We start from the raw sequence: 72,089 nt of genomic DNA, 5'->3' as shown, positions 1-72,089 counted from the left end.
TGCTAGTGGAAAATAGCTGAGACATGCCACCCAACCCTTACCTGTGGATTCCAGGCAGGTGTGCTGCCACTAAACCACACCCCCAGTGCCTCACTTGAGCAATTCTACATCTGTGTTCTACTGTTGAGCTACAACCCCTCAGGCTGGATTTGTAGATTCAAGGCAAGTCTTTTAGTCTCTAGACCTTTACATACACTAAATAATAACACAGATATTTATTTATTAGTTTTGGATAATTTTTATTAAAATTCTTTTAGCATTTGAAAGAAAATTACATCACTTTCTTTTTCTCTCCTCCATCCAAACCCTCTCATGTGCTCTACCTCACTCTCTTTCAAATTCATGACCTCCTTTGCTTTCATTGTTCATATGAATATATTATTCCTAAAAATGTAAGTATTACCTACTTAGTCTGTATAATATTACTTGTATTTACATTTTTTCAAGACTTACTAGGTTCTATTAGATAACCAACTGTTGTTCTCTTAACCTTGGGAAAATTGTTACTTTCATTCTCAGAATTCCTTAGTTTTCTATACTTCTTTGTCTAGGGTTGAGGTCTCTTGAGATTTTTCCTCTATGCACTATCATGCCCACTTGTGTTGTTGTTGTTCAGGTCATGCTTAGACAGCCATGTTAGTAAGACTTGACATCATAGGTGAAGCAACTCTGACATTTCTAGGAGATACAATCTGATGGCAAACTTCCTAGTCCTCTAGTTTTTCTTTCCCCTCACTCTTGGACAATAATACCTGACCTTAGATGCAAGAGTTATTTTGTGGGTATATCAGTTGGGACTGTGATCCACAACTCTGCATTTTGTTTGGTTATGGTGTACAATGACTGTTTCATTTTGTGTAACAGTCTAAGTGTGTTGTAAAGAGAAGTTTCATTGATGAGGGTGAGTGTTAAATTTACCTGTATGCATAAGGACAAATAGTTATAGTGTAGTTGGGGGTTATGCAGGTTTAGTAAACTGGTGGTTGTAGGTTCTCCTCCATGATCCATGACATCATAGGTCTGGGTAATTGTCTAGGATTCTATTACCTAGCATGATTTACCACTGGTGTTGGTCAGAATTCAAATTAGAGAGCTATTGATTAACATCAGTGTATGTATACATCTGCTCTCTTAAAGTCAGGTCATGCCATTGTTGTGGTATGTAGGTTTTAAGGTGGGTGGGATTATTGGTTACTTTCCTTCATTTGAAGCTTGCATGGCTCCTTCTGGTACAATAAAAGCTAGTACTAAAGAAGATGCTTTCATATCAGCTTGTGTCCTCTGTGCCATGTGTCTGGAGTGTATGACGTCTTCAGCAATCAGGACTTACTTTCCACCTGGGTGGGGAGGTTTGCACATGAGATCAACAGGAATACTTTATAAGTTTTGAAAATTTCTCAGAGAACCTTGTCCACAAATCAAAAGAGGGCTTTCATGCCTGGTGTTTGTGTTTTAATAAGAAAATACAAAATGTGGTAATATACACAATGGAATACTACTCAGCAGAGAAAAACAATAACATCATGAGGTTTGAAGACAAATGGATGGATCTAGAAAAAATCATCCTGAGTGAGGTAACCCAGACTCAGAAAGACAAACATGGTATGTACTCACTCATATGAGGATGCTAGATGTGGAACAAGGATGACTGGACTGCTACTCACATCACCAGGGAGGCTACCTGGAAAACAGGACCCTAAGAAAGACACGGGGATTGCCCAGTGACAGAGAAATGGAATGAGATCTACATGAACAGCCTGGACATGAGTGGGGTTAATGAAGGGCGAGGGTCGAGGGAAAGAGAGCTTAGGGAAGCTGGAGATCCCAGCTGGATAAAAAACAGAGAGGGAGAACAAGGAATAGGAGACCATGGTAAATGAAGACCACATGAGAATAGGAAGAAGCAAAGTGCTGGAGAGGCCCACAGAAATCCACAAAGATACTCTCACAACAGACTGCTGGCAATGGTTGAGATACAGCCAGAACTGACCTACTCTGGTGATGGGATGGCCAAACACCCTAATTGTCCTGCTAGAAACCTCATCCAACTACTGAGGGATCTGGATGCAGAGATCCATGGCTAGGCCCCGGGTGGATCTCTGGGAGTCCAATTAGCGAGAATGAGGAGGGTTTATATGAGTGAGAATTGTTGAGACCAAGGATGGATAAAGCACAGGGACAAAAAGCCAAACGAATGGAAACACATGAACTATGAACCAATGGCTGAGGGGTCACCAACTGGATCAGGCCCTATGAATGGGTGAGACAGTTGATTGCTTGATCTGTTTGGGAGGCATCCAGGCAGTGGGACCGGGTCCTATGCTCATTGCATGAGTTGGCTGTTTGAAACCTGGGGCCTATGCAGGATCGATGGCTCGGCCTGGGAGGAGGGAATTGGACCTACCTGGACTGAGTCTACCAGGTTGATCTCAGTCTGCGGGGAAGGCTTTGCCCTGGAGGAGATGAGAATGGGGGGTGGGTGGGGGGAGGGGAAGGTGAGGGGGGTGGGAGGGGGGAGAACAAGGGAATCCGTGGCTGATATGTAGAACTGAATTCTATTGCAAAATAAAAAAATAAAAAATAAAAAAAAGAAAATAGTTTTGAGGAACATTTTCAACTTAGATAAAAAATTTTAATAGAGAGAGTCTACCAGCACCAATTGGAATAAGAGATGAGTCTTTAAGATACCATGGATGCCAGCCTAGACTAATATACCCAGCAAGACTTTCAATCATCATAGATGGAGCAAACAAGACATTCCAAGAAAAAGCCAGATTTAAACAATACTTATCCACAAACCCAGCCCTACAGAAAGCATAGAAGGAAAATTCCAAACTAAGGAAGTCAGATACACCCTCGAAAACACAGGCAATAGATAAAGCCACAGCAGTGAACCCCAACAAAGAGAAGTACACACACATCACCACCAAAAAATAACAGGAATGAACAACTACTGGTCATTAATATTCCTCAATATCAATGGACTTAATTCACCTATAAAAAGACATAGGCTTACAGAATGGATATAAAAGCAGGACCCATCTTTCTGCTTCATACAGGAAACACATCTCAAATTCAAAGCTAGACACTACCTAAAAATAAAAGGCTGGGAAAAGACTTTCCAATCAAATAGTCTTAAGAAACAAGCAGGTGTAGCCATCCTGATATCCAGCAAAATAGACTTCAAACTAAAATCAATCAAAAGAGATCAAGAAGAGCATTACATACTCATGACAGGAAAGATCCACCAAGATGAAGTTTCAATTCTGAACATTTATGCCCCAAACACAAGGGCACCCACATATGTAAAAGCAACATTACTAAAGCTCAAATCACATATAAAACCCCACACATTAATAGTGGGAGACCTCAACACCCTATTTTCACCACTGGACAGATCTCTCAAACTGAAACTTAAAAGAGAAATAAAGGACTTAATTGATGTCATGACTCAAATGGACTTAATCGATATTTACAGAACATTCCATCCTAACAAAAAAAATATAACTTCTTCTCAGCACCCCATGGAACCTTCTCTAATATTGACCACATACTTGGCCACAAAACAAATCTCAACAGATACAAAACAATTGGAATAACCTCCTGTGTTCTATCAGACAACCATGGTCTAAAGTTAGATTTCAACAACATCAAAAACTACAGAAAACCTACAATCTCATGGAAACTGAATAATACTCAACTGAATCACTAATGAGTTAAGGAAGAAATAAAGAAATTAAAGACTTCCTAGAGATCAATGAAAATGAAGACACCACATATCCAAACCTATGGGACACTATGAAAGCAGTGTTAAGAGGAAAATTCATAGCATTAAATGCCTGCATAAAGAAGTTGGAGAAATCTCACACTAGTGACTTAACAGCACACCTGAAAGCTCTAGAACAAGAAGAAGCAAAGTCTCCCAGGAAAAATAGACACCAGGAAATTATCAAAGTGAGAGCTGAAATCAATAAAATAGAAACAAAGAGAACAATACAAAAAATTAATGAAACAAAGAGTTGGTTCTTTGAGAAAATCAACAAGATAGACAAGCCCTTATCCAAACTAACCAAAAGACAGAGAGAGAGCATCCAAATAATAAAATCAGAAATGAAGAGGGGGACATAACAACAGACATTGAGAAAATCCAGAGAATCATCAGATCATACTTCAAAAAACTCTACTCCACAAAACTGGAAAACCTAAAAGAAATGGATAACTTTCTGGAAAGGTACCACATACCTAAGTTAAATCAAGACCAGATAAACTATTTAAATAGTCCAATAACCCCTAACGAAATAGAAACAGTCATTAAAAGTCTCCCAACCAAAAAAAGCCCAGGACCAGATGGTTTCAGCTCAGAATTCTAACAGATCTTCAAAGAAGAGTTAATACCAATACTCTCTAAATTGTTCCACACAATAGAAACAGAAGGAACATTACCAAACTCCATCTATGAGGCTACAATTACCCTGATTCCTAAACCAAACAAGGATACAACAAAGAAAGAGAACTACAGACCGATCTCCCTCATGAACATTGATGCAAAAATACTCAATAAATTACTGGCAAACAGACTCCAAGAACACATCAGAACAATTATCCACCATGATCAAGTAGGCTTAATTCCAGGGATACAAGGGTGGTTCAACATATGAAAGTCCATCAATGTAATACACCATATAAACAAACTCAAAGAAAAAAACTACATGATCTTCTCACTAGATGCTGAAAAGGCATTTGACAAAATCCAACACCCCTTCATGATAAAGGTCTTGGAGTGATCAAGAATACAGAGAACATACCTAAACATAATAAGGGCAATTTACAGCAAGCCAACAGCCGACATCAAATTAAATGGAGAAAAACTCAAAGCAATTTCACTAAAATCAGGAATGAGGAAAGGCTGTCCACTCTCCCCATACTTATTCAATATAGTACTTGAAGTTCTAGCCAGAGTAATAAGACAACATAAGGAGATTAAGGGGATACAAATTGGAAAGGAAGAAGTCAAGCTTTCCCTATTTGCAGATGACATGATAGTATACTTGAACAACCCCAAAGATTCCACCAAGGAACTGATACAGCTTATAAACACCTTCAGCAACATAGCAGGATACAAGATCAACTCAAAAAATCAGTAGCCCTCCTATATACAATGGACAAAGAAGTGGAGAAGGAAATCAGAGATACATCACCCTTTACTATAGCCACAAATGACATAAAATATCTTGGGGTAACACTAACCAAGTAAGTGAAGGACCTATATGACAAGAACTTTAAGTCCCTGAAAAAAGAAATTGAAGATCTCAGAAAATGGAAAGATCTCCCATGCTCATGGATAGGCAGGACTAACATAGTAAAAATGGCAATCTTACCAAAAGCAATCTACAGATTCCATGCAATCCCCATCAAAATACCAACACAATTCTTCATAGACCTGGAAAGAATAATACTCAACTTCATATGGAAAAACAAAAAACCCAGGATAGCCAAAAGAATCCTGTACAATAAAACAACCTCTGGAGGCATCACGATCCCTGACTTCAAGCTCTACTATAGAGCTACAGTAATAAAAACAGCTTGGTACTGGCATAAAAAACCAACATGTGGACCAATGGAATCGAATTGAAGACCCTGACATTAATCCGCACACCTATGAACAAATAATTTTTGACAAAGAAGCCAAAACTGTACAATGGAAAAAGAAAAGCACCTTCAACAAATGGTGCTGGCATAACTGGATATCAACATGTAGAAGGCAGCAAATAGATCCATATCTATCACCGTGCACAAAACTTAAGTCCAAGTGGATCAAGGACCTCAACATAGGAAGTAGTCTTGAACGCATTGGCATAGGAGATCACTTCCTAAATATAATAACAGTAGCACAAACACTGAGAGAAACAATCAATCAAAGGAACCTCTTGAAACTGAGAAGATTTGTAGAGCAAAGGTTACAGTCAACAAGGCAAAGCAACAGCCTACAGAATGGGAAAAGGTCTTCAACAAACCCACATCTGACAGAGGACTAATATCCAGAATATATAAGGAACTCAAGAAATTAGACATCAAAATACCCAACAGTCCAATTAAGAAATGGGCTATAGAACTAAACACAGAATTCTCAACAGAGGAAACTCAAATGGCTGAAAGACATTTAAGGAATTGCTCAATATTCCTAATCATCAGGGAAATGCAAATCAAAAGGACTCTGAGATACCACCTTACACCTGTCAGAATGGCTAAGATAAAAAACACTGAGACACCTTATGCTGGAGAGGATGTGGAGCTAAGGGAACTCTTCTCCACTGCTGGTGGAAATGCAAGCTTGTACAACCACTTTGGAAATCAATATGGTGCTTTCCTAGAAAATTGGGAATCCATTTCCCCAAGATCCAGCTATACCACTCTTGGGCATATACCCAAGGAATACTCAACCACACCACAAGAGCACTTGTTCAGCTATGTTCATATCAGCATTGTTTGTAATAGCCAGAACCTGGAAACATCCTAGATGCCCTTCAACTGAAGAATGGATAAACAAAATGTGATACATATACACAATGGAATACTACTCAGCAGAGAAAAACAATGACATCATGAGGTTTGCAGGCAAATGGATGGATCTAGAAAAAATCATCCTGAGTGAGGTATCCCAGACTCAGAAAGACAAACATGGTATGTACTCACTCATAGGAGGATACTAGGTGTGGAACAAGGATGACTGGACTGCTACTCACATCACCAGGGAGGCTACCTGGAAAACAGGACCTCAAGAAAGACATGGGGATTTCCCAATGATGGAGAAATGGAATGAGATCTACATGAACAGCCTGGACATGAGTGGGGTTAATGAAGGGGGAGTGTCAAGGGAAAGAGAGCTTGGGAGAGTGGGAGATCCCAGCTGGATCAACAACAGAGAGGGAGAACAAGGAATAGGAGACCATGGTAAATGAAGACCACATGAGAATAGGAAGAAACAAAGTGCTGGAGAGGCCCACAGAAATCCACAAAGATACCCCCACAACAGACTGCTGGCAATGGTCGAGATACAGCCAGAACTGACCTACTCTGGTGATGGGATGGCCAATCACCCTAATTGTCATACTAGAAACCCCGTCCAACTACTGAGGATCTGGATGCAGAGATCCATGGCTAGGCCCCGGGTGGATCTCTGGGAGTCCAATTAGCGAGAATGAGGAGTGTTTATATGAGCGAGAATTGTTGAGACCAAGGGATAAAGAACGTGGACAAGTAGCCAAATGAATGGAAACACATGAACTATAAACCAATGGCTGAGGGGTCACCAACTGGATCAGGCCATCTGAATGGGTGAGACAGTTGATTGGCTTGATCTGTTTGGGAGGCATCCAGGCAGTGGGACTGGGTCCTGTGCTCATTGCATGAGTTGGCTGTTTGAAACCTGGGGCCTATGCAGGATCGCTTGGATCAGCCTGGGAGGAGGGGACTGGACCTACCTGGACTGAGTCTGCCAGGTTGATCTCAGTCCTCGGGGAGGCTTTGCCCTGGAGGAGGTGGGAATGCGGGATGTGCTGGGGGGAATGTGAGAGGGGAGAACAAGGGAATCCGTGGCTGATATGTAGAACTGAATTGTATTGCAAAATAAAAATTAAAATTAAAAGAAAAGAGAGATGAGTCTTTGTTCTTATAGCAGATCACCACAACCTCTAGGCTTTGGGCCCTGAGGCACAACCCTGTACTATACACCACCACACATTGCAGTCCCAGTAAAGCCAGCAGGCAGGTCTCCTCCAGCCAGGCCAGATTACCACTATCCCCCAACAGACCCTGAAACCTACAAAACCCACCCCATCTGCTAAAACCCAGTCACCCCCTGAGACTGCAGCTGCCCCATGAGACAGATTCCATCAGCACTGATAGGACCAAGAGCTCTGATTAGACCAAGAGCTCCCATTGGACCAAGAGTATTGATCAGACCAAGTGAAGCTCCCTCAAACACAGACACTGTTTGCACTGAGTGGAGGAAGAGACAGGTAGACACCAGTACAAAAATACAGTCAACAACATAAAGACCAATATGTTACCATGAGAACTTAGTTGTTCTACATCAGCAAGTCCTGAACATCCCAATGCAGAAAAAGTAGAAGAAAACAAACTTAAAAATGACTTTAAGGATACAATAGAGTTCTTTAAACGGGAAATGAAAAAATTCCTTTAAGGAACTGAGGAAAAGACAAACAAAAAATTGGAATAAATTATAAATCCCTTAAAGAAAGCCAAGAAAACAGTACAAAACAAAACAAAAGCAACTAAACAGGTCAAGGAAAAAGCACAAGATTTGAAAACCAAAATAATGTAGACAATAAAGAAGGCACAAATTGAGAGAATGATGGAAAAGGAAAATCTGAGTAAACAAAAAGAAACTAAAGATGCAAGGATAAACAATAAAATACAAGAGATGGAAGAGAGATTCTCTGGCATTGAAGATATGATAGAGGAAATAGATTCATCAGTCAAGGAAACATTAAAGCTTACAAAGTCATAACACAAATCTTGCCGGGAATCTGGGACACCATGAAAAAGCCAAACCTAAGAATAATAAGAATAGAAGAAGGAGACGAATGCCAGCTCAAAGGCACAGAAAATATATTCAATAAAATCATAGAAGAAAACTTCCCCGACCTAAAGAAGGAAATGCCTATGAAGCTACAAGAAGCTTACAGAATACCAAATAGACTGGATTCAAAACAAAGTCCCCTCACCACAGAATAATCAAACCACTAAACATACAGAATAAAGAAAAAATATTAGAGCTGCAAAGGAAAATGGCCAAGAATCATATAGAGGCAGACCCATCAGAAAAACAGGTGACTTCTCAATGGAAACTCTGAAAGCCAGAAGGTTCTGGACAGATATTGTGCATACCCTAAGAAACCATGTATGCCAACCCAGACTATTATACCCAGCAAAACTCTCAATAGCCATAGACAGTGTAAACAAATTATGTCTTGAAAAACTTCATTTAAATAATACCTATCCACAAACTCCGCCCAACAGAAAGACCTAGAAGGAAAAAAATACAATTTAAGGCAGTTGGATACACCCATGAAAATGCAGGCAAAAGATAATCACACACCAACAAATACCAAAGAAGGGAAACACATAATACTACCATCAAAAAATGACTGGAATTTACAATCACTGGTCATTAATACCCCTTAATATCAATGGACTCAACTGATCTATAAAAAAACACAGGTAACAGAATGGGTATGAAAATACATATCCTTCCACTGCATACAGGAAATGTACCTAAACTTCAAAGAAAGACACTACCTCAGAGGAAAAGGCTGGGAAAAGTATTTCCATTAAATGGACTGATGAAGCAAGCTGGTGTAGCTATACTAATATCTAATAAAATAGACTTCAAAGTCAAAACATTTGAAAGAGATCAGGAAGAATATTTCATATTCATCACAGAAAAAATCCAATATGAATTATCAATTCTGAACACTTATTCTCCAAATAAAAGGGCACCCACATTTTTAAAAAAAACATTACTAAAGCATAAATCACACATCAAACTAGTAGTGGGAGATTTCATCACCCCGCTCTCACCAAATTACAGATCTGCCAGACAGAAACTTAACAGAGAAATAAGGGAACTAACAAATATTATAACTCAAATGGACTTAATAAATATCTACATCTCATGGAAATGGAATAATGCCCAACTGAATCACCAATGGGTCAAGGAAAAAATAAAGAAATAAATTAAAGATTTCCTAAAATTCAATGAAAATGAAAGTACAACATACCCAAACTTATGGGACACTGTGAAAACAGTTCTACGAGGAAGATTCATACCTCTAAGTGTCAACATAAACAAGATGGAGAAATCCCACATAGTGACTGAAAAGCACACCTGAACAAGAAGAAGCAAACTCATCCAAGAGGAATAGATGCCAATAATCAAATTGAAGGTGGAAATCAATAACAGAGAATCAAAAATAACAAAAGAAAGAATCAATGAAACAAAGATTTGTGTTTTTTGGAAAAAAAAAAAAAAACAACAGATAGACAAGCCCTTATCCAAATTAACCAAAAGACAGAGAGAGAGCACCCAAATTAACAAAATCAGAAATGAAAAGTGAGACATAACAGACAATGAGGAAATTCCGAGAATAATTAGGTCATACTTCAAAAACCTATACTCCACAAAATTGGAAAATCTGAAAGAAATGGACAGTTTTCTGGACAGGTACCACATACCAAAGTTAAATCAAGACCAGATAAACTACTGAAATGGACTAATGACCCCTAAGGAAATAGAAAGAGTCATCAAAAGTCTCCAAACAAAAAAAAAATGCCCAGGTCCAGATGGTTTCAGCACAGAATTGAACATTAACAAACTATTATGTGGCTCCATTTACTCTGATACCTAAACCACACAAAGATGGAACAAAGAAGGAGAATTACAAACCAGTCTCCCTCATGAACATTGATGCAAAAATACTCAATAAAATATTGGCTAACATATTCCAAGAACGTATCAAAAAATTATCAACCATGACCCAGTGAACTTCATCTCTGGGATGAAAGGATGGTTCAACATACAAAAATCTGTCAATGTAATACACCATATAAACAAACTGAAAGAAAAATTAACATGACCATCTCATTAGATGCTGAAAAATCCTTTGACAATGTCTAGCACCCCTTGGTGATAAACATCTTGGAGAGATCAGGAATACAAGAAACATACCTAAATATAATAAAGGTAATTTACAGAGGGTCATAGAAAACATCAAATTAAATGGAGAGAAACTCAAAGTGATTCCGCTAAAATAAGGAATAGGACAAAGCTGTCCATTCTTCCCATATTTACTCAACATAGTACTTGAAGTTCTAGCTAGAGCAAAAAGACAATAAAAGGAGATCAAGGGAAAACATATTGGGAAGAAAGAATTCAAATTTCATTATTTGCCTATGCTATGATAGTATAAATAAGTGACACCAAAAATTCTACCAGGGAACTCCTACAGACGATAAACACCTTCTGTAATGTGGCGGGATACAAGATTAACTAAAAAAAAAAATCAGTAGCGTTCCTATGAACAAATGATAAATGGGCTTAGAAAGAAATCAGAGAAACATCACCATTTACAATAGCCACAAATAATATCAAATACCTTGGAGTAATCCTAACAAAGCAACTGAAAGATCTGTCTGACAAGAACTTTAAGTCTCTGAAGAAGAAAATCAAAGAAAATATCAGAAAATCGAAATATCTTCCATGCTCATGGATAGGTAGGATTGACATAGTCAATGGCAATCTTACCAAAAGTAATATAGATTCAATGCTATCCTCATCAAAATCCAAACCAATTCTTCACAGACCTTAAAAGAATAACACTCAATTTCTTATGGAAAAAGAAAAAACTCACAGGCTAGCTAAAAGAATCCAGTATAATAAAGCAACCACTGGAGGCATCACGGTTGCTGACCTCAAATTCTACTATAGAGCTATAGTAATAAAAACAGCTGGGTATAGGTAATAAAAACAACATGTAGACCAATGTAATCTAATTGAAGACCCTGACATTAATCTGCACACTTATGACAAGAAAGCCAAAATTGTACAATGGAAAATTGAAAGCATCTTCAACAATTGGTGCTGGCATAACTGGATGTTAACATGTAGAACATTCCAACTAGATCTATATATGTCGCCATGCACAAAACTCAAGTCCAAGCAGATCAAAGACCTCAACATACATTCAGTTATACTGAACTTGATAGAAGAGAAAGTAGGAAGTAGTCTTGAATGTATTAGCACAGGAGATCCTTCCTAAATATAACACTAGTAGCACAGAAACTGAGAGCAACAATTAATAAATGGGACTTCCTAAACCTGAGAAGCTTTTGTAGGGCAAAAGACATTGTCAATAACACATACATGACAGCTTACAGAATGGAAAAAAGATATTCAACAACCCCATGTCTGAGAGGGGCTGATCTCCAGAACATACAAAGAATTCAAGAAAATAGACTTCAAAATACCAAGCAATCCAATAAAAAAATGGGCTCCAGAGTTAAACCGAGAATTTTCAACAGAAGAATCACAAATGGCCTAAAGACATTTAAAGAATTGTTCAACATCCTTAGTCATCAGGGAAATGGAAATCAAAATGATTCTGAGACAACATCTTACACCCATCAGTATAGCTAAGATAAAATCACTGAAGACAGCTTATGTTGGAGAGGATGTAGAGCAAGGAGAACACACCTTCACTGTTGGTGGTGGTGCAAATTTGTACAGCCACTTTGGAAATCAGTATGCCAGTTTCTCAGAAAATTCAGAATCAACCTTCCTCAAGACCCAGCTATACCACTCTTTTGCATACACCTGAGAAATACACAATCACACCACAAGGACATATGCTCAATTATGTTCATAGCGGCATTATTTGTAATGTCCAGAACCTGGAAACAACCAAAGAATAGATGGATAAAGAACATGTGGCATATATACACAATGGAGTACTACTCAGTAATAAAAAAATGACATCGTGAAATTGGCAGGCAAATGGATGCAACTAGAAAATATCATCCTGAGTGAGGTTACCCATACTCAGAAGGACAAACATGGTATGTACTCATTCGTAAGTGGATACTAGATTAAAGCCAATGATAACCAGAGTACAACCCACAGCTCCAGAGAAGCTACCTAACAAGGAGGACCCTTGAGGGATGCATGGATTGCCCTGCAAAGGAGAAATAGATGAGATCTCCCTGAGTAAATGGGCTGAAGTCGGAAAATTTTGGATAGGGGATGGGGGATTAGAACACGAGGGAATTCCAGTTTCAAGCTGGAACAGGGGCAGAATGTGAGAGCAAGGAAAGAGATACCATGACATATGGAGACATCATGGGAATAGGGAGAAATAGGGTGCTAGGGAAAGTTCCAAGGAATCCACAAGTAAGACCTCACCTTAAACTACTAGCCATAGTGGAGAGGATGCCTTAACTAGCCTACAACAGTAAACAGATTGTTGAATACCCTAACTGTCATCATATAGCTTTCTTTCATCCAGCAATGGATGGAAGCAGATGCAAAGATCAACAGCCAAGCATCAGGCCTAGCTCCAAGAGTCCAGATGTTGAGAGAGAAGAGGAATTCTATGAGCAAGGGACATCAAGATCATAATGGAGAAATGTATAGAGACAACCAAACCAAAGTAGTGGGAACTCATGAACTGTGGACCAATAGCTTTGGAGCCCCCATGGGACTGGACTATGCCTTCTGCATTGGTGAGACAGTTGTTTTGCTTGAAGTGATTAAGAGAGTTTAAGGGGCCCCATGGCAGTGGGATCAGGATCCATCTCTGGTACATGAGTGGGCTATTTGGAGCCTAGCACCTATGGTTGGACACCTTACACAGCCTTGGTGCAGGGGAGGGGGGGCTTGGACCTGCCTCAACTGATTGTACCAGGCTCTGCTGACTCCCGATGGGAAGCCTTGCCTTGGAGGAGATGGGAGTTGGGGGAATGCTGGATGGAGGTGGTGAGAAACGGGGATCTGTGGTTGGTATATAAAATTAATAGAAAATTTCTTAATAATAAAAAAGAAAGAAAATAAAAAAGAAACTAGGAAACCAACTGCATTATTCTCATACACATCTTAACATATTTTTATATCTTTGATGGTGAGTGGAAGACAAGGTGCTTGTCATACATTTTGATGGCTTTAAAATTACTAATTCTTTAGAATTACCTTTATGTTCCACAACTCAACTTTAGATACAGCCTTTTTTCACTCACAAAATGCATATTGGCTGTGGTTATTCTATTGATATTTGATTTCCAATCCTACCCCTAGCATATGTGAAGTAATTCTGTTTTGTAAATATATTAGATTTATTAAATCTGAACCTGGAAATTCTACATTTCATACCAGGCAATCTTCATATGAAGATGATAAATCCCCATGACTTTGTAATCCCCTGAATTAAGTCTGCATTAAGCTAAGTGATCTATGGATATTTAATGAGTTATTTTAAATTCTGTATGATCTTTGATGAAATTTTGCAAAACTAAAATATAGATTTGTTTTACACATTTAGAAAAAGAAATTGTCAAATAAACTACACATGTTTGTGTGTTGTATGTTGGTTTCTTTCTAGTATGATCCCTTATGATATTTTTTTTCCACTTTTTTATTTATTTTTCTGTTGTCAGCTTTATACAGTATAAATTCGTATCCTAATTGTGAAATGTTTCATTGAGGCTTGCCTAGAAATTGAGTAAAACCAAAAATTATTATAAGCCACAGTCATCCTAGGGTCCTCCCTGTTGTATAGTCTTCCTGGTTCTGTGGGTTCCAGTTTGATTGTTCTTTGCTTTATATCTAGAATCCACTTATGAGAGAGTACATACCATGTTTGTCCTTCTTGCTTTGGGTTACCTCACTCAGAATGATTTTTTTCTAGTTCCATCCATTTTCTGCAAATGTCATGCTGTCATTGGTTTTCTCTGCTGAGTAGTACTCCATTGTGTATATGTACCACATTTTCTTAATCCATTCTTCAGTTGACAGGTATCTAGGTTGTTTCCAGATTCTGGCTATTACAAATAGTGCTGCTATGAACATAGTTGAGCATGTATGTCTGTGGTATGATTGAGCATTCCTTGGGTACATGCCCAAGAGTGGTGTTGCTGGGTCTTGAGGTAGACGATTCCCAATTTTCTGAAAAACCGCCATACTGATTTCCACAGTGGTTGTACAAGTTTGCATTCCCACAAACAGTGGAGGAGTGTTCCCTTTGCTCCGCATCCTCTCCAACATTGACTGTTATTAGTGTTTTTGATCACCAGGCTATGGTATTGGCACACGACTTTAATCCCAGCACTTGGGAGGCAGAGCCAGGCAGATCTTTGTGAGCTCGAGGCTTGATCATAGCAATTCTGACAGGTGTAAGGTGGTATCTCAGAGTCGTTTTGATTTGCATTTCTGTGATAATTAAGGATGTTGAGCATTTCTTTAAATGTCTTTCAGCCATTTGTGATTCTTCTTTTGAGAATTCTCTGTTTAGCTCTTTAGCCCATTTTTAATTGGAGTGTTCAGTATTTTGATGTCTAGTTTCTTGAATTCTTTATATACTTTGGAGATCAGTCCTCTGTCAGGTGTGGGGTTGGTGAAGGTCTTTATCCATTTTGTAGGCTGTCTTTTTGTCTTATTGACCATGTCTTTTGCCCTACAAAAGCTTCTCAGTTTCAAGAGGTCCCATTTATTAATTGTTGTGCTCAGTGTTTGTGCTGCTGGTGTTATATTTAGGAAGTGATCTCTTGTGCCAATGCAATAAAGACTACTTCCTACTTTCTGTTCTATTAAGTTTGGTGTAACTGGATTTATGTTGAGATCTTTGATCCAATTGGATTTGAGTTTTGTGAATAGTAACAGATATGGATCTATTTGTAATCTTTTACATAATGATATCCAGTTTGCCAGCACCATTTGTTGAAGAAACTTGCTTTTTTCCTTTGTATAGTTTTGGCTTCTTTGACAAAATCAGGTGTTCATATGTGAGTGGATTAATGTCAGGGCCTTCAATTTGATTCCATTGGTCTGTATGTCGGTTTTTATACCAGTACCAAGCTGTTTTTATTACTATAGCTCTATAGTAGAGCTTGATGTCAGGGATAGTGATGCCTCCAGAAGTTGCTTTATTATACAGGATTCTTTTAGCAATCCTGGGTCTTTTGTTTTTCCATATGAAGTTGAATATTATTCTTGCCAAGTCTGTGAAGAATTGTGTTGATATTTTGATGGGGATTGCATTGAATCTGTTGATTGCTTTTGGTAAGATTGCCATTTTTACTATGTTACTCCTACCTATCCATGAGCATGGGAGATCCTTCCATTTTCTGATATCTTCTTCAATTTCTTTCTTTTGAGACTTAAAGTTCTTATCAAAAAGGTCTTTCACTTGTTTAGTTAGTGTTATCCCAAGGTATTTTATATTATTTGTGGCTATTGTAAAGGGTGATGTTTCTCTGATTTCTTTCTCAGCACTTTTATCATTTGTGTATAGGAGGGCTACTGATTTTTTTGAGTTGATCTTGTATTCTGCCACTTTACTGGCTGAGTTTATTAGCTGTAGGAGTTCCCTGGTAGAATTTTTGGTGTCAGTTATATATACTATCATATCATCTGCAAATAGTGAAAGTTTGACTTCTTCCATTCCAATTTGTATCAATTTGATCTCCTTTTATTGTCTTATTGCTCTAGCTAGAACTTCAAGTACTATATTGAATAACTATGGGGAGAGTGGACAGCCTTGTCTTGTTCCTGATTTTAGTGGAATCGCTTTGAGAATCTCTCCATTTAATATGATGGTGGCTGTTGGCTTGCTGTAAAATGCTTTTATTATGTTTATGAATGTTCCTTGAATTCCTGATCTCTGTAAGACCTTTATCATGTAGGGGTGTTGGATTTTGTCAAAGGCTTTTTCAGCATCTAATGAGATGATCATGTGTTTTTTTTTTCAATTTGTTTATATGGTGTATTACATTGACAGATTTTTGTATGTTGAACCATCCTTGCATCCCTGGGATGAAGCCTACTTGGTCATGATGGATAATTTTTTGATATGTTCTTAGATTCAGTTTGCCAATATTTTGTTGAGTATTTTTGCATCAATGTTCATGAGGGAGATTGGTCTGTAATTCTCTTTCTTTGTTGCATATTTGTGTGTTTTGGGTACCAGGGTAATTGTAGCCTCATAAAAAGAGTTTGGTAATGTTCCTTCTTTTTCTATTGTGTGAAACAATTTGAAGAGTATTGGAATTAGTTCTTCTTTGAAAATCAGGTAGAATTCTGCACTGAAACCATCTGGTCCTGGGCTTTTTTTGGTTAGGAGACTTTGATGACTCTTTCTATTTCCTTAGTGGTTATTTGTCTATTTAAATAGTTTATCTGGTCTTGATTTAACTTCGGTATGTGGTATCTATCCAGAAAATTGTCTATTTCTTCCAGATTTTCCAATTTTGTGGAGTACAGGTTTTCAAAGTATGACCTGATGATTCTCCGTTTTTCCTCGTTGTCTGTTGTTATTTCTCCCTTTTCATTTCTGGTTTTGTTAATTTGGGTGTTCTCTCTTTGCCTTTTGGTTAATTTGGCAAGCGTTTGTGTATTTTGTTGTTTTTTTCAAAGAACCAACTCTTTGTTTCATTGATTTTTTGTATTGTTCTCTTGGTTTCTATTTCATTGATTTCAGCTCTTAATTTGATTATTTCCTGGCGTCTATTTCTCCAGGGTGCGTTTGTTTCTTTTTGTTCTAGACCTTTCAGTTGTGCTGTTAATTCATTGGTATGAGATTTCTCCATCTTCCTTATGTGTGCATTTAAAGCTATAAATTTTCTCTTAGCATTGTTTTCATAGTGTCCCATAAGTTTTGGTATGTTGTACTTTCATTTTCATTGAATTCTAGGAAATCTTTAATTTCTTTTCTTTATTTCTTCCTTGACCCATTGGTGTTTCAGGTGGGCATTATTCAGTTTCCATGAGATTATAGGCTTTCTATAATTTTTGTTGTTGTTGAATTCTAACTTTAAGGCATGGTGGTCTAATAAGATACAAAAGATTATTCCATTGATTTTGTATCTGTTGAGATTTGCTTTGTGACCAAGCATGTGGCCAATTTTAGAGAAGGTTCCATGAGGTGCTGAGAAGAAGATATATTCTTTTGTGTTAGGATGGAATGTTCTGTAGATATCTATTAAGTCCATTTGAGTCATAACATCTGTTAGGTCTTTTATTTCTTTGTTGCGTTTCAGTCTGGTAGATCTGTCTTTCGGTGAGAGTGGTGTGTTGAAATCTCCCATTGCTAATGTGTGGGGTTTGATGTGCAATTTAAACTTTAGTAATGTTTCTTTTATGAATATGGGTGCATTTGTATTTGGGGCATAAATGTTCAGAATCGAGACCATCTTGGTTGATTTTTCCTGTGATAAATATGTAATGTCCATCCTGATCTCTTTTGATTGATTTTAGTTTGAAGTCTATTTTATTAAATATTAGGATAGCTATACCAGTTTGCTTCTTAGGTCCATTTGATTGGAAAGACTTTTCCCAGCCCTTTTCTCTGAGGTAGTGTCTGTCTTTGAAGTTAAGGTGTGTTTCTTGTATGCAGCAGAAGGTTGGATCCTATTTTTTTATCCATTCTGTTAGTCTGTGTCTTTTTATAGGTGAGTTGAGGCCATTGATATTGATGGATATTAATGACCAGTGATTGTTAATTCCTGGATTTTTTTGTGGTATTGTTCCATTTTCTTTCTTTGGTATTTGCTGGTGTAGGATTATCTGTTGCCTGGGTTTTTATGGGTGCATTTAGCTTCTTTAGGTTGGATTTTTCCTTCTAGTGCTTTCTGTAGGGCTGGATTTGTGGATAGGTATTGTTGAAATCTGGTTTTATCATGGAATATTTTGTTTACTCTGTCTATGGTGATTGAGAGTTTTGCTGGGTGTAATAGTATGGGTTGGCATCCATGGTCTCTTAGTGTCTGCATAACATTTGTCCAGGACCTTCTAGCTTCATAGTCTCTATTGAGAAGTCTGGTGTTATTCTGATGGGTCTGCCTTTATATGTTACTTGGTCTTTTTCCTTTGTGGCTCTTAATATTTTTTCTTTGTTCTGTATGTTTAGTGTTTTGAATATTATGTGGCAAGGGGACTTTTTTTGGATCCAGTTTATTCAATGTTCTGTAAGCTTCTTGTATCTTCATAGGTATTTCTTTCTTTAGGTTAGGAAAGTTTTCTTCTATGATTTTTTGAATATATTTTCTGTGCCTTTGAGTTGATATTCTTTGCCTTCTTCTATCCCTATTATTCTTAGGTTTGCTCTTTTTATGGTGTCCCAAATTTCTTGGACGTTTTGTGTTATGACATTTTTGTCTTTAGTGTTTTCTTTGAGGAAGTATCTATTTTTTCTATTGTGTCTTCAGTGTCAGAGATTCTCTGTTCCATCTCTTGCATTTGGTTGGTTATACTTACTTTTGTGTTCCTATTCCTTTAGTCAGAATATCTATTTCCAGCATTCCCTCAGTTTGTGTTTTATTTATTGTCTCAGTTTCAATTTTCAAATCTTGAACTGTTTCCTTCATCTATTTAATTACTTTTTTTGACATTCTTTGATTTCTTCCATTTTTTTTGTTTGTATTTTCTTCCATTTCTTTAAGGGAATTTTTAATTTGCTCTTTAATGGAGTTTTTATTTGCTCTTTAATGGAGTTTTTCATTTCCTCTTTAAGGGTCTCTATCATCTTCTTAAACTCATTTTTAGGACTGAACTCTTCTGCTTCTTCTGCCTTGGTATGTTCAGGTCTTGCAGGTATAGAATTGGAAGGTTCTGATGTTGTCATGTTGCCTGTATTTTTGCACTGGCATCTACTCATCTCCTCCTCTGCTCAGTCTAGGTGGTGTCTGTGTCTGAAGGTGCCTCTCTTGTAATTGTTAGTCTTGGTCCACTAGGAGTTCTTGCTTAAATTGGTGCAGTCAGGCTCTATTTCTTCAGGAGCAGCTTAGTCCAATCAGTGTTAGTGGGTTCTGTCTCAGGGAGCAGTTGTTCTCAGTTGGTGAAGGGTGTGCTTATGGTTTCAGTGGTTGTTAGGTTCGTAGGTTTTTTTTTTTTTTTGGCGGGGGAGCAGGAAAAGGTAGCTGTCTGGTCCCTGGGACTCAGATGGGTAGGGCTAGGGGCTAGAGATCTGATCTGCAGATCCGGAGATGGGGTCTTACCTGTTCCAGGTCCTGTTCCAGGTTGGTGTAGTATAGGCTTATGATTCTGGTGAGCTGGTTTGGTGGCTGTGCAGCACCTTCTTTTGTGTTCTTAGGTCATGTTTTGCTCATTCATCAACTCCTCAGCTGATCTTGTTTCCTCAGACTGCAGACTGTAGGATTTTGAATCCTCTCCTGAATGGATATCAGCTGAGCAGATTGTTTAGTAAGGTAATCTCACCAACACCTCCAAGTTGTTGGGTTTTGTAGGATTGGAAGCACTGCACTACCCTTGTAGAGGACCTGAGTTCATTTCCAAGACACAAAGCAGGGGGCTTACAGCACACGTAGCTGCAACTCCATTGGAACCAATGCACTCTTTTGACCTCTGAAGGCACTGTACACAGAAATATGGACAAACACACACACACACACACACACACACACACACACACACACACTAAAAATACCTCCTCTACCATTACCACTACTAACAATTTATCAATTAATATCTAAAAAAAAACCTCTACAATTCAATAACAAGATTTATTCTGTGACAACATCCAGTCATTCACATGTACAAGAACAGGAAAATAAACCCCACTCACCATATTTTTTTTACAGTTTTAAGAATTTATTCCCATGGAAACAACCCTGGAGGGAAACTGGCCATTTTCTCCTGGAACACTTTATCAAAAGCTTCAGCTTGGGCTACTGTAAAGTGATTCTTCCAGTCCCCAGACATGCCTAGAAAATGTGAAGCAGACACATACATTTGTTAATGATGATCTCAACACTGCTCTCAGTCCTTCCTTCATATGCTCTTACCATGTACTTGACAAGGGCCACACAGTTAATAAAGGGGAAGTACCAGTGACTTTGAGAACACATCTTACCCCTGGAAAAATTATACATCAGACATCTACTTCTGTGGCAATAATGTCCTCCCTCCTCCTATCTCATATCAACTACTCTAAGGGCTTCCACACTAGCTCTAACTTTTAGATGCTGAGATTATTCCTGCTTCCCACTACACCTGCATCCATCACACTGTCCAATCCAACAGAGTTTCTTATCTCAATTATCTAAACAGATTTCAGTTGTTCTTTCTATATTTTAGTGTTTACTTTTAAAACTTCTCCAAAACATGCAAGCAACTTTTAAAAGATCTTTAAAATTATGTTTAATTATGTGTGTGTAGGTACACATGAATGCAGGTTCCTGCAGAGCTTTGAGGCATCTGATCCCCTTGAGCTGGAGATGCACAATGTTGTGAGCTACATGACAATCATCTTGATGCTTTCATCAGATGCAAGAGACCCAGATATTACCTGCTGAGAACATCCCAAGATTTCTATTTTCAGTCAGTATAGTGTCTGGTGATGCATGAAGAACTACATGATCTTTTTACCATATTTTTTTACCAGACTTTGGTTCTCATCACTCCATTCTAGTATGTCTTTGGTTTTGACATTAGAGATGACAAATTGTCTATCTGCTCTCATTGAACTGTGTGTTCCTTCTTTCTAGAGTGCTGATGTCTTCCCTATACTCACTTCCTGTTCTTTGGTTTCTCAATTTATGCCGCTTTGACCACCTCTTCCTGTCTTCCCTACATGTAGGACTCTGCAGGCCCATCCTTGCTGTACTTTATTTCATAACTGTGACACTTTGATGAATTTCCTTTTTTGTAAAGATGCTTGAAATATATATTGAAATATATATGTTTATATATTTAAAAAGTAAAATGTTTCTTTTATCACTAAAGGCTTCATTCCTCAAATCATATCAGACACAAAGATTATACTCATTATGGAATTGTTGAAAGCATTCATGAGTGAGTGAGGAAGGTACTGGCCCTGTTTCCACTATTCTGATGAGGAAAAATTAGTACTTGAGATGTTACTCAGCATGAGAGTGGTGGATGTTGACTTGAAGCCAAGAAGACTGATAGTAGAAGTCGTGGTTTTCCTTATCACATTGTATTCCTTATGTATCATATAAGTTAACTTTAAGTCCCCAGTGGTATTATTAAAGAAAATGTAAAGTATTCAGAATTAAATGGTAATGATTGATATACCATATTCAAATAATATGCCATTAATCAATATGTCTACAAGCGTGTCATCAGTTAAGAAGGTAACCTGGCAGTATTCATTGCTACTCTCAGCTTTCTTATTATTTTCATTATTGGAACAAATTTATTTATTGTTTCCCACAGCACACCTGGCTCTTGATAAGCCAGATTGGATGCTGAGCTACCAGAATCTCAGTAAATTCAATATGGCTGCCCGCTTGGATTGAATCAGTCCAGATGAGAGAAGCATGTCTTTGCAGGTACACACGTGAAGTTGTAAGTCGAATTATGTCAAAATCCTGTGCACCTTACAAGCATATATTTCTCTTCATTCACTCTTTCTAAAAATCCCCTCAAACTCTGGTGTGTCAGGAGACAGGATAATCCTAATGCTTGGTGGCTTAAGTCTTGTTGAAAAGGAAGTTACTCATAGTGCTGGAGGTTTCAGTTCTCCTAATAGGTTGTTGTCCAGATCTTTGCTGTCTTTTTATTGGCCTGCAGTTAGTATGCTTATCTCTAGGTCTTCTTCCCTCTGTGTCTCAGATTAATGCCTTCTAAGGACACCAGTGAAAATGATTAGTGGCTCAAGCATTGTATTTAGGAAACATCCACTCTGAAATATTGAGGTCCAAAACCTTTGAAGTTTTTCAGAAGATTTTGTTTCATCATGTCTTCATTGTGACAATGTCTTTATAAAAGTTCTGTCTACTAAACAGCAGATGAATGGGAATGACCATCTCTCTGGTCTGTATTTCCTACAGTATCAAAATATGAAATTGTAATGATCAACATTGCTAGTAGAAAATTATTGCTTGAAGCTTCAAACCAGATTCATCCCACCTAGCCAAATGATTGAGTCTCCCAGGTAAAGAGTAGCTCTCCAGAGGCAAGAACAGGTATTTTTCTTGGATCCTGAGAAGAGCAACTAAAGGAGAGTGAATTCCTCCCACTTAAAGCCAATCTAACAGTTATCAAAGCTTTTCATGGATTGTGATTTAGGGAATTAGGTATCTAATGGTAAGTAATTAAATTAATTTTAGAATTAATCTTTGATCTGCTCATACTTTCAAAATTAAAAAAGGAACCAATCTGATGTATGAATTGAAAAGACCAACATTATCCTCATGAATCTTAATCTTTCAAAAGTAATTCCCAGATATCCATCTCAGCATCCTCTGTAATGAAGTCATGAGTCAGAGTGGGGCAAGTAATGAAGTTGGTCTCCCCTTTCAATGACCTGGGTTTCAATGAGACTTATGGCTTATAATGAGTGTGAGTACAAGAAAAATAATTCCCCAGAGTAAAAGTTATGTTCAAGTGTAAAAGAAATGAATATTACATATAATCACTATGATGATTAAATTACAAATGACTTATGGAGTCAGATCAAGTTTTTTGACAGAACAAACATACATGGTACATGAAAAACACTATGTGTTGGAGAGACTTAACTAAAATTCCATTGTGGTCATCCTGGAAGAATCTACACGGAAAAGAGGAAATGGTAGCTGTCTTCATGGAATTGTGTGCTTGATTCTATTACATCTGCTCCAGTGTGTTTCTGACAGAACTTTTACTTGTTAGTTTCCGTAGCCTTTCCCTATTAAACAAGCCACTTCATTCCCTTTGGCATTTCAATAAAGCCTTTTATGTATACATACTTTTTTACCTCTGCCAAATTCTGATTCATTACAGGAAATCCAAGAATTGGCAACTTCTCTTCTTATGTGGGACCTTCAGTTCTAGTGCAGACAACTCTGTCTCCACAGAGTCTGGAGAACAGAAGTCTGAGGTTATCTGTCAATAGCAGTGGATTCTCCAGAGGGCTCAGTACATAGTGTATAAATGACCATATTCTTGAATTGAAATGTATGTGTGCTCAAATCTGAGCCCAAACTTCCTCTTGTGAGGACACCAGGAGTATTGGAATAATGCAGTCTGCTAACCACTTTAACTTACTTAGCTATATGTATAGTCCTGATGTCTTTATATTCTAGGACATGAACTTTACAATCTAGGGTGGAGGAGGTTTGGAGGTTAAGGCTAAAGCATGTAAATTATTGGTAGAAGAAAATTAAATACATTACCCATAACACTCCATTTGCTGTGTTTTAACCCATGTTCTTTACTTGTCCCCAAAGACCTGACATCTGATTCATTCCTTCTTCAATGCCAAGTCCCATCTCACTAATTATTTGCTAACTAGGTAAAGGTGACACTCCAGGTGTGATTCCTTCTGGCAAAGTTGCTCCTCAACTTTATAGCTTTGAACCCACACCCACAATCTGTTTCCAGCATAGAGAGGTAGCACAGACATAGAGAAGATGGACATTCCCATTTCTGTAGAGGCAATTCAGAACAAACTGAGTAGCACTGAGCATGAAGCAATCCAAATTGAGGTTGGTAAACATCATCAGATTGTAACACTGGTGAATAACTAACTTAGTCTCTGTGGGGTCTATTCTCAGCTTGGTGTGAGAAAGCAATTGTGACAACGTCAAAATATTTTCAGCCATGAATGGCTGTTTTTTCTGTGTTTGTCATCACAGGTATATCTCTAGTCCCATGCACTAAATGTTTTCTCTGGAGTTTCTATGACTGGGAGACTTAAGAAAGCCTCATTGCAACATGTCTACCCTTCTGTTTTCCATTTAGGGTATTGAACACAACCATCTGTAATCTCAAGATGCTCTCCCAGAACAAATCACTTTTTTCAGAGCTACTGAAGCCCACATCATCACCATGGAATGAATCTTCTGTTAGGTCTGTGAGAAACTATGATGTGATGTGCAACGACTTCAGAAACATTCCCAACTCTTTCTTAGAGTCTCACTGGAACAACAAGCCCTCCACATGTTGACATATTTTTAAGCTCAAAAATGTCTTCACCTTTTCTCAAGAGAGCCCAATTTTGAGTAACCATATCTTCAGGGACCAGACTATAATTTGACATGTTATTTTCTTTCATGGCTTGAAAGGAGCTGTACTTGAGGACCATATCCAGCTCATCTGGCTCTAATTTTTTTCCTAGGAAGTCACAAATCTTCTTTATGATGCTCTTTGTGTCCTAAAAGAAGAAACAAAAATGAAGGTAATCAACAGAAAGCTCTGAGAGAACAAATGCAGAGATGGGAACTATGGATGGAGGGTGAAAAAGGGACACGAAGAAAGAAGTGGCATCATGAAATGACAAAGGATTTCGGAAAGAAACAGAACATGTAGACAGTGTAGGAGTCACACACAGCATTTGAAAATTAAGTAAGCTTGAATTGTGGCTGATCTGTCGCCCTAAAAGACAGAGGCTGGAATTTCTACTAGGGAGGAGAGGATATTTGAGACAGGGTCTCATATAACCAATGCTGTTCTCAAACTTACTTTATAGTGGATGAAGTCCTTGAACATCTGATCCTACTGCTTCCATCTCTATAGTGCTGTCTTCACAGGTGTATGCCAACCCACCTAGTAAACGCACTGCAATGTTTTTTCTTGAGAGAGGATCTCATTATGGAGCCCTGTAGTTAGAATGCAAGTTGCTCTGGAGAGCATACTGACTTCAAGCTCTAAAAGGACATAGATCTACCCACATGCCTTTACCACCTAAGTGTTGACATTAAAGATGTGCACCACCATACCCAACCTGCCCTGAGATGTTCAAAAAGACTTATAGAAATAATTCTAGACAGTGACCCATGGGAATGAAGGCAATATGTGCAAAGAATTTGAGAGAGGTTAATGTTTACACAATGTAATACTGTATTCTATGGGTAAATGAGAATAATATAGGTTTACACTTTCATGAGACTGATCTGAATAATTATTACTTGGGGGTACTTCTGGGAGATATTAGTTTGTGTTGAGTTTTACCTCATGCTGTAACTCAGATGGGCATCACATTCACAAACTTCCTGCTTCCCATACATTTTCTGGAAATGCAACTGTGCACTGCCACAACAGGGTTAATATTAAGAAACAGTCAGAAGGAGGCACAGGTTTGGACTTTGCTTTGAATTCCAGCTCTTTTCCTGGGGGCCTAAAGGTATTATTGTTTCAAAACTTTTATTACATATTTTATCACAGATTCAGTTAATATTTCATGGGAAGGTAAACAACCATGGAAATAACAGGTAAAAAAAAGTGTTGAATGGTTGGAAAGAAAACATATGGGAAATTGCACTTACAACAGAGACAGCTGAGTAAGGAAGCTTCGTGGGGAATACTGAATTTTATGAAGAGAAAGTAAAAGATTTTACAAAAGACAAAGCAGTCCTTGGTATTGTTACTTATGTGGAAACTTTCTGTTCCTGGATGATAACATTAAGAGATCAATTTCCTTTTGAATAATCCATTTTTTGTTGCTCCTGAATACTTTTCATTAAAAATTATTTTTGACTCCTGCCATGGAAGCAGGTATGCTGACTGCAGATGTACCTTTCCCTGTGCTCCTCCAGATGCAATTCCCCCATCTCATTCCCAGTTATGCCACAGAAAATCTGTAGCAACTCCCCCCTCCCATCTGGAGTAGATTCTACAGATCTTAGGACCTGTCCTCCAACTCATTGCACTATCCCAACATCCAACTCCAACAGGCCCTCATTTGGAAACCAAAGACTACTCTGGCCACGGAAGAGGTAAGCTAAGTACAGATCTTCACCTCTCCCTCATTCCTTTGAGTTCATTCACCCAGGTTACCCCCAATTCTGAAACAGAGCACCTGCCTTACACACCCACATCTCTAGTGCATTTCCCAGACACTTCCTAATGTCCCAATACCAGTGCATTGATTTGTTTTACACCTCAATTCATGCAATTCCTGGGAACCCACAGACCAAGCTGGGCACAGTTAGGCTAAATGCCAAGCTTCACCTTTCCATTAGCTCCTTCAAGTCCAGTCTCCTAGTCTCCTTCACAGCTCTGTGTAGAGCACCTGCTACAGTCTTCCACCCCAAATGCCCTTGTTTCATATGGATAACACAAATACACAAATCTTATCCTCCCAAGTTCCTTCTCCCTACTCTTTGTTTTGTCCTAGCCAATCCTGAAATCCAGATGACACTCCCTAAGCACCTACAGTCCACTCTAACCAGGAAAGCAAGCAGGCTAACTGTAGATCTTCATCTTTCCCTCCATTCTTCCAAGTCCATGCCTCAATCTCATTTACAGCTTGGTATTGAACTTTTGCTGTGGCCTGACCTCACTCAGTGGCCACATTTTCTTCTCTCTTATGGACCTTCTAATGACCTCCTCCTAGAATATCCCCATTCCTAAGGGTCAGCTTTATATATCTGGAAACATTTTATCTGGAACTCCCTCTGTCCACACCTATCAGAATCCCAGAAGTATTTCCTACAATGCAACACACACCCACCACACTCTCCTAAGTTCCAGATAGAGCGAAAAAAGTTTAGGAAGAAAGCACCAACCCAACAAAGACAAGGACAGATATCCTCATGCAGAATTACAATTTATGCATCCCAGATGCCTAGATGCCAACCCAAAAGCACAGTCAATGATATCCAAAACAGTATGTTTTCACTAGAGCCCAGCAACCATACTACAACAGGCACTGAGTATTTCAACATAGCTGCAGAACAAGAAAATGTCTCTAAAATAGCCTGTATAGAGATGAAAGAGGTCCTTAAAATAGAAAAGAATAAATCCCATAAATATATCTATGAAAACACAGACAGTGGAAGGAAATGTATGAAACCACTCAAGATCCAAAAATGGAATTATAATCAACCAAGAAAATCCAAATTGAAGGATATCTACATAAGAAAAACTTAAAAACTCAAACAGGAACCTCAGATGTTAGCTTTATTAGTAGAATAGAAGAAATGAATGAGAGAATCCCAGAAGAAATGGATACACTTGTTAAAGAAAAGTTTAAATTTAAAAAATTCATTTCACAAAACATTCAAGATATCTGGGACACTATGAAAAGTACAAGTCTAAAATTAAAAAAAGAGGAAGAAGAAACACAGGTCAAAGGTACAGAAAATATTTTCAACAAAATCATAGAAAAAAATTCTGTAACCTAAAGACATGACTATCAAAGTAAAAGAAGCAAACTGGACACCAGATAAACTGAATCAGGAAAGAAAGTTCCCTTAGCATATAATAATTATAAAAAAATTATAAACGTAAAGGGCAAATTGTGGATGAATTGGTAAGTGCTGGAATGGTAGAATCATGAGGAGGGTAAAAGGAGAGAGACTTGAAGGAGAGAATATGGGGGAGTCACCACTAACATTAAGGGGCATTTGAGGGAACATATGCAACCTAATACAGTATACATACATATGAGGACCATCTAAATAACATGACCTAATAATGGGGGAGATGGTGTTCCAAATGGTCATCTCTTGTCACCAAAGGAATTTTTTATTACTGAGATTGGTTTATATCTATTGAGCTGTTGGCCAAAGAGACCTCATGGGAACCCTTAACAACACAGGCTATAGGTTGCTCTTCACAAACTGACAGCAAGGTGCTATTGCTGAAGTCAACACCTTTATAAGTCATTTAACATGGAGATGCTTGGCTGGCGACTACATAGAGCTTTCATCTCTACTTTCTAGCATGTTTGTTACTGGAATGTAATTTTCACACTATGAAAAGAGAAATGGTAACATGAAGCCAGTCACAAATCCTTTGATCTACAAAGGTGTTTGCTGTGGAGCAATCCTTTTCTACATTATGAATATGTATTACTCACCTTGGTTAATAAAAAGGTGACATACAGTTAGCCAGGCAGGAAGTTAGATGGGAAAGCAAAACTGAGAACGACAGGATGAACAAGAGTGGATTCAGGAGGGATGCCAGCCAGCTGATCAGGAAGCAAGTCATGCTAGAGGACATGTAAAGCCACGAGCCACTAGGCATTACAAAGATTAATAGAAATGGCTTATATTAAATATAAACTTGAGCTGGTAACAAGCCTACGTTATCAGCAAAGGATTTCCAATACATATTCAGCCTCTGATTCTGCATTTTGGGACTAGGCAGTTGGGATAGGAAATGTCCCTTTACATGTGGCATTCCAATGTGTGGCCAAAATTTTCACATAAAACCTGAAAAAGCTTAAAAAAAGGATACTAGACACACAAGAATGTAGTCAAGCACGGCTTTTTGGTAGTGACCTTTTCTCCGGTGGGCTCTGTTTGCTGGCAGTGAGCAGAGGCATGGCTCCTTCAAGAGACGGCTTTGTGGCTTGGCGCTAGTGGCAAATTGGGCAATGGCTCCTTTAAGAGGCCCTACTTCCAAACACTTACATGGTGTTTTTGAGCAGCTGGCAACATGCTACTCTGGGGTAGCATGGACCTACAAATTTCCTAGAGATCAGGAAGTAAACATGGTTTCCAAAGCTGGTGGTAAACATGCCTCTGCCATGAGACTAGACTCTGGGGGAACAGAGGTAGAGTATCTAGCACCAGCATGCTGTGACCTATGTGGTGATGTTTTATTTGTGCTGAAATGTGATTTTATTTGTATGTTAATAAATAAAGTTGCCTGGGGGTCAGAGCTAAAAGCAAGCCATTTAGCAGAAGTCAGTGGTGGCACACACCCTTAATCCGATCACATGGCAGGCAGAGTTTCTGTGTGTTCAAGGACATGGCCAAGTGGTGACCCAATCCTTTAATCTCAGTATGAACCATAGAGACCTGGAGGTCTGTATAGACAGGCAGTGATGAGGAAATTATGTGGTTGGGTTTAAAACCAATGAAAAGGTAGAACAGAAAGGCAATAATAAGACAGGTCACACAGGAGAAGGTCTCTTTCTCAGGGGAAGGACGGCAGCGACTGGTAAGCTAAAGGCTTTGCTAGTGCTCTGGTCTTTTGGGCTTTTAACTCTGCATTTGGCTCTGTGTTTCTTATTTAATAAGACTGTTCAGAATTTCATCTACAGATCTAACTTATATAGCAGTTTTTTTGTTCATGCAGACAGAAAAGTTTATAGATATGCAGTAAGGAACATGTTCAGACAAAACGAGCCTCTAAATGTGTCACAGTGTGTTTAAAAATATTCATCAGCTTGGAAGAGAGAAAAAAGTGTACATATTTCTTACATTGTATTCGTACATTAAAAAATATGGTTTTAAAATAAAGTAAATTCCTTAAACAATAAGCCCTGTGAATGCGAAAAACACATAGGCAGTATGGATACTGTATGTTTTTGTGTTGTCTTTAAATCTTTTGACTACTTATCAACAAATGAGAACTGCAAAGAAACGTTTGATTATGAAAGCTGAAGCTGCTAGATGCAAACAACATATATATTTTAAAATCATCTTGATATCAAAATTTAAGTCAAAAATATGTTACTTTGGGAAAAAGATCTTCTTTGATTTCCACAGGAAGGGAGAGACTCTGGATTGATTCTAGGTCAAGAAAAATCAAGTTTGAATAAAAATAACCCCCTGAAAAATTTCAAATGGGAACAGATGGCAAAGATGAAGAGGCTTGAGAGTGCCTCTGTTACAGTTCATTCTTAGTTCTGCATCAGAACAACTTCAAGGCTGCTGGCTGAGATGATCCAGCCTCACAGAGTACTTCAGTCAGGACTTGGCCATAATCCTAAATTTTCTCAGTATCCCCAAAAGATCACTAGCTCCTGTAACCAACAGGAAGTAATCTAGAGAAATACACCAACATTCCCAAAAATAAATTATGAATGTTTGTCATGATGTAGGGGGGCTGGTTACAAGTTGTTATACATAATGATCAGAACAAAAAAACGCTAAACAAAGGAGATTAGATTCAAGAATCTTGTCCTGAAAAGAAAAAGGGGGTATAGAAATGATAGGATAAAGTGCTAGATTATTAAATTCACTTCAATCCAAAAAACAAGAATTAATCCTATGTATTTTACACTGGTATGAATTTTGGTTTATTGACACAAATTTAAAGTGAATTTGTTATACTGTATGTAACTCTACTCTAATTTCATGTATTATGTTTATGCATCTCATTTAAAAATGTAATATATAGTTAAGTACAGATTAATAGTCATCTATAATAGCAAACTTACAGTCATGCTATTTAGGTCTTCTAGGCATACAGAGATATATTTCAGATAGACAGGCCATCTTCAAACACTTCAAAGACCTACAGAATATAGCATTTAAAATGTTTTAAGAACTTAGATGTTTCTTGATTTAGTGAGACATGGCTGCTCCTAGGATCACCAATTAAATCAAAGAGGATGATGGGTATCGAAGAAACTATATATGGAATTTGTTTTCTTTATGGTAAAAGTAAGCCATGGAGGCAAAGAAACTAACCTTGCCTCAATTGCTGACGGTTGTTCTTTAAACTGGACCATCAGGATACAAGAAAGGTGACTGCTGAACTTTGCCAAGACAGTGTAGGACAGTCCTTCAAAATTCTCTGCTTCACAGGAAAGTCTGTCAGATATGCTTTGCCTGTAGGTGACATGTGGATACCCCAATGTTACAGCTGAACTTTGGGTGACTGTCCAGGCAACCTGATGTCCCTGTTATTGGGTGACTTTTCAGGTTTCTGGGGTTTATGGAGCTACAGACTAAATAGTTATAATTATAGTTTCCCTTAGTTATAATAGGGAATTTGATACAAAACTTTAGACAAGATAAGATAGATAAGTATTTTCTGTAATTTTGCCAAATACAAATGGATTAAATATTGTTACAGTAATTCTTACTTCATAAGTGTTTTATTTGTATATAGTTTTATATTCAGATGAAGATATTACTATTAGTTTATTACTTTTTGTTAGACAAAAAGGGGAGTATTCTGTGTAACAATCTTTTTCTGTAACATGAATATGTATTACTCACATTGATTAATAAAATACTGACTAACTCAAGCCAGGCAGTGGTGGCGCACACCTTTAATCCCAGCACTCAGGAGGAAGAGCCAGGTGGATCTCTATGAATTCAAGGTTAGCCTGGTATAGAGAGTGAGATCCAGGACAGGCACCAAAACTATGTAGAGAAACCCTGTCTTGAAAAACCAAAATAAAAAAAAAAGCTGACTAACTCACATTCAGCCTCTGAGTTAGTTATTTGGGACCAGGTGGTTGGGACAGGAAACTTCCATTTACATAGTCCTACTTGCAAGATATGCTAGGGCAATGATGCCACAAAGCTCATGGGAGTAACCAATATATGATTTTGCTTAAGTCCCACTCCATGAGATGGAACATATAGCTGACACTGCTTTGGTGACCAGAGTCTAGATAGCCTGGGGACCTCTGGTAAAACCAAGTAATACTGGTCTGGAAAATTAGTAACAAAAATGACTCTAGATGGTGTTCTGCGATGCTCAGATTAGTGCCTTGTACAGCCATCATCGGAGAAGTTTTCTCACAAAGCAGTCAGAAACAAAAATAGAGATGCACAGACAGAGAACACACAAAGTTTGAGACACTTTTGAACAATAAGCCCTAAATGGTATGTTTCCACAAAATCTCTCACTTTAGAGCTCAGATAACTCTTCAGAATAAGAAGAAAGAGTTTTAGCACCAAAGAAGAGGGAAGACACTAAGAAAACATGACCATCCACATCAACATAGGAAAAGCTCATATGAACCCACAGACTGGAGCAGCATGCATAGTGCCACACCAGTCTTCACTAATCCTCTGCTTATATGTTAGGGCCTATGGTTTAGTGATTTTGTGGTCTTCCTGAATATTCTAGCATGTGAGTCTCTGCTTGTACCTTCTCTTATACTGTTTTTCTTCTGTTGGTTTGTCTTGTCCAAATCTGAGGGGATAATATTATTTCATCATATGTGCTTCATTTTGTTGTATTTTTTTAAATTGATGAATGGAAATCGAGCCACTAGAGTAAAGGTTAATGACTGAAATATAATTTATACGAGCTAAGAAAGGGAAAATCAATTTCTCCAATGAAGTGACACTGGATATATCAATGACTCTAGGGAAGTCTTCATATGAAAGAGTAGTTGACCAACATATAATAGGCTTTACAGTTTTGTTTTGTTTTGTTTTGTGTGTGTGTGTGTGTGTGTGTGTGTGTGTGTGTGTGTGATGGTATTGTGTTCCCTAAAATATTGTGCACGGTAATAACCTTATCTGGGGTCAGAGAATAGAACAGCCACAATACTAAACATAGAGGATAGGCAGTGGTAGTACATGCCATTAATCCTAGCATTCCAGAGGCAGAGATCTACCTAAATCTCTGTGTGTTCAAGGATACAGCCAAGCATGGTGACTCACGCTTTTAATCCCAGAAAGTTAGCCTTTAATCCCAGGGAGTGATTGCAGAAAGTAGAGAGGTATATAAGACGTGAAGACCAGAAACTAGAAGCTTTAGGCTGGTTAAGCTTTTAGGCTTTTGAGTAGCAGTTCAGCTGAGATTCATTCTGGATGAGGACTCAGAGGCTTCCAGTCTAGCCCCATGTTGGGCGCCAGATAGCATGAATCTTAAAGAGTCTTATTAATAAAAGCAAGCTGTTTCTTCAGACTGGAATCTTCTGAGTTTGTTTGTTTGTTTGTTTGTTTGTGTGAATGTGCAGGGACTTTTATTTAGTTGAAGTTCAATGTTACTATTTTTTCTTTTTGCTATTGTTTTATTTCAGGGGGATTATTGTTTTATTTGTATTTTGTATGTTTTTTTTCAGAAAGAATTTAAGGTTGGATAGATAGGGAGGAGGGGAAAATTTGGAAGAAATAGTGGGGGAGAAATAATCTGATCAAAAAGTATTTAAATTAAAAATTGTTTTAAATAATAAAAAAATTTAATAGGATAAGTAAAAATGAAAACAAAGAAGTTACAGCTATCAATAACCTTCATCATTACCAGAGACTAATTCTAAAATATAAACGGTGGCTGTATGGCTGATTCTTCTAATCTTTAACTAAATTTTTTGAACTGTTCTAAGGATGGGCAAGTGTTTTGTCAACAGAATACACACTTTTGTTCTTGTTCAGTAAAAACTACAATTGATATCTTTTTCTGTGCTTTGTAAATGATTGTCACCTTTCACCTATAACTTCAATAGTACTTAAACTTTTGAATTACTGATCATAGGAGAATATGTTTGTTCTTATATGTTTGGTGTCATTATTCTGTGTCCATCATTAGAGAGTACTTTTTTAGCTAAATGGCAATAAAACACACAAATGAACTTAAAATTATTTTAATTATTGATCTTTTGAAACAATGTCTCTTACAGCCAAGGTTGACCTCAAACCCTCCATACAAAGAAGGATAACCTAGAACTCTTGAATCTGACTCTCTCGCCCAGTGCTGGTTTTAGACTCATGTGACACCTTGCCTAGATATTTTTTTAATTTATTAAAATAAGAGATATTTGAGACATATGCACAGTACTTAATCATACTGATAACCTTCTGTGGAGCATTTCAATGAAATGAAAGCTGCAATGATCTGATAAGGTTGTGCCCTATCAGTCTATTTACAAATATGACATTACTAAACGTTCAAAATATTAGATTATCTCTACAATGAGTTTTGAAATCTCCATTGTACTCTAGCCCATCACGTAGAATCCTCTGTACTGCAGAGCACAGGACACAGTCCCCCCTGACAGGCTGCATCCTGTACATGTCTAGTCAGATGTGAGTATCACTCAGTGCTATTCATGTGGCTTCAGCTCTTGTGCTTTCTCAGGATTCACAGATGGATTTCTTGCCTTTGTCACTCTTTTTTCCATCAAGGGGAGATGACACACATTTGGGAACAACAGTGAAATGACACCACATTACCCATTGAACATTGACCATTCGGTTATTAGGTGTATTTAATGTGTTGCATAGACAGAATTAAAATACCTATAGTGCAAGTGTGAGCTACCCCAGAATGGAATAGGGTAAAGAAGTTGTGAGTAATGGACAAAGAGGCTAGAGAGAAAGTGCCAGATGCAGAGCAATAAAGGACATGGAGCATAATCTCACTTTTATTGACTCTTCATTAGCCTAACAATGACATGCGGATACTGAGGAATGTCAGATGCTGCATGGTGTAAGTTTGTGAGAATCCTTGTGATTGCTGTAAGAATTAAAGCTACCTGTTTCATGTCTTCGTAGTTCAATAGCAGGAAGTTGTCCTTTTCTCTCATAGACAGCCAGGCACATGTGTGCTCAAACCATGATCCATATACCACTGTATGAAGGGAAGAGGAAAGAGTTGATTATAAAGTATGAAAGTGAGGTCTGCCTGATATTCTTCACTTTTCTGGAAATGCAGACATTATTTAAAATATACAATGTCAAATTGGACCCATACACACAGATAGTGAGCTGATTTAATCAAATTCCTTAGTAAACTCATCACCTCACAGCTTTACCCCTGGTACCACATGGAGACATACTCTTATTGGGCTGCAATGATGGAGGTATGTGTTGCAGAAAAGCAATCATGCCAGTACAGTAAGCCAGGGGTTCTTGGCATGGCCAGGCTTGGACTTTGTATTACCATCATGTCTGAAGAACTATCTTAACCCTTTCTGAGGGAGATCCCCTCATCCTGGCATCTACCTCTAAGCTTCCACCACTTCTCAACAGTGATTCAGCAACTAGCCTCCCAAAACACAGACAACTAGAGATTTTTCCAGTCACAGCCCAAAAGCTTCACCCCAAAGCTTCATTTACATTCCTAGGACTATTGTGATGTGTTCTCAACATTGCAGTGTCTTCACTGTTCCTTGTCTAAGGCTTTCTGTAAAAGTCTCAGCCTCTATTGCACTCACTGATTGGTCACCATTATCTGAAGAACTAACAGAATCAAGTCAGGATAGAAGTTCAGAGATAAGCCATAGTCAGAGCAGTAGGAAGCATGAATTCAAGAAATACATGATTTGAATAAAAGCTGGGGGTAAATGATCTACACAGATGTAGTAGAGCGAAAGTGAATAGGAGAATAGATGACAGAATTTTTTATTGAAAGCTGGGGATAAATGATCCGCAGGTAAGTAGTGAAGGGAACGTAAATTGCACAATACATGGCAGAATTAAGCCACTTGAGATTGAAAGCTGGGCTCAGGTCATGGCTCAGTGGAAAGCATTTGCCTTGCATGTGTGAGGACCTGAGTTTGAATCCTCTGGAAGGACTCAAAGATGGTGATGCAGTAAATTTGTTACCCTAGTGCTCCTTCTATGACATGGGAGGTGGAGACAGGAGAATGCTCAGAAGCTTGTGACCAACTTATCTGTCACACACAGTGCTGAACAAGAAGAAAGAGACTCAACACCTGATGTTGTTGTTTGTGTTCCACACTCCAGCTTTGGCACAAGAACAGCCACATTCTCACATTGATATGCACACCATGGTAAACACACACCTATGCACATCAAAAGAAAAGCTAAAATCCAAGCCAAATGTGGTTTCATACATCTGTGATACTAGTACTCAGGAGGTAGAGACAAGAGAAGACCAGAGGATCAATGTCATTTTCCAGTACACAGAAAAATTGTGGCCACCATTGCATACAACAGATCCTGTCTGAAAAGAAACATAAAGCCAAAACAATGTAGGTCTGAGCACCAAAAATAAGCCAATGACATATACATAGCTTACAATTGACAGTTGTTCTGTCTTTGAAGTCCTTTTAAAAGATATGTGTTTATTTGGAGATTTAAAAGATTGCAGAGGGTATGTTAACAAGGCTGGCTCAGTATTGGCATGTAGGCAAGGATGCTCTTGAACTATGGATTCACTTGAATCCACACCATGAATAATGTGATTGCAGGCTTGTACCATACAAAATAGACTGAATATTTACTATTATGTTACATTTTAATTGATATGTTTCAAGTGATGAGACTTGATGACTGTATCCAACAACACACAACTACAAGATCTGAGAGTTTGCAGGGAGCAATGTTCAATAAGCACATAACTCAGTGCCTGCCTCCTAGTAAGGTGTGGTAAAGAAGACAGAAAGATCCAATGACAAAGAAGAGAAGAGTGGTATTTTTGTATGATGTTGGTAAGAATGATTCCCATCAATACAACAACCTGTTGAATGAAATCAAATGAAGGTATGAGTCAAGGTTGTGTTACATCATTAATAACCAAATCAATGAACAGAGTGAGGGGGAAAGTCATCTGGTAGAGAGAGATGTGAAGAAGAGAAGAGAGAGTGGGAAGGAGAGAGAAAGAGAGAGAGACACAGAGACACAGAGACACAGATAGAGAGGATGTTATACATGGTGCTCACTGAACATACAAGGCCCTAGAGACTTGTAGTTAATGAAATCATTTTTAAGACATCTATTTTTTTATTTTTGTATAGGTTTGTGCATTTTCATTTGAGTATAAATCTCTTTCCCCTGCTCTGTGTTTGTGTGTGTGTTTGTGTGTACTAAATGTAGAAATTAGCACAAATGATCTACACAACTAATAAATAGCAAATAAAGTAAATACAGATACAAAAGGGAATGGTGGCATTATGCGATAACAATGGATTAAATAGTTCTTATTGTGTAAACCTGATGACCAAACCGTCTCTGTAACCCACATCTGTTAGAAGGAGACAACTGACACCATAAAGTTGTTCTCAGATTCTCACAAATGTCCTTCGGGATGTGTGTACTCACACAGACACTCATGCACACAGACACACCGGATCATAATAAATAAGATATTATTAAAGAAAAAAAATCACAGTGTGAATGCAAGGCAGAGGACTTGGGGCAATCTAATAAGAATGAAGATAACTTAATAAGAATATAGGAGTTGTAATTCCAAGATATCTGTCACTCTATGAAAAGATAAAATCTAAGGTTTATAGGTATAAAAAATTAGATCATTTCCTGTAGCTAGGAAAGGAAATGATGTGCTTAGTAGCTTTCAGTGTTAACTTAAAACAACCTGTAAACACCATGGAAAAGATTTTCAATGATGAATTTTCTAGATTACATTGGCCTGCGGACATGTCCTTGAAGTTGTGTCCTAATAGTTCATTGATAATGTAGAATGATGGAGCAAATTATGAGCAGCGTCATTCCTGACTCATGGGAGTCCAGAAAAGCATAAGGGAAGAGAAAGCTAGCTGCAGGCAAGAAAGCATAAGTAAATATATTTATTGTCTGTCTGATCTTGACTGTGAATGTATTGTGTAACTTCCAACCAAGACTTCCCATCAATAAAAACTGTAACCTGGAGTTGTAAGCAAAAGAAATCCTTTTCTCTCTAAGTTGCTTTTTGTTAGAACAGATGTCATTTAAGATACAGGTAGAATTTAGGACACCAAATGGACAAGACTAGCAAAGAAACTCCTCTCATAATATTATAATTAAACAAAGAAAATTCATTGAAATTGGCAAGAGAGAAACACCAAGTCAAACATAAAAGAAGGTCTGTCAGAATAACATACTTTTTAACTGAGATTTTAACAAACAGGTGTACTAGCTGGCTGTATTTCAAAATCTAAAAGAAAACCAATGGCAAATCAGACTACTGTACCCATCAAAGCTGCTTGTCATAAATGAAGGAGATATAAAACTTTATATGCTAAAAATATGTGAAATGAATTTATGACCACCAACATAGCTCTACAAAACATATTTACAGGAAATTTCTATACTGAAGAGAAAAATAGATGTATCCTTAAGACTGCAACAAGAATAAGTTACCTTCCCTAGTCAACTTGACACAACCTAGAATTACCTGAGAAATTCTCAGTTAAGATATTGGCCCCATCATATTGGCCTATGACCAGGTGTTTGAGTTGTCTTTGTTGATGATTGATGTGTAGGGCCAACCGCATAGGTAGCTGGGTCTGAGCTGTATGAAAAAGCTAACCTAGAATGACAAACTGAAGAAGTTAACAAGCAAATCAGTAAAATGGTTTCTGCTTCAGTTCCTTCTGGAGATACTGCCCAGACTTCTCCCATAGATGCATTGTGACCTGAAAGTGTAAGCCATATAAATACTTTCTTCCCCTACATTGCAAAAGTGTTTTATTGCAGAAACCATAAAGAAAACCAAAACAACAGTTAAAGAAGAAATAAAAGGAAAACAGCTCGAGCACGTTGGCAAAATCATCAAAATGACAGTAATCAATAGGCACATTCCAGTAGTAACTGAATATTAATGGTGTCAATTCCTTAATCAAAAGACACAGATTAGGAGATTAGAATAAAAAGTAGGAAGTGTATATTTATTGTACTTCATCATAAAAGATAGCTGTTACTTTACAATGAAATGATGAAAAAAGATGTTCTAGGCAAATGGAGCTAGAAAACAAGCAAATGTTGCTGATGTAATCTGACCCAATCAGGCTTGAAAGTAAATCTAACGAGAAATGATGAATATCACTTCCTACTGATTAAGGGACAGTTCATTGAGATCTGTATAATTCCACACACATTGCACCCAGTTCTATATATGAAATACTATTAGATGTAAAGCTACAGACTATAACCAGGTGTCATAGCAGTTTCATTCCCAACAATTAACCGATCATCCTAATAGGGTGTAAACATAATTAAATGACATCACAGAGTTGTATGGTGGTGCATGCCTTTAATTCCAGCTCTCAGGAGGCAGAGACAGGCAGACCTCTCTGAGTTCGAGGCCAGTCTGGGCTACAGAGTGAGTTCCAGGAAAGGTTCCAAAGCTACCCAGAGAAACCCTGTCTTAAAAAAAATGACATCACAGGTAAAATGGCCTTAAAAACATCTATAGAATATTGTATTAAAACACTGCAGAGAGGGTATGGGAGTAGCCCTGGGTGTGGACAGGGATAGGTCAAAGACAGAATTGGGGTGTCACCTTCTGGTGCTTTAGATCACCAGCCTTAGTCTCCAGCCAGAAGGCTAACCAGTGAGCAGAGAGGCTGTGGGTGCAGGCTTCAGTTGTGCAGGCTGAGGTGCTGTAGTCTTGGGCACTAAGCCACTTTCCCTAAACAGCAAATGCAGTCTGGCCACGGGCAAGCTCAAGCTCAAAGGCAGAGTGGGAGATCCTTTAGACCAGCGCAGAGACCATTCCCATCTCTGCCTCCTTTTCTAGTCTTCCTGGCATGGCAGCCAACTGCATTAAGTTCTGGAGGCCAGGATACAGTTGCTGAGGGCCACCCTAATGCTCAAGACTCAGGGCACCAGAACTCAGCCTGTGGGCCCCACCCGACAGCTCGGCCCCCAGCATCCTTGTCTGTGGGAGCCCTGCCAAGAGTCTGTAAAGCTGGGTCTGGGCAAGGCAAGGCAGGGCAGGTAGCCACAAAGGATCCTCAGTGCAAGACGCTCCTTGGCTGGTGGCAGCAGACCCTGGCTCAGTCCCTGACTGAGGTAGAGGCCATGCTTGAAGACAGTGGGAGCATTAAGCCCAGGAAGGTGTCTGAAACTGGACAAAAAGGCAGGAGGCACCAAGGAGGTGCTGCTGCTCCAGATGCATCTGCCCTAGGAGCAGGACCACTTCCAGAACCTGGGCTCTTCCCTGAAGAAGATGCAGCCACACCTGCTGCCCATTCTCTACCTGAAGGGTGACATCGGGTTGACACAGATCCCAGTTGGCAAGGGCTGAATGTTGAGCTTGTGATGATGAAGGTGGATGATGAAGAGGTGATAACATTGGATCTGCAGGAATTTCCCAAGGAGATTATTGAGGCCTTGGACAAGTGCAAGGATCTGACTAATGAAACTGTCTTTGACATTATCTTGCACAGTTGGCTCTAGTGTGAGAAAACTCAGCTGGAGGAAATAGTGAACAAGTTGAAACAGGAGAACAGAAAGCTTCAGAAAGAGGAGATTGTTCGACTGCAAGAGTCCTGTGAAGAGAGAAAGAGGCTCTGTGAGGAAGCCCATGAGAAGATCAGTGACCTCTGGGCCAGGCATCAGCAGCACCCCTTCAGAGAACTGAGGAGGCAGAAGGAAGCCATAGCCACCTTGAGTACATGACATTCTCCAATCTGGGACCAAGGCCTCCTCAAGAAGGATACCACCTTATAGCTAACAACTCAGTAGTGAAGCAAATATCAACCATCTCCAGAGCATAGAATTCTCTCTCCAGTTAAGTGCTGAAGCTGTCTCCATGTCACACACAAATGTTGCTGAAGATAATGCTCTGCAATGATGGCACAAGTCCCTCTCTCCTCCTGCTGGACATTTATTCTTCTAAAAGAAACATGTCTGGAATTGTTCTAGTTTCATAGCCTAGACTGAGGTGACCAGTCCTGATGTTGGGGTTACCTTTCATGTCTTTGGACAGGAAGATGCTCCACATCAAGAAGATGAACTTTCAGACATTTATCTCCTTAAGAGTGGGAAGGTTTGAGCAGAGGAAATGGCATGGCCAAGGGAGACCTGGGAGGTACATTTCCACACAGATATTGGGATTTCACTTTTGCAGAAGTTGCACTAGGGAGGGCTTCAGAGAAGTGCTGAAGCCTATCCAGAACTGCTGGGCAACCTGGAGGATTCTGATAGTGAAAATTACTGCTGGTCATGATGGGTAATCAAGGATACTTTAGTAGACATGAGTCAAGTGAATTCAAAAGACTGAACAAAAGCCTATAATATGTGGCCTTGGTGAGGGTTTGACATACAAAGCCCCAAAGAGCTGGGGTTACACTCAACCTTGAAAAGTCTATTATAATCCATGACTGCCTTCCTACCCAGTATCCAAGGCCAGCTATGGGGTGTGCATTAGTGCCACTGAATCTTCAGCAAGGAAGTACTGCTCAGCTTATTATTTTGTCTGGTTTCTGCTTGGATTTTGGTTGCTTTGGATTTTTGGTTCAGTTTGTTTTGAAGTTTTGTTGTTACTTCTTTTGTTCTTGTCATTATATGATATTTTGCTAAGCCTGTACCCTGTATATAATGACTGCCATTTTAAGCCCATATTGATTAAAATGAATATTTTTATGAATAAAAATAAATTTTCTTAAAAAAACACTGAAAAATAATAATTGTTCTCATCAACCCATGGAACTTTCTCTAAAATAGATCATATTTTAGGACACAAAGAATGTCTGAACAAATATGGGGAAACTGAAATATTTCCTTATATTCTTCCTGACAACAATAAAATGAACACAAATAAACAAGAGAAACTCTAGAAGGTAAACAAACTCATGGACATCAAACAACACAACACAATTATGAATGATTTCTTGAAGAAATCAAGAGTAGAAAGACTCCTACAATAAAATGAAAATTAAAACCAATGTACTTTAATCTGTGAGATGCAATGTAAACGGTCCTAAGAGATATATTTAAATGGCAACATGTCTATGTGAAGAACTCATCCAGGCAGTGAGGTTCATGCCTTTAATCCCAGCACTCAGGGAGCAGAAGCAGGAAGATCTCTGTGAGTTTGAGGCCAGCCTGGTCTGCAAAGTGAGTTTTAGGATAAGCTCCAAAGCTACACAGAGAAACCCTGTCTTTGAAAAAAAGAAGGAAAAAAGGAGAGATTTCTAGAAATTTAGTTCATGATTCACCTTAGGGCTCTGGAAAAGGAACAAGTCAAGCACCAAAATCAGGAGCTGGAAAGAAAGCACTGACATTAATGAAATTAGTGATATGAAAACAGCTCAACAATAAAACAAACGACAGAGTCAATGAAATGGATTTGGCTCCTTCACAATATAAACAATAATGTCAAACTCTAGATAAACTAACCAAAAGAGAGAATAAATGCCAAAGCTAATATAGTAAGATGTAAAAATGGAGTCATTATGACAAGCTCCAGTGAAATTCAAAAAAATTATTAGAATTTACCTTAAGAACATTCCACTAAACTGGAAAAAGGGAAACATATAAGTGAATTTCTACACAGGTTAAAATCTACTAAAATTAAACTAAGATGACATTTTAAAGAAGTAATCAATTAGGGTTGGGAAGAAGGCTCAGCAGTTACAAGCATTCACTATCCTTCTAGAGAAGCAGGGTTCAATTTCTAGTACCCAAATGACAACTCACAAGGCCTACTTCCAGCCCCTCTGGGCATCAGACACATATGTAACAAACACAAACATACAAGAAAAATACTTTTACACATAAAATGAAATGAACCTTAAAAAGAGTCAGTACTGGTCCTGCCCCTTGCCTGCCATCTGTGGGGCAGGGGAAGGCAGAGCAAAGACCAGGGCTGGATAACTCAGCTATCACTAAGGCCCAATCTAGGGCTTTTAGTTGGGTCACCCCAACATTGACCCTATCTATGAGCTGCTGGAAAAGGCAGAAAGGACCAGTCCTGCAGAACCCTACCCACAGGATCTCCATGAGTCTGGGTAATAGTATGATATCTAAGAGGAGTCTGGATGAGGGTCCAATATTAAGGGTCTGGTAGAAGCCAGAGGCCCTGAAATTGACCAAGAGCTCATTGCAATGAACATTTGCAAGTAAAGCTGTTTGGGCAAAATTATATCCTGCATGACACACCTCAGCTTCCTATGTCATTATGATGAACAAATACATGATGGACAAGTGGGAAAGATGGAGTAACAAAGTGGCATAAGTATGTTGGAACTGGAAACACAATATGTTTGACCACTGTGAGGGAAAAATACCATTGTTAAAGGAGCAGGTCATTGCCCAGAGGGGTCAGCAAGATGATTTGATTTTTGGTTTGTTTGGTTTTCCTTATCTTTTTAAAATAAATTTATTTATCTATTTATTTTACGTTCTAGTCATAGTTTCTCCTCCATCCTCTCCTCCCAGTATCTCCCCATAACCTGCTGTTCTCACCCTCCTAACTACTTCTCCTCCATTTCTGTTTAAGAAAGGGCAGGTCTCCCATGATTACTAACAAAACATGGCATATCAAGTTGCAGTAAGACTAAGCACTTCCACATGTATTAAGCCTGTGCAAGGTGACCTAGTATGAGGAGTAGGGTCCCAGAATCAGGAAAAGATTTGGAGACAGCCCTTGTTCCCATTGGGAGGAGTCCTACAAGAGCACTAAGCTACAAAACTATAACAAATACACAGAGGGCCTTTGTCAGTTCTATTTAGTCACCCTGGTTTATTTGCAGTTTAGATTCTGTGAGCCTCTGTAAGACCAGGTTGATTCTGTGAGGTTTCTTGTAGCTAGAGTTTTCCTGCCTGGCCCACAGTCAGGACAAATCTCTCTCACCTGCCAGTCCCACAGCCGCTCAGACCCAACCAAGTAAACACAGAGACTTACATTGCTTACAAACTGTATGGCCATGGCAGGCTTCTTGCTAACTGTTCTTACAGCTTAAATTAATCCATTTCTATAAATCTATACCTTGTCACGTGGCTCGTGGCTTACCGCCATCTTCACATGCTGTTTCTCATCATGGCAGCTGGCAGTGTCTCTCTGACTCAGCCTTTTACTTCCCAGCTTTATTCTCCTCCTTGTCCCGCCTATACTTCCTGCCTGGCCACTGGCCAATCAGTGATTTATTTATTGACCAATCAGCAACACACTTGACATACAGACCATCCCACAGCAGTTTCTTGTGGTGTTCTTGGCCCCTGTGGCTCCTATAATCCTTTCTCCTCTCTTATGCAGGATTCTCTGAACACCACCTCATGTTTGGCTGTGGGACTGCATCTGTTTCCATCAGTTGCTGGATGAAGCATCTCTGCTGACAATTGGGCTAGGCAGCAATCTGGTCACAGGAGATGGCTAGTTCAGACTACATATCTGCTGTTGCTAGGAGTCTAAGGCAGAGTCTTCCTTATTGATACTTTGGCAATTCACATGTGCCAAGTTTTTACATGATACAGAAATGCTCCACCTTTCCAAGAGTCTCTTTCAGTACTATCCCCTTCTTCCCCTCCCTCAACCTGAATGCTCATGTTCATATCCCCACCAGTCCTCAGTTCACTCACAAAATCTCTCCTATTTCCATTACACAAGGATATCTGAGTGTCCTCCACCACATGAATCCTCCTTGTGACCTAGTCCCTCTAGGTCTGTGGGTCATAGCATTATTATCCTTCATCTTACAAATCAACTTATGAGTGAGTACAAACCATGATTATGTTCCTCTGCCTAGGTTACCTCACTCAGGATGTTTTTTTCTAGTTTCATCTATTTGCTTTCAAATTTCCTGGTGTCCTTGTTTTTAACAACTGAGCAACACTCCATTGTGTAAATGTGCCACATTTTCTTTAACCATTCCTTGGTTGAGAGACATCTGTTCCCAAGTTCTGTCTATTATAAATAATGTTGCTATGGACACAGTTGAGCAAATATCTTTGATGTATGATTGAGAATCCTTTGTTATATGCCCAAGAGTGGTATAGTTGGGTCTTGGGTAGGTTGATTCCCAGTGTTAGGAGAAACCTCCACACTGTCTTCCAAAGTGGCTCTACAAGTTTGCAGTCCCACCAGCAACTGAGAAGTGTTTCCCTTACTCTACATCCTGTGCAGCATGAGCTGTTACTTGTGTTTTTGATCTTAGCCATTCTGATAGGTTAAGATGGAATCTCAGCGTCATTTTAATTTACAATTCCCTGATGGCTTAGGATGTTGAACATTTCTTTAAGTGTTTCTGAGCCATTTGGGTTTCCTCTGTTGAGAATTCTCTATTTAAAACTGCACTCCATTTTTAAACTGAATTACTAAAGTTTGCTGGTGTCTTGTGTTTTGAGTTCCTTATATATTCTAGATATTAACCCTATGTTAGATGTAGAGTTGTTGAAAATCTTTTTTCCAATCTGTGGGCTGCAATTTTATCCCTATTGACGGTGTCCTTTGCTTTACAGAAGATTTCCAGTTTCAGGAGGTCCCATTTTTAATTGTTGATCTTAGTGACTATGCTGTCTGTTTAGGAAATTGTCTCCTGTGACATTCTAGGCTATTCCCCATTTTTCTTCTATCAGATTCAGTGTATCTGGATTTATGTTGAGGTCTAACTTGAGTTCTATACAAAGTGATAACTATGAATTGATTACATTCTTCTACATCCTAACACCAAGTTGGAAGAACACTATTTGTTGAAGATGCTTTCTTTTTTCCATTGAATAACTTCAGCTTCTGATGATCAATTGTCCATAACTGTGAAGATTCATGTCTTGGTATTTGATTGAATTACACTGATCCACCTTTCTTTTTTTATGCCTATACCATACAGTTTTCACTACTAAAGCTATATGTATACATATATATATATATATATATATATATGTAATATTAAACATATATATTTAAGCAACCATTTACAATCATCAAGTTGACTTTATTCTAGAGAGGCAGTGCAGGGCTGGTTCAATATAGAAATATCAATAAATATAAACTGAATAAAATAAGTGGATTCAAGAATAGGAAACACATCGTAATCTGTGTAATTCTGTATCTGTGTAGATACAGAAAAGTTTTTTAATATAAAATTTATCATTTTTAAGACTAAAGTCCTGAAGAATTTGGAAAAGAAGAAACATATTTCAATGTTAATATTTGCCATATGTGAGAAAACTTTAGCTATTATTCCACTAACTAGGAGAAAATCCAATGCATTTCCAGTAAAAACTGAAAGAAAATGAGAATGTGTACTCCTCTCCTCTTTTTCAGTGTACCAAAGTATAATCTAGAAGAAAAAGACAAAAGGAACAAACAAAAGAGATACAAATTAAAAAAAAAGAAGTCAAAGTAGCTTCATTTTCAGATGGCACAATTCTGTCAAAAAGAGAGCTGAGAGAGTTTACCAGAAAACACTCAGATCTGATAAAGGCTTTATCTAAGTGACAGGGTACAAAATTAACATACAAACATCAACAGGACAAACAACCTTAGAAACAAATCATAGGAATAAGTCTGTTCACAATTGCTTCAAAAAATACTTCAGAATAAATCAAGTGTGCTGGCTTGAAAAGGATGTCCCCTATCATTTTCTGGCACTTGAATAGTTTGTTCTCTGTCTGTTGATGTTTTAGGAGTATCAGAAGGACACTATGTTACTGAAGGAACTATGTCACTGAGTGGGATTTAAATTTTCAGAAGATTGGCACCATTTTGAGTGTTCTGTGCTTCCTTTTTGTAGACTTGGGTGTGAGATCTCAGGTGCTACTGCACTGCCATGCCTTTGCCTCTGGTGCCATGCTTCCTATCATAGTGACAACAAACTCTTGTCTCTTTAGAGCCATTAGTCCCAACAAGGCATTCCTTCTGTAAGTTGCCTAGTTAATTGTGTTTCATTAAAACAATAGAGAAGTAACTCATGCACCAAGGTTTTAAAGTCCACTTTGAGGAAAACCTCATCACATTGAAGACAGAACCTGATGCAGACACTAGGGGATAGAAAATGTTCCCAGGATCACAGACTAGAAGAACTAATGCTATGACAATGGCCATCCTACCAATAGCAATGTCCAGATTCAACATAGTCCACATGATGATTTTATTGTCATTATCTACAAAAATAATAAAAATCTTAAAAGTCATGTATAACGGATGGATGTGTACTCCTAAAAGGAACAATATGCAACCCCCTCTAAGGCTCAGAGATCATTACAGAAGATGCTGTGAAAAGGAGCTGGAAAGATAATTAGAAGAGCTGGAAAATGTGGACTTGGGGACATGGCAGAGCAGCTGTAGCATGATCTCAAAGCAACTGAGGCTGCCTGCAATGGGCCTGCATGAGACTGACCCATCAATGACGCATCATGTGTTGGGAGGACACTCATGGGACACTATGACTCTCTGCTGAAGTGCTGGATAGTGAAGGATTCTAGGTGATAAGAAGTCACTGTCTTCAGTTGTGTCCCATTGATGTGCCAACTAGGTTTCAATGGGTAGTACAAAACCCACAATCCTAATCATGATTGAATCTAATGGGCAACAAATAAAGAGACAAAGTTCTAGATGAGAACTGTAGAGAAGGGAGGTTAGTAGAAATAATAGAGTGATTAGAGAGGGGGAAGGGTTTCAATAATCAGAATGTAATTTATACAAGTTATGAAAGTTCCAAAGAATAAATTCAATAATAAGTTCATATGAAAGCAAAACCTTCCCTAGATAATCAAACCAATCATCAAAAAAACCCTATTACCTTATTTCAATTATACTATGTAGATATAGTAATAAAAACAGCACGGCACTGATACAAAACAGGCATGTAGATTAATGGATTAGAAAAACAAGACATAAGTTCACATAACTTTCCAGGCACCTGGTTTTTTATAAACTGCCAAAAATATTCATTAGAAGAAAGATGAGATCTTTAGTAAATGATGCTTCACAAACTGGATTACTATGTGTAGAATTAATTTAGATCTTAGTCCCTCATAACACACACACAGACAAACACATACACACACACAGACACACACACACACATACACACACACACACACACACACACACACACACACACACACACGTGTTCATCCCAATCCCAAATGGATCAAGAACCTCAACAGAAGACCCAAAACTCTGAAACTGGTACAGCAAAAACTAGGAAGTCCGCTTTGAAATGGAATCACAACTAAGGACTTTCTAAATAGTACTCAGAAAATAAGGCAAATAAACAATTGCAAACTTGTGAAATTAAAAGACTTGCCCTGGAGGAGATGGGAATGGAGAGTGTGCTGGGGGGAGGGGGGAGGACGGGACGGGACGGGAGGAGGGAGGACAGGGGAATCCATGGCTGATATGTAAAATTAAATTGTAAAATAAAAAATAAATTTAATAAAATTCTATCAACTAAATGAAATCTTGAAAAATGTGAAGATGCAGCTTACAAAATGGAAGAAAAATCTTTGCCAGCTATCTGCTCCCAGATAATATGTTTTTAGTTATCTATGAAGAAAAAAATAAAAGCAAAACCAACCCTCATTATTATTGAAGAAATCCTTGAGCAAAACCTGGGCCATGGAACTCAACACTGTTATCAAAAAAAAAAAAAAACTGAAAGAAAAAAAACCATGCCTTAAGTGCATTTTTAAAGAATTCAAGATCACTAGCTGTCTGGGAAATAGAAATAAAACTATTTAGAAAGTCCATCTTACCCCAGTCAGAATGGCTATTGTCAAGAAAACAAATGATGCTACAACAGTTGCACAGAGAAAGCCCATCTCTTAAAAAAATAAAAATAGCCGGGCGGTGGTGGCCTACGCCTTTAATCCCAGCACTTAGGAGGCAGAGGCAGGTGGATCTTTGTGAGTTCAAGGCCAGCCTGGTCTACAGAGCGAGATCCAGGAAAGGCACAAAGCTACACAGAGAAACCCTGTCTCGAAAAACCAAATAAATAAATAAATAAATAAATAAATAAAAATAAAAGAGAAGGAAAGAGAGACATCAAATGACAATAAATGTTTGAAGTGTGGGGCAAAGAGAAGAAAATCCAAATATAAGGGTTGAGAAAGGAGTAGATGCAGATAATGGATAAGAATGTTGAAAGAAAATATCAGACTACTATTTTTCTCTCTACAAATTTGCCATGGATTTTTGGATTGGTGTTGGAAAATTGAATGAAATATAAGTGATATTGAAAGTATAACATTTAATGTGAAGCTTCATAGTTTCCCTTTTGAATACCAATTCTAACTGTATATAAATTAATTAGGTTGTATGGACTTATAGTCTCATTAATTTGGGTGTATCTTGTTTTCATTTATTTACAAGTTTTTTTATAATAAAGTTTAGTTTTTATATTATTAGAAGAAAATATGAGGAAAGACAAACATTGGTAGTGTAGTCTACTATGTACTTAGGTACAACTATACAGGTGTTTGAACATCTGTACTCATTGCAGCTCTCTTCACAATAGCTAGGAAACAGGTTCAGTCTAGATGTCCATCAACTGAAAAATAGACAATGAAATTGTGATATGTATACACATTTAAATTTCATTCAGCTATAAAAAAGAAATTATGTAATCCTCAGTACACTAGATGTAATTGGAAAATATACATAATGAGGCAACACATGTACAATTAGACACACACTGCATGTTCTCTCTCACTTGAGGATCCTAGACAAATTCTTAGTGTGTTTAACATGAAGTGCATATAAAGGTCAGGAAACTGGGAGGGGCCATTAGAAGGGGAATATAAAAAAAGAGACCTTAAAGAAAGAGAAATTCCAGAAAACCTCTCATATGAATGTGAAGGGAAGGAATATAAGATTGAGTGGTTAATGTGAAGATGGGGTGAGAGGATGAGGGGTAAAATTAACCAAAAGCAGGAATACATGAAAATGCCTTATGGAAACTCATCAGTTTGTAAGCTCATTAAAAACATTAAAAAGGATAAGTCAAGGTACAATACTGCTCCCAGAAGTCATAGGTTATTAAATTAAAACTCCATTGTTAGTTTTGGGATATCTCCTTAGTGGCTGTTGCCTTGAAAGGGCCTGAGGATCTGAATAATAAATGCAATTGTCACTGTCATCAGTGCCCCCTAAAACTAATTGGTAAGATCCGGTTTCTAAACACATCCTCATATTCTTGCCACAGTACATAAAGAAAGCAAGCTGAGAATGGGCTAAAATATGCCTCCCTGCTCAATAGCTCTCATAGTACCAGAAAACGTTGTATAGTCTGATAGTGGGAGACTCTCATCAACAGTCTTATTCAGCTGTGGACACTGTGTTGTATACTTCAACCAGTCTTAAAAGATATGCCCACTGCTGCAAAAATGGAAATTGTGATATGAGTTTAACCAATCGTTTTCTGATTGAGAACATTTCAAATATGGTGTAGTCAACATGGTTGAATATCCATGATGGGGAGGGAATAGGTCCTAGTGTTGAAACTATAATTGTTGTTCTGCTGAACGGACTTGATATACACATCAAATTATCTCCTAAGTAGCTATGTTTATGCTTATGTATCACTACTGTCAGCTTGGTAAAAGAAGTCTCTTCGTGTAGTAAGCAGTGGTAGTTTTGGAGACTCAAAAATAGCCAAAATGCTGAGAATATGTGCCTTTTCCAGTCCTCACCCCAAATGAGATTACCTAATCCCCTCATATAGCCTTAACAAACATGGAGGAAGAAGATATGGAAATCATGTAAAGCTTAAAGATGGGGTAGAATGATGTGGAATATTGTCCTCTAGACATGACATGGACATAGCACCCTTTAACACATAGTAGCTGTGATTACTGTACAAGACATGCACAAGACTGAACCCTAAAACACGAACAGCCACCCCTTTCCTGGGGCTTTATAAGCATTTAAAAGAAGTTAGGGGGAAGACTTATGAGATCCCCTCCTTCCAGGGTCTATAGGCAGTTAGTAGTTGCTGGTGGAGGGAGAGTTATTTTTTTTCAGTACCGGAGCCATTGGTATGTTATCCATGTTCCTGTAAGTTACTCCTTCCCTGTGATCCAATAAGCAACCCAAATGGACCCTACTGAGTCTTAAACACACACATGAATAAAAGGATCATGGAATTAGAAAACAGAGCTAGATAGGAAGAGGAAAATGATCAGCAAGAGTAGGAACAGGACAAGAGAGATTAGTTTGCCATTAATTTGTTCAAAATACCTGCACACATGTATGAAAATATCATAATGAAAGCATTTATTCTATATAACTTGCATATCTCAATAAACATTAAACTAAATATGAAGTGTAAAGAATCCATGCTTATGAAAATATTTTTGAGACAAAGAAGGAAATAGCATTTAGAACATTTGGAAAGATTCATCTTAACCAAATGATGGAAAGTCAAGCTAATATGTGGGAAGTCTATGGGGAATAAAAGGCTAAGAGAATCCACAAATGAGAAGTCTGTTAGAAAGAAAAGCATATTTGTTATTTTTAGGTTGCTGTGACAAAACATCATGAACAAAGGCAACTGAAGTAAACGAAGACAGCTTGATTTTGGTTTATTACTCTAGAGGAATAAGATTAAAGTTTGAGAGAAAGGAGGCAATGGCAACAAGTTTCAAGCAGGGCTATAGCAGCAGGAAGCTGAGAGGTCATCTCAACTACAAGCTGGAAGCAGAGACAAAGAACTGGAAGTGACTTAAGAACTTAACCTTTGATGTGGATCTAGGGGAACACTCCTCCACTGCTAGTGGTAGTGCAAACTTGTATAGCCACTTTGGAAATCAATATGGACGTTTCTCAGAAAACCATGGTACAATCCACTGCCCCATAGAGACTAGGTAACAAGGATGGCCTAAAGGGGATGACGATGCACAATGTCCCTGGGAAGGGAAAATAGAAGAGATCTCCTTTGTTGACTTGGAATGGGAACATGATAGATTAGTTTGGGGACATGGATGGAGAGGGAGAGAAATGAGACATCTTGATGGTGGGTGTTTGGGGTCCAGTAGATACCTGATAAGAGAAACTCCCATGAATGCACAAGGATGACTTAAGCTGAGACTATTAGCAACAGTGGATAGGTAGCCTGAACTGGCCATCTTCTATAACCAGGTTGGTAAATACCTACATTGTCATTTGAGAGCCTTCATCCAGTGACTAAAGGAACCAGATAGAGAGCCCCACAGCCAAGCATTGGGCCTAGCTCAGGGAATCCTGTTGAAGAGGCAGAGGAAGGATTGGATGAGCCAGGTGGGTCACGGTCATCACAAGGGTACCCACAGAAACAAATGATATGTACTCATAGGAGCTCACAGACTTTGGACTGACATCTAAAGATCCTGCCTGGAACTGACCTAGGGCCTCTACACATGTATGACAGTTGTGTAGCTTGATCTGCTTGTAAGACTCCTAGTGATGGAAGCAGGGCCCATTCCTATTTCTTTGACTGACTTTTAGGAACCTATTCCTCATAGTGGGTTGCCTTGTCCAGCCTTAATACAAGTAGCAGAGTTTAGCCCTACCTGAACTTGACACTCATGCTGAGGCCTGCCCCTTTCTAAAGAGAAACAGAAGAGGAGTAGATTGGGGGGTGGGGTGGAAAAGATGGTGGGGAGAGGGGATTGGAGGAAAGGAGGGAGGGGAAACTGATCAGGATAAAGAACAAATGAATAAATTTAATTAAAAAAGACTTTAAAACTTCTCAAAGCCCACACTCAGTGATGGACCTCCTGCAAGGTTGTGCATCATAAATCTTCTGAAACAGTGCCATCAAGTGGGAAACAAGTGTTCAAATGTCAAGGTCTAGTTGAGGCATTTCTTATTCAATACCACCAGTTATAATACCTACCTTAGTACTAGAAAGACCAGTTACTCCAAATGTTGCCAGGATGGTGTGTTATGGGGCAAGCTGTGGCTGTGCCCTGTTATTCAGTGGTGTGTGAAAACAGGAAGACTTCACAATTAGGTTCAAAATGGTGATGAGACTTGGAACCACTGATTGATTGAATATAGAGAGATAAGATGGAGCCAAGTGAAGACTACAGAATATACTAAAGGCTAGGGACATAAACAAGTTAGATAAAACATAATCTTGTGGGTGTGAGCCCCAGCATTAAGTTGAGGGACATAGTAGTAGATGCTTTTAGTACTAGAACTCTAGAACTAGATGCAGGAGGAGCAGAGCTTCAACATTGTCCCTGGCAATATAAGACTTCAAGAGCAACCTGAGCTATATCTCACCTTATCATTAAAAATGTCTCTGAGCCTCCCCCAAGTCCCATATTTAATACAACACTCACCATTTCCTTTGAGGAACCATTCAAAATAAGTTGTCATTGACTCTGGATTCCTAGCAAATTTTGTCTTACTCCAGAAAAAATAACCAGACACAAGAACATCTCTGGGATTTCTGATGATGTAGATCACCTTAAATAGAAAAACATTTACATGAAGGTCAACATAGTAATTCCAAACCTTTTAACTGGCACAAATTATATGAAATGTCAATCAAATCTCCATGAGGTTTCTAAAAATATTAATTATTTTTATTTGGACAAAACATTTACATAAGTGCAAAGTATCTATAGTCAGAATTCTCATTTATAATTTTTTTTCTTTTTTTTTAATTTTTATTTTGCAATACAATTCAGTTCTACATATCAGCCACAGATTCCCTTGTTCTCCCACCTCCCGCCCCCCTCACCTTCCCCCTAGCTCGCCCCCCATTCCAATCTCCTCCAGGGCAAAGCCTTCCCCACAGACTGAGATCAACCTGGTGGACTCAGTCCAGGTAGGTCCAGTCCCCTCCTCCCAGGCCGAGCCAAGGGACCCTGCATAGGCCCCAGGTTTCAAACAGCCGACTCATGCAATGAGCACAGGACCCGGTGCCACTGCCTGGATGCCTCCCAAACAGATCAGGCCAATCAACTGTCTCACCCACTCAGAGGGCCTGATCCAGTTGGTGACCCCTCAGCCATTGGTTCATATTTCATGTGTTTCCGTTTGTTTGGCTATTTGTCTCTGTGCTTTATCCAACCTTGGTCTCAACAATTCTCGCTCATATAAACCCTCCTCATTCTCGCTAATTGGACTCCCAGAGATCCACCCGGGGCCTAGTCATGGATCTCTGCATCCAGATCCCTCAGTAGTTGGATGAGGTTTCTAGGATGACAATTAGGGTGTTTGGCCATTCCATCACCAGAGTAGGTCAGTTCAGACTGTCTCTCGACCATTGCCAGCAGTCTGTTGTGGGGGTATCTTTGTGGATTTCTGTGGGCCTCTCTAGCACTTTGTTTCTTCCTATTCTCATGTGGTCTTCATTTACCATGGTCTCCTATTCCTTGTTCTCCCTCTCTGTTGTTAATCCAGCTGGGATCTCCCACTCACCCAAGCTCTGTTTCCCTCGATCCTCCCCCTTCACTACCCCCACTTATGTCCAGGCTGTTCATGTAGATCTCATTCCATTTCTCTGTCATTGGGCGATCCCTGTGTCTTTCTTGGGGTCCTGTTTTCCAGGTAGCCTGCCTGGTGTTGTGAGTAGCAGTCCAGTCATCCTTGTTCCACATCTAGTATCCTGTTATGAGTGAGTACATACCATGTTTGTCTTTCTGAGTCTGGGATACCTCACTCAGGATGATTTTTTCTAGATCCATCCATTTGTCTGCAAACCTCATGATGTCATTGTTTTTCTCTGCTGAGTAGTATTCCATTGTGTATATGTACCACATTTTGTTTATCCATTCTTCAGTTGAAGGGCATCTAGGTTGTTTCCATGTTCTGGCTATTACAAACAATGCTGATATGAACATAGCTGAACAAGTGCTCTTGTGGTGTGGTTGAGCATTCCTTGGGTATATGCCCAAGAGTGGTATAGCTGGATCTTGGGGGAGATGGATTCCCAATTTTCTAAGAAATCGCCATATTGATTTCCAAAGTGGTTGTACAAGCTTGCATTCCCACCAGCAGTGGAGGAGAGTTCCCCTAGCTCCACATCCTCTCCAGCATAAGGTGTCTTCAGTGTTTTTGATCTTAGCCATTCTGACAGGCGTAAGGTGGTATCTCAGAGTTGTTTTGATTTGCATTTCCCTGATGATTAGGGATGTTGAGCAATTCCTTAAATGTCTTTCAGCCATTTGAGTTTCCTCTGTTGAGAATTCTCTGTTTAGTTCTATAGCCCATTTCTTAATTGGACTGTTGGGCATTTTGATGTCTAATTTCTTGAGTTCCTTATATATTCTGGATATCAGTCCTCTGTCAGATGTGGGATTGGTGAAGATCTTTTCCCATTCTGTAGGCTGTCGCTTTGCTTTGTTGACCGTTTCCTTTGCCCTACAAAAGCTTCTCAGTTTCAAGAGGTCCCATTGATTGATTGTTTCTCTCAGTGTCTGTGCTACTGGTGTTCTATTTAGAAAGTGGTCTCCTATGCCAATGCGTTCAAGACTACTTCCTACTTTCTCTTCTAGCAGGTTCAGAGTAGCTGGATTTATGTTGAGGTCCTTGATCCACTTGGACTTAAGTTTTGTGCACGGTGATAGATATGGATCTATTTGCAGCCTTCTACATGTTGATATCCAGTTTTGCCAGCACCATTTGTTGAAGATGCTTTCTTTTTTCCATTGTGCACTTTTGGCTTCTTTGTCAAAAATTATTTGTTCATAGGTGTGCGGATTAATTCGATTCCATTGGTCCACATGTCGGTTTTTATGCCAGTACCAAGCTGTTTTTATTACTGTAGCTCTATAGTACAGCTTGAAGTCAGGGATCGTGATGCCTCCAGAGGTTGTGTTATTGTACAGGATTCTTTTGGCTATCCTGGGTTTTTTGTTTTTCCATATGAAGTTGAGTATTATTCTTTCCAGGTCTGTGAAGAATTGTGTTGGTATTTTGATGGGGATTGCATTGAATCTGTAGATTGTTTTTGGTAAGATTACCATTTTTACTATGTTAGTTCTGCCTATCCATGAGCATGGGAGATCTTTCCATTTTCTGACATCTTCTTCAATTTCTTTTTTCAGGGACTTAAAGTTCTTGTCATATAGGTCCTTCACTTGCTTGGTTAGTGTTACCCCAAGGTATTTTATGTCATTTGTGGCTATAGTAAAGAGTGATGTATCACTGATTTCCTTCTCCGCTTTTTTGTCCATTGTATATAGGAGGACTACTGATTTTTTTGAGTTGATCTTGTATCCTGCTATGTTGCTGAAGGTGTTTATAAGTTGTATCAGTTCCTTGGTGGAATCTTAGGGGTTGCTCAAGTATACTATCATGTCATCTGCAAATAGGAAAAGCTTGACTTCTTCCTTTCCAATTTGTATCCCCTTAATCTCCTTATGTTGTCTTATTGCTCTGGCTAGAACTTCAAGTACTATATTGAATAAGTATGGGGAGAGCCGACAGCCTTGCCTCATTCCTGATTTTAGTGGAATTGCTTTGAGTTTCTCTCCATTTAATTTGATGTTGGCTGTTGGCTTGCTGTAAATTGCCTGTATTATGTTTAGGTATGTTCCCTGTATTCCTGATCGCTCCAAGACCTTTATCATGAAGGGGTGTTGGATTTTGTCAAATGCCTTTTCAGCATCTAGTGAGATGATCATGTGGTTTTTTTCTTTGAGTTTGTTTATATGGTGTATCACATTGAAAGACTTTCGTATGTTGAACCATCCTTGCATCCCTGGGATGAATCCTACTTGATCATGGTGGATAACTGTTTTGATGTGTTCTTGGAGTCTGTTTGCCAGTAATTTATTGAGTATTTTTGCATCAATGTTCATGAGGGAGATTGGTCTGTAGTTCTCTTTCTTTGTTGTATCCTTGTTTGGTTTGGGAATCAGGGTAATTGTAGCCTCATAGAAGGAGTTTGGTAATGTTCCTTCTGTTTCTATTATATGGAACAATTTAGAGAGTATTGGTATTAACTCTTCTTTGAAGATCTGGTAGAATTCTGCACTGAAACCATCTGGTCCTGGGCTTTTTTTGGTTGGGAGACTTTTAATGACTGTTTCTATTTCCTTAGGGGTTATTGGACTATTTAAATAGTTTATCTGGTCTTGATTTAATTTAGGTATGTGGTAACTATCCAGAAAATTATCCATTTCTTTTAGGTTTTCCAGTTCTGTGGAATAGAGGTTTTTGAAGTATGACCTGATGATTCTCTGGATTTTCTCAATGTCTGTTGTTATGTCCCCCTTTTCATTTCTGATTTTGTTGATTTGGATGCTCTCTCTCTGTCTTTTGGTTAGTTTGGATAAGGGCTTGTCTATCTTGTTGATTTTCTCAAAGAATCAACTCTTTGTTTCATTAATTTTTTGTATTGTTCTCTTTGTTTCTATTTTATTGATTTCAGCTCTCACTTTGATAATTTCCTGGCATCTATTTTTCCTGGGAGACTTTGCTTCTTCCTGTTCTAGAACTTTCAGGTGTGCTGTTAAGGCACTAGTGTGAGATTTCTCCAGCTTATTTATGTGGGTGTTTAGTGCTATGAATTTCCCTCTTAGTACTGCTTTCATAGTGTCCCATAGGTTTGGATATGTGGTGTCTTCATTTTCGTTGATCTCTAGGAAGTCTTTAATTTCTTTCTTTATTTCTTCCTTAACCCATTGGTGATTCAGTTGGGTATTGTTCAGTTTCCATGAGATTGTAGGTTTTCTGTAGTTTTTGTTGTTGTTGAAATCCAACTTTAGACCATGGTGGTCTGATAGAACACAGGAGGTTATTCCAATTGTTTTGTATCTGTTTAGAATTGTTTTGTGACCAAGTATGTGGTCGATTTTAGAGAAGGTTCCATGGGGTGCTGAGAAGAAGGTATATTCTTTTTTGTTAGGATGGAATGTTCTGTAGATGTCGATTAAGTCCATTTGAGTCATGACATCAATTAAGTCCTTTATTTCTCTGTTAAGTTTCAATTTGTGGGATCTGTCCAGTCGTGAAAGTGGGGTGTTGAGGTCTCCCACTATTAATGTGTGGGGTTTTATATGTGATTTAAGCTTTAGTAATGTTTCTTTTACATATATGGGTGCCCTTGCGTTTGGGGCATAAATGTTCAGAATTGAGACTTCATCTTGGTGGATCTTTCCTGTGATGAGTATGTAATGCCCTTCTTGATCTCTTTTGATTGATTTTAGTTTGAAGTCTATTTTGCTGGATATCAGGATGGCTACACCCACTTGTTTCTTAAGACCGTTTGATTGGAAAGTCTTTTCCCAGACTTTTATTTTTAGGTAGTGTCTATCTTTGAATTTGAGATGTGTTTCTTGTATGCAGCAGAAAGATGGGTTCTGCTTTCGTATCCATTCTGTAAGCCTATGTCTTTTTATAGGTGAATTAAGTCCATTGATATTGAGGGATATTAATGTCCAGTGATTGTTCATTCCTGTTATTTTTTGGTGGTGATGTGTGTGTACTTTTCTTCGTTGGGGTTTACTGCTGTGGCTTTATCTATTGCCTGCATTTTCGAGGACGTATCTGACTTCCTTAGGTTGGAATTTTCCTTCTAGTGCTTTCTGTAGGGCCGGGTTTGTGGATAAATATTGTTTAAATCTGGCTTTGTCATGGAATGTCTTGTTCACTCCATCTATGATGATTGAAAGTTTTGCTGGGTATATTAGTCTAGGATGACATCCATGGTCTCTTAGTGTCTGCATTACATCTGTCCAGGACCTTCTGGCTTTCAAAGTCTCCGTTGAGAAATCGGGTGTTATTCTGATAGGTTTGCCTTTATATGTCACTTGGCCTTTTTCCTTTGCTGCTCTTAATATTCTTTCTTTATTCTGTACGTTTAATTGTTTAATTACTATGTGGCGAGGGGACTTTTTTGGGGGGTCTAGTCTGTTTGGTGTTCTATAGGCTTCCTGTATCTTCATAGGCATTTCCTTCTTTAAGTTGGGAAAGTTTTCTTCTATGATCTTGTTGAATATATTTTCTGTGCCCTTGAGTTGGTATTCTTCTCCTTCTTCTACCCCTATTATTCGTAGGTTTGGTCTTTTCATGGTGTCCCAAATTTCTTGGGCATTTTGGTTCATGACTTTGTTGACTTTAGTGTTTTCTTTGACTGATGAATCTATTTCTTCTATTGTATCTTCAACGCTAGAGATCCTCTCTTCCATCTCTTGCATTCTGTTGATTATACTTGCATCTGAAGTTCCCAATCGTTTTCTCAGATTTTCTATTTCCAGCATTCCCTCTGTTTGTGTCTTTTTCATTTTTTCTATTTCCCTTTTCAGGTCTTGGACTGTTTCCTTCATATGTTTCATTGATTTTTCTTGATTTTCTTTCAGTATTTTATTGTTCTCTTCCAGGACTTTTTTGATTTCTTCTAATTTGTTTGCCCTTTCCTCTAGTTGTTTACAGCGTTCTTCACATTTTTTTGTCTTTTCCTCTACACGAGCCTCTAGCTTCTTCATGATGACATTCATAAGGCTATTTTCTTCTGCTTCTTCCAATTTCTGATGTTCAGGTCTAGGTGTTGGAGGAGGGCTAGGGCCTGGTGATGGTGTATTACTATTCATTTTGTTGTATGTGTTTCTGCCTTGACGTCTGCCCATCTCCTTGTGGTTCGTTCCTGGTCTTATCCGCACACTTTGTTCAGACAGAGCTGACAGATTCAGGAAGTCTCTCTCTCTTGTCCAGATGGGAGCTCTCTTGTCCAAATTGGAAGTCCGGGGCAGGATGGGAGCTCTTGTTCAGAAGGGAAGTCTGGGGGAGGATGGGTGCTCTCCTCTCTCTCTCTCTCTCTCTCTCTCTCTCTCTCTCTCTCTCCTCCAGATGGGAAATCCAGGGCAAGATGGGAGCTGGGGGCCAGCCTCTAAGTCTCAAGAAGAGGCTTGGGGCTCAGGCAGATGGCCGTGGGGGCAGGGCGTGGAGACTGCAGGGTCTGCCAGGGGTCTTGGAGAAGGAGATCCTTCCCGGTGGGGCTAGAAGGGAACCTGCCTGGGGACCAGAACCTGGGGCCAAGTTGGGCAGGTCTTCCCCGGAGTGGCTGGTGCCCAGGGATGGGGTCCGGGGCAAGCTAGGGCACTCACCTGTGCTTCAGAAGGGAAGTCCTGGGCAAGATGGGAGCTGGGGGCCGGCCTCTAAGTCTCAGGAAGAGGCTTGGGGCTCAGGCTGATGGGGGTGGGGGCAGGGCGTGGAGACTGCAGGGTCTGCCAGGGGTCTTGGAGAAGGGGATCCTTCCTGGTGGGGCTAGAAGGGAACCTGCCCGGTGACCAGAAACTGGGGCCAAGTTGGGCAGGTCTTCCCCAAAGTGACTGGTGCCCAGGGATGGGGTCGGGGGCAAGCTAGGGCACTCCCCTGTGCTTCAGAAGGGAAGTCCAGGGCAAGATGGGAGCTGGGGGCCAGCCTCTAAGTCTCAGGAAGAGGCTTGGGGCTCAGGCAGATGGCGTGGGGGCAGGGCGTGGAGACTGCAGGGTCTGCCAGGGGTCTTAGAGAAGGGGATCCTTCCCGGTGGGGCTAGAAGGGAACCTGCCTGGTGACCAGAACCTGGGGCCAAGTTGGGCAGGTCTTCCCCAGAGTGGCTGGTGCCCAGGGATGGGGTCGGGGGCAGGTTCCTCATTTATAATTTTATTTAGTTTACAAACATGTAACAGCAAACTTACTTAGGTCACTAATTCTGTAAAAAAAAAACAAAACAACAATAACAAAATTCCAAGACTGATTTTGTAGTTTTAAAGATCAATGTCTTACAGCGTGAAAAACAATCCATCCACCTTGAAAGAACATCTTATATACTCAGAGATGAATACTGTGATAAATATATCTGCAATATGAGAAACTAATTGTTTTCCATAACTTTAACTACCAAACATAACTTTCAAAATAATCATGGTGCAGAGCTCAAAGCCAGTGTGTCATTGCACAATAGTGAACACAAAGACCTACAGGCAACTCAGAAATGCAGGGAGTCGGAGAAATAGACTTTCCCTGGAAAAAGCATAACAATTGGTTATGCAATTCCAAATGCTCAGCCCTGAAAATATACATACAAATAACATGTACTGAGCTGGAAGTATTTAAATATTGAGAAATACGTAGATACATATACAAATGTAACAACAATTAATAAAAAAAGAGACTACAAATTTGAAAGAGAGAAAGGAAGAAAGATTGCAGGGAGGAAGGAGGAATGATGTATGTAATTATAATCACAAACAATAAAAAAATAAAAATAAATAATATCTTTAATAAAAGGAAATTTATATTTTGTGTCAATTCTCTTTGTGACATTATTCTAGAATTCAACTCTTTAGACCTCAATTTTCCCAGCTAAGTATGTGTCAAATCTCGATAATGCACAGGCATATAACTGAATGGTTACAAGTTCCTTAGTATATTTTCAAGAGAGGAAATTTTTCTAAGTTTGTCTTTGTAGTTTAAGCATAAAACATTTTCAGCTCCATGGTGCAGGGACTTCCAAAAAACTTTCTTACTAACAAGAAACTATGGTAGGTCAGAACCTGGATATTTCTGATCCCTTCTGGAGATCCTCTATCAGTGATGTGGGTGATTCCTGTGGCTACTGATCTCAATAGACAGCTAGATACAGCAACACAGTGGGTACAGATGAGCCATGACTGCTGAACCATCTCCATGATTAGAGCACTGATGCCTGGTCAGGCTGCTACCCCTATGAGCAACAGTGTCTGGGGTGATTCACACACTGCTCATGGGATATATGTAGAATCAAGATTAGCTAATTGACTTTGATGACAGCAAAACAGTAATATGCACTGCACACTAGAGTTTGCTCTCTGATTGACCTAAATGGGTAGTTCCTGAATGCTCTAGGTGATATTTCACATTCTGTCATATATCTGCCCAGGATCAAGGTGGTACTTGACATTCTGGTACTCTGATGTAGTCTGAGGTGGAGACACATCTGCACCACTTAGTGCATGAGAATCTCATGTTCCCACCCACAACCTACACAATCTTAGTGCATTTCAGCAAGAGCTCCAGGGCCCATCAAGGTAGATGAAGTTCAAAGAGCATTTGGTCAAAGATTTTTCAACCAGTGGATACTGACCTTGGCCTTGGAACTGAAGAAAGACTTGGGGAAAAGATGGAAGGGAAGGTGGGAGCTGATGAGGCGTGGTCCTTCCTTATTGATTAATTTTTGATATCCTTTTTGACTCTCTATCCAGGGTGAGCGGTCCCAGATAGGCACAGATTGGATCCAATTGGGATCCCCCTTGGACTGAATCAAGCAGACCATCTCAATCACCCAGTTAGTTCCTGAAGAAGGAAATGTAATGGTCACTCATTTCAATAGTACTTATGAAAAAACCTCAAGAAGAAAAGTGTACATCTGTACAATTTACAGTGCAGCTGTTTGCAAGCACACAGACCTGTGGAGTTCACAATGTCCACATGCTGTAAGTACAAAGTATATTCATCCAGCACATTGCCAATGCTTCACATGGAGAAACTGAGATTATGCTCAATTAATTCCACCTAATATCCCCTGAAGTCCTGGGCCATCATCATTCTACATTCTGGTGCTTTGAGTTTGACTTTCCCAGATACTCCACAGGGATGTAATTGTGGACTCTGTCCTTGAGACTAGCTCCTTTCTTTTAATGCAAAGCAATTGAGATGTATCCATGCTGCAGTATGTGTGTGAGTACTGCTTCTCTTTAGGTGAATAAATCCCCTTCTGTCTATTTACCACAAACACTTGTATTTATGTTTGCATGTTCACTTGTCCTTGGGTATTTCTCTAGCTCTCTTCTCTGGGTCATTGTATGAATCTTCTTCATGCAGTCCACCGCCCTTGGCTTTTCCGTATTCTTTCACTGTCAGTGTCAGCAACCCAAAACTTACCTGTGTTCAGTGCTTCTGCCACCCAGCATACAACCCTCCCCAAAGTCCATGCTGCTTCTTTTTGGTTCCTTGAGTTTGAGACTGTTTTCACTCCCTGGACAAGGTTCATGGTAATTCTTTTTCTACCTGACATTGTCCTCTCCTCCACATATTCTTATATCCATGCCTTTATACTTTGGTGCTATTTCTTTTGTTTATTTTCATCATTTCCTTCTTCCACTTTCCTCCACATAGAGACAGAACAATGCCAGAGTCTGCCTTAGAATCCACTGGCATTGCTCACCTGGCTTAAATGACCCTCTGCCCACACAGACCAGGCTGGAGGTCTTTCTCTGAGTGAAAATGCACTCACACACAGCAATCCATGCCCACAAAACATTTTCAAACATCAGATATATAGAGCACTCTACTCATTGCCAAAACTCATGAGGACCGAAGCCTTATTCTTACTCATACACTTCAGGATCATCCTCACTAACAGTCCTTACCTGATTTAGGGTAAGTCAGTATGACTGTGTCTTTATCTCTCATCACAAAGTTGTCACGAGTTTCTTCAATTATTTCTTTTTCAAACCCTACAGTAGGGAAAAGTATCCCTTCAAACCAAAGGTAGTCTAACATGGCAAAGAGCTCTTTGTGGGTGCTGTTAGATTACACCTTCAACCACCTCTTCAGCTTCTAGCAAATGCTAAGACATAGTATTCATAGTGAACCACAGTTCATTATAAAACTAGCTACTGAGGGGAAGAAATAATGTAACAACCAAAGGTTGTTGTGTTAAGCAATTGTGAGCTCATTCAGAGATCATTCTGCAGTATTTGTGAGCCTGAATTCATGACCCCAAACAAGAAACTCAATAACAAGTACTAGGACATAGAAATGGGGCTTAATTTAAAGTGTTTTCTAATATAATTCAGCTTTCAGAATGGTTTTAAATGTGCATAAAAGTTACAGAGATCATACAAAATGTTACCACATGCAATTCTTTTTAAAAAAAGTAGTGGCTGTTTATGAGAAACTCAGTTCCTTAGCTGTGCTATGTGGCTCCCACCCTCACTCTCCCCCTCCAATGCCTCACTCTCTTCCCGTATTTAATATCTCTTCTTTAATTTTCAGTTTATGTATATGTACATGTATATGATCACATGTACATATAACCTACTGAGTCCAATTAGTTCTGTTTGTATGTGAATGTATTCCGAGCTGAGCACTTGTAATTGGAAAACCAATATGGGATTTCCCTACTTAGGATATCTTGTCAGTCAAGTTATTTTTGTAGTTCACAGATAGCACACCTGGATAAGCAGAGTGATTGCTCTTCTCCCTGGGCAGCTTTTTACTTTATGAAAGTCACTTCTATGGAAGTTTAAAATACACGTATTGATTTGACTCAGCAGCTTTTACAATCAAATGTCTTTCTGCAGTTAAAAATCCGAAAGACAACACAATCCAGATTCTCTGTGTAATATCCATTTTTATGTGGTTTATTTTTTATATTACTTTTACTGTCTCTTTAAAGACTTCATTTTTAAAAACTATTTCTTTATATAACTGTCTATATTCCTTTTCCTCTCTCTTTCATGCCTACACACATTTTTACACATACTGTAAACCATTTAGAGGTTTATTTAATCTGCATCTAATTTATTCTAAATCTGTTGCTTTGATTTGTAGAATGACTAGGACTGAAATGGAAGCTTTGGATGCTATATTCAGAAAGCAGTGCAAGAACCAGGAGTGACTTAAGAACTTAACCCTTTGATGTGGATCAAAGGGAACACTCCTCCACTGCTAGTGGTAGTGCAAACTTGTACAGCCACTTTGGAAATCATTATGGAGGTTTCTCAGAAAACTGAGAATCAATGTACCTCAAGACTCAGCAATACCACTCTTGGGCATATACCCAAAGGATACTCAATATTTCCATAAGAAGAATTCTCAACTATGTTTGTAGCAGTGTTTTTCATAATAGTCAGAATATAGAAACAACCTAGGGGCTTCTCAACTACGCAATGGATAAAGAAAATGTGGTACATTTTCACAATAGAATATTCAACTGTTGAAATCAATTTTTGTCTGAATTTATCAAATGTTACTGGACTGGACATTGTTATATATTAATGGAGTTTTTTGTGTGAATCTGTCAAATGTTAATGGACTAGACATCGTTAATGTAATGTTGACTGTGTATATTGTATATACTTACTGGATATAATTTTTCTTGTATTAGTTATAAGCTTTTTTTAATTTTAGACAAAAAAGGGGAAATGTGGTATTGTGTTCCCCAAAATATTGTGCACCCTAATAAACTTGTTCTGGCATCAGGAAATTTGAAGGTAAATGGATGGAACCAGAAAAAAATCATCCTGACTGAGGTAACCCAGACCCACAAAGACAAAGATGGTATGTATTCACTCATAAGTGGAAATTAGCTGTAAGTAAATGATAGCCATGCTACAATCCACAGCCACATAAAGGGTAGGAAACAAGGATGGTCCAAAGGGAATGGGGATGCATGGATGTCTCTAGAAAGGGAAAATATAAGAGATTTCCTGGGTTCATGGAGGCATGTGAGAATGGGACCATAACAGATTAGGTTGAGGTCATGCACAGTGTGGGAGGGTAATGAAAAAGCCATCTTGATGGGGCATTATGAGGTCTGGTAGAAATCTAGTGCAAAAGAAACTCCCATGAATCTACAAGTGTGACTAAAGCTAAGACTATTAGGAATAGTGGATAGGTAGCCTGAAGTGCACATCTTCTTTAATCAGGTTGGTAACTACCCACATTGTCATCAGAAAGCCTTCATCCAGTGACTGAAGGAAACAGATACAGAGAACCACAGCCAATTACTGGGACTACCTCAGGAAATCTTGTTGAAGAAAGTGTGGAAGGATTAGATGAGCCAGGTGGTTGAAGATCATCACAAGTATACCCACAGAGAGAACACACACAGGATCATAGGAACTCAGAGACTCTAGACTGAGAGCTAGTGAGCCTGCTTGGGAACAGCCTAGGCCCTCTAAACATGTGTGACAATTGTGTAGCTTGATCTGCTTATGGGACTCCTAGAGGTGAAAGCACAGCCCATCTCTAATGATTTGGCTGAATTTTAGGAACCTATTCCTCATAGTGGGTTGCCTTACTGAGCCTTAATACAAGGGGAAGAGCTTAACCCTACCTCAACTTTATATTTCTTGCTTTGTAGACACCCATGCTGAGGCTTGCCCCTTTCTGAACAGAAACAGAGGAGGAGTGGATTGGGTGGTGGACTGGGGAGAGAGCTAGGAGGAGGGAAAGGGAAGAAAGGAGGGAGGGGAAACTGGTCAGGATATCAAATAAATTAATAAAGTCAATTAAAAAGAATTTGAAAACTTACAAAGCCCACACTCAATGGTGTACTTGTTCCTCAAGGTGGTGTACCTTCTATCTGACAGATTCCTCTCCTCCATATATTCTAACATCCATGCCTTTTTCTCTTGATGCTATTTCTTCTGTTTATTTTCATTTTTTTCCATCCACGATCCTCCACACAGAGACAGAACAATGTCAGAGTCTGCTTTAGGATTGACTGACATTGCTCTCATGGCTTAACAGACCCTTTCCCCACACAGAGCAAGCTGGAGGTCTTTCTCTGAGTGAAAGTGCAATCACACACAGCTGTCCGTGCCCAAAAAGCATTTTGAACATCAGATATATAGAGCACTGCACTCATCACCCAAAAACTGAGGATCAAAGCCCTAGGCTTCCTCATACACTTCAGGATCATTCTCACTCACAGTCCTTACCTGATTTTGGGTAAGACAGTATGACTGTGTCTTCATCTCTAATCACAAACTTATCACGAGTTTCTTCAATTAATTCTTTTTCAACCTCTATGCTAGGTAAAGGTATTCCTTCAAACCAAAGGTAGTCTGCCATGGCAAAGAGATTTTTGTGGATTCTGTTAGGATTCCAGCTTTATCAACCTCTTCGGCATGTAGAAAATCTTGAGAGTTAAAATTCACAGTGCAGACAAAAGAAATCATTAACCACAAAGTTCATTAGAAAACTAGCTACTGAAAGGAAAAATAGATATTGGAGCAACTAGTCAAAGGTTGTTGTGTTAAGCAATTATGAGTTCATTCAGATATCATTCTATAGCATTTGTGAGCCTGACTTCATGGCCACAAACAATATACAAGTAATCAGACATAGAAATGGGGCTTAATTTTAAATGTTTTCTAATACAATTTAGCTCTCAGAATGGTTTTAAATGTGCAAAAACATTACAGATATCACAGAAAACGTTGCCATGTGTAGTTATTTTTTAAAGTAGTGATTATTTTCGAGAAACTTAGTTCCTTAGCTGCCCTATAAGAAACACATCCTCCTTCTCCCCCTGTAATATCTCCCCTTTCCCATATTTATGATCTCTTCTTTGATTTTCATTGGTATGTGTATACATACATATAATCTACTGAGTCCTTTCAGTTCTGTGTGTACATCAATGAATCCTGTGTTGAGCACTTTATGGGAATTATCTTTCTGATGCCTCTGATGCTCCCTCTTTCAGTAGCCTGATGTTTTCCCTCATCTATGGATAAGACCATGTAGAATCTCCCCTGTCCTTATGTGTGTACCAAGTGGTTCCATTATGCTGGTTCATTTACATAAATATACTACTGAGAGTTTGTGGGTGCATTTCCCTGTCAGGTTGAAGGGATGTATCCTACCAATAGGAATCCTGGACCTTTGTGAGATTTCTGTCCCATCTTCTGTGGTTTTTCCTAAGCCTTAGGTTGAATAGATTCATTGTGATTGTGTCAGTTGTGGTTAGGCACCTTACACCCCATTATTCTCTGCATTCTGACCAGTTCTGGACTTTGTGAAAGTCTCCATATATTGCAAAAAGAAGTTTCTTTGATGAGAGGTGAGAACTACATTTGTAATCATTTAAGAAACATCTAGAAAGAATACTGGTTTAGGAAACTGGCAGTAGCAAGTTCACATCTTGGATCTACGCCCTCTCCAGGCCCAGTTGTTTGTCAATGTTCACAGTACCAGACACAGTACTTGTTGAGTGTGCCTTAAATCCTATTTGACAGCTCTTGAGACCCCCAGGATGAAAGTTCCACTATTGCACCATAGTAGATATTTGCCAGTCAACTTGTTGTGGTTCACAGATGTCACACCTGGATAAGGCAAGAGATTGTTCTTCTCCCTTGGCAGATTTTAAATTTATGTAAGCCACTTCTCACAGAAGATGTTCCAGGTCAATTTCAGTTCAATTCCTCCCAATTCTGGGTGTGAAGTGTATTGTGGTTTCTGCAACAGAATGTTATCTTCAAGTTCTGAGTCAATCAAGGGCAACAATACTTGATATTGTTTTGGCGGTCACATGGACTAACTTGACCAAAACCTTGAGAGGAGGTTTTTCATGCATGATACTGGAGTTTTATTATATAGTCTATGGCACATGGGGATTATTATTTATAAATGGGATACCATCTTTAAAATACATGTTAATTCATTTACATTATATGTGACCTTAGATAAGTATGAGAAAATAAGATTCTGTGTGTTTTCAAACATCCTTGGTAGTATTTATCCGTCTTTCCTCTCTTTAACTCTATATTGCCCTTTGTGACCCCTTCTCAGTTAAAGCCCCCTTCTGTTTATTCTATTTCTCCCTTTGTAGTACCTGCTTTAATTCCAATATGTAAAGGTTACTTCCCCAATTGGTCCTGTTTTACTCTCTTTGTTCTGCAGTTACTCCAGGTTATAAATGCATATCTACAGACTCAAAGCCAGAAAGCACAAATAAAAGAGAACATTTAACATTTGTATTTCTGTGACTGAGCTACCTCAATCACTATAATACTTTTAGTTCCACTCATTTACCCTGAAAATTTCATGAAGTCATTTATCTCCACAGCTGAGTAGAATTCTATTGCATGTATGTACCACATTTCCATTAGTCATTCATTAATTGAAGGGCATTTCATTAGTTTTCATTTCTTAGCTATTGTCAATAGAGAAGCAATGAGCATGGCTAAGGAAGAATATGCATATTAGGATATCAAGCTCTTTGATCATATTCCAAGGAGTAGTATCTGGGCCATGAGATAAATTTTCCACACTGTTTTCTGCAGTGGACACACCATTTTGCAATCACACTAAGAGTTAATGAGGTTTCCCTTTCCCCACATTTTCACAAACATTTATCCTCACCAATATTTGTTGTTGGTTGCTTTCTTGATAATAGACATTCTCACAGGAGTAAGATAAAATCTCAAAGTAATTTTAATGTTCATTTTCTTAATTTTGAAGATGGTGACCAATTTAAAAGGTGTTTCACTGTTATTTTAAATTCTTCTCTTGAGAATTGTTGGGTCAGAGATATTGCCCTGTTTTCAATATAGCCCATTTTTACACTGTTCACCTCTTTCCCCTGAGACCTTTTTACTTTTTAGAAATTCTTTTCATGTATTCTTATTCATTTTTTTTCATGTAATGTATTTGACAATAATTTTCACCATACCCCTAACACCTTTCTCTTCCTAGCCTCTTTCCTATCCACTCAAAATTATTCTCTCTTTCTAAAAAGAAAAGCACAAGTAAAAATACAAACAAAACCCTAACCTAACCAAAATTCAATAAAAGTCCTCTCTCTACCACTAAGTAAACCTGGTGTTTGTTTTAAGTTTGCCAACTACACCTGGGTATGAGGGCTAGATTAGAATATAGTTGGTACCCCCAGTAACACTTCATTGGAGAAAAGTGACTTTCCTTTCCTAGAAGGTATCAATCACATGTAGCTTCTTGGTTAGTAGTGAGAACTTGTGTCCACTTGTCTTTTTCTGTGCTGGAATTTTGTTTGGCCTCTATGAGGTCATACATGTACAAACCCTCTTGTGTCTAGAATTCTTTGATTCCTTGAAGTCATCTAACAATTCTGGCTCCTACTATTGATCCATCTCCTGTTCTTCATAGATTTCAGAGCCATGGGTACATGGGTTTTATGAAAACATTCTGTTTTGAAAGGAGTTCTCCAAGTTTCTCACTGAACACACATTGTCCAGTTGTGAGTCTCTGTGTTAATTATCACCTATTGTAAAAGCATAGATTTTCTGATGACAATTGAGCAATGCACTGATATATTGGCATAGCAATATGTCATCAGGAATCATTTTATTGCTTTGTTCATTTAGTATAATAATAGTAACAGATTTTATCATAAGTCTATGACCTATGTAGAATCAGGTTCTTGGCCTCATTATCAGTGTCTGCCATGGGTTCCATCTGATGGAGTTGGATTTAAATCCAATTAAAAAGTTGTTGATCACTCCCATAAGGTTTGTGCCTTCATTGTACCAATATATCTTGAAAGTATGTTGTGTTGTGGGTCATGGGATTTATAGATTTTTGAGACTGATGGTTGGTCTTCTTCTTTTGTAGAGTGTTCAGTACCTTTCCAGCACTATTAATGGTAATCAGTAGAGATGAAGCTTTCTGATGTATACCAGCTCCATTTCTCCATGTTCAATGATATAAGTTAAGTTCTGCTTTCAAAAATAAAGTCTTACCATCAGGTTGTGGATGGTACCCAATAGCAATGACCAATTTGGGGGGGGCGAGTCTTTGGGAACTTTTTGACTAACAACTCACAATATGTAACCAATTCCTGGTACTTGAGATTTTACTTGGTAGCATATGGTTTATAGATGAAGCATGATCTCCCCATATGTCATAACGCAATTTAAATTATTTTGTTTACTTTAAGAAGCTTCTAAAGTAGTAGGTTTCCATATAGCTTTTCCAAATTTCTTTAGAGTTAATTATAGATTCAGTAGGTAAATATACACAAAATTTGCATTGCTTGTGGATAAAAATTTGCTCTTGCCTATTACTTTGATATAGCACAAGTTTTCAGTTGAGGAAAATAATGTAAACTAACACTACAGAATAAATCTAGTAATAATAGAATATCATTATTTGAGCAGCCTTTCTAAACCAGCTCCTAAATCATGACACAAAGACTCATTATTAGTTATATTAGGGAGGCAAAATAAAACAAATGCAACACAGAGGTGCATATCTAAACAAATGCAGCATAAACAAATATAATGCATTTGCATAGATAAAGTAATATTCCGCAACATAAACAAATGTAACACACATTTACATAGATAAAGTAATATTCTGCAATGTAAACAAAGGTAACACATCTTGACATAGTTAAAATAATATTCCACAACACATTTTGGCTTCATTTGATATACCAAATTTTGGTCACTTGAAGGAAAATAGCTCCCCAAAGAAAGTGGCAGTATTAACAGGTATAGCATTGTTTGAGTATATGTAGCATTGTTGGAGGAAGGGTTCCACTGTGGGGTGGGCTCTGAGGTCTCATCATATATGCTAAAGCCATTCCCAGTGACTCAGACCATTTCTTGTTGCCTTTGGATCAAGATATGAGAGACTTGATATCTTGCCTGCACATCGACTTGCTTCTCTCCATGACAATAGTGGACTAAACCTCTGAAATGTAAGTGAGTACCCCATTAAATGTTTTCTTATATAAGAGTTACCATTGTCATGGTGCTTCTTAAAAACAATGTAAACAGTAGGACACAAATCTTATTTGCAATGGTAGAAGAACCTTGAATCTAATATCCTTTGTTTAGCATTTCTCCTGACCATTAACAATAACATCTGGTAACCAACACATCCTAAGAATTGACAACTATCCAAAAACCCATAAAATGACCAAAAACCACCCACCCAACCCTTTGGAATGTGGGTATAATGTTCTTAAAATTACTTCCTGCTGCTTGGGGGTGAAGACACATTTTGGGGATCCTAAAAAGAAAACTTTTGAGTTAACTCTCAAGTCCTGGGAGGGGTAGTTGTATCATTTGTTGTCTAGTCTCTGCATAATGCTAAACTATAAGGCTTGTCTCAAGTCCTTGCTCGAGTAGTCTGTGACACTGGATCATCTCATCTAGTCATCTCAAAATTGTCCTGAGCAGTTGGTAGTCCAAAGCTGATCTTTAGTTTGTGTTTTTCAGCTTAGTGGTATTATCATCATCCTGATGGAATAATTGTTGTGGGGCCCCATCATCTTTGTGGAGACTTCAGTTTGCTATTAGGTGTGGTCATGATTCCCTGCAGAAAACTGATAGAGGCTCAAACATGAGAACATGTACAGGCTGCTAGATGAAGCCATTTTTCTACAATTAGTTCATATTCTACATGGCCATTAGTATCATGACAAAAGTTTAATATATATACACATATTAAT

The 72,089-nt window shown here is 38.7% G+C and overlaps 1 protein-coding gene across 2 annotated transcripts; it reads right to left on the bottom strand.

Moving 5' to 3' along the window:
* Positions 1 to 20,392: 20,392 nt before the first annotated feature.
* Positions 20,393 to 66,724, bottom strand: LOC131902566 (bile salt sulfotransferase 2-like). Of its 2 annotated transcripts, none has more exons than XM_059253591.1 (6): positions 66,592 to 66,724; positions 62,007 to 62,215; positions 53,290 to 53,416; positions 34,869 to 34,963; positions 24,725 to 24,902; positions 20,393 to 20,505 (listed from the first exon to the last, which is right to left on the bottom strand). In XM_059253591.1, the coding sequence occupies exons 1-6, from the start codon at positions 66,722 to 66,724 to the stop codon at positions 20,393 to 20,395; spliced, it is 855 nt and encodes a 284-aa protein (XP_059109574.1). The 2 variants fall into 2 exon arrangements, with proteins under 2 accessions (XP_059109574.1, XP_059109575.1); XM_059253592.1 differs by lacking the exon at positions 66,592 to 66,724 and adding an exon at positions 63,292 to 63,424.
* Between the last annotated feature and the right edge of the window lie 5,365 nt (positions 66,725 to 72,089).

The sequence above is a fragment of the Peromyscus eremicus genome, chromosome 1, assembly GCF_949786415.1.
Source record: "Peromyscus eremicus chromosome 1, PerEre_H2_v1, whole genome shotgun sequence".
NCBI lineage: Eukaryota > Metazoa > Chordata > Mammalia > Rodentia > Cricetidae > Peromyscus > Peromyscus eremicus.
Note: the sequence above shows the minus strand (reverse complement) of the source record. Positions and strands in the feature narration are given on the sequence as shown.

Bases quoted from the DNA above. Each gene is read 5' to 3' on its own strand.
- LOC131902566 (XM_059253591.1), bottom strand. From the start codon at position 66,724: ATGGCAGACTACCTTTGGTTTGAAGGAATACCTTTACCTAGCATAGAG. The intron at 62,216-66,591 runs GTAAGGACTGTG...TTCCTTCTTCAG, and splicing joins ACTGTCTTACCCAAAATCAG to GAACTAACTGGGTGATTGAG. The intron at 34,964-53,289 runs GTGAGTGTTGTA...CCCTTCATACAG, and splicing joins ATGGTTCCTCAAAGGAAATG to TGGTATATGGATCATGGTTT.